This window comes from Anastrepha ludens, chromosome 4, assembly GCF_028408465.1.
Source record: "Anastrepha ludens isolate Willacy chromosome 4, idAnaLude1.1, whole genome shotgun sequence".
Classification (NCBI taxonomy): domain Eukaryota; kingdom Metazoa; phylum Arthropoda; class Insecta; order Diptera; family Tephritidae; genus Anastrepha; species Anastrepha ludens.
This window is the reverse complement of record NC_071500.1, coordinates 82,533,918-82,606,006: the sequence shown is the minus strand read 5'-3', so window position 1 is coordinate 82,606,006 and position 72,089 is coordinate 82,533,918. Positions and strand designations below refer to the sequence as shown.

Genomic DNA, 72,089 nt, shown 5'->3' with positions numbered 1-72,089 from the left:
AAAAACGCAAGAAAATTTAATAATTTTGAAAAGTTTAATTTAACTTACCTACTTACTTATGTGGCACGACAACTATGTGTGGGTTTTGGCCGCATCCAAAATAGCGCGCCAGCTGTTTCTGTCATGTGTTCGCAGCCAATTATATGTTAATAAGAGCGAGAGTGTAACGTCAATGTGAAAAGTAGGAAAATGAAACATGATAATAGAGCTATTAGACTGGAACAAAAAATATGTTTATTATAGAACAGCGAATAATTATTGTGGAGAGAATAAGTTTAGCTTTATTTAGAGTTAATTCGCTTTATTATTAAAAATTTATTCAGCTATAAAAATAATTTGGCATATTTAAGAAGTCTATTCTATTTTACTTTTTTCCGTAAAATTGCTATAACTCGCCCAATTTTGCCCCAATAAGCCTGAAATTTCGTTAGGCTTTCTAGACATGCAAAAATGATAAAAATCGGTCGTAACCCAACAAAACTGTCAAATGCCGAGTGAGCCGGAACACCTCCTAATTCGATGCTGCTTTGAGTTCACCATAACTTTTCGGAAAATTGCTATAACTCGCTCAATTTTGCCCCGATTAGCCTCAAATTTCGGCAGTTCGTTGCAAAAGTGTCAGGTCTTCTATATGCAAAAATGATAAAAATCGGTCGTAAACCAACAAAACTGCTATTTTTTATATGCCTAAAAAGTAGGAAATCAATTATTTACACTTGCCTTGAAAAACAAATAAAAATATTTGTTGGCAGTTAGTGAAAAATGGGTTTATTTCGTATTGATGCGATTTAATTTAAAATAACGACTCCCTTTTATGAAGCCAGCGACGGTGGAACATTGAATTTGATCATTTTATTCGAAACAGTTTTGTGTTTTGTCTTCATTAAAAAAGTTGTTGCATCCTTTATCAACTACTTCGTCCTATTTTCACCTTATTGAGTATTCTATAAGACTGAAGCCGAATATTTTAATTTGAGATGATATGAAAAAATTCAAATTCAAATTCTGGGTTCCTTCTCTATATTTTTAAATAGGAGAAGATCCGCATTTCTATAAAATCAGGTCTACCTGTTGCTGGCGCTAGTTTTCCTAGTACAATTTTCACTTACAAACCCAATCAACAAAGAAAAAAACTCCATTTTACCGCATTGAAATTACACGTTTTCTTTAATTTCCACCAGAACAATTTTATAACTCATAACTCCTTTGGCATATAAAATCTTTTCATACAACAGCAGACACGCACACACACACCTGGTTTGATGGCATTTCTTTTATGTCATTTGCATTTTCTGCAGTATGAATATTTTTACTACTTTGTGGCGTTAATCGCATAGCTATGAATGACAAATTCAATAAACCCGGAAACGGCGATGACACCAACAGCACAGCGAACCAATCAGTCCATCACACCCACCTTCGTATATCCGACACACGCACAACTATGTACGCCCGAACACCAGCACCAGAAGGGCACAGGGAGGCAGCTGAATTGAATTAAAAGCAGAAGCAAAGCCGCAAAAGGTATGACAAAAATCGATGGCAAACTAATAGGAATATGCACAAGATTTACGGGTACATTACCGACACATCCACACACACATACACACACGCGTAGCTTTTTAAGGATCCTCATGGTTGGCTTTCTACGCCTGATCGGCTATCAATTGGCACTGCTAGTGCGGGCACTCAAAGAGCTCAACATACAGGTGCATGTTGCACACATACCTATGTATGTAGGTAGATAATCCCTTGTTGTATGTATGCGTGTGTATGTGTATGTGCAAGTATTGAACAAAGTGTAAGGTTGTGCAGGCAACTGCGAATGGCAAAAAGAAAGTGGCAAGAGTAACTTAAAATGTATGCTTCATGTATATGTATATGTATGTGTGCATACTCACTCATACAAAGGAAGTTAAAATTACAATTTACGCACGAATGGACAAAGGGATAAAAGTAGTTTTTTTGTTGTTGTTTTTTTTTTTTTTTTTGTTGTACTATCGAACAAATTGAGATGCATTCATTTAAGTTTTCCATATTATTGCATATTGAAAAGAGAGTACCATAAATATTAAGAAAATAAAGAAAAAAATAATGAAAAGCTGATAACTTCATGAGATGCAATCGCACGAGATTATAAAGAATATACAAGTGGAGCTGTGTTGTGAAGTCAGTGTAGTGGTTATCCACCACAAATGACACCTGAAGGGGTAGTGTAACTGTTACTTTTACAGTGTACGTTAAGCAGGTTATTTTTGGAGAATTTTCAAGCGCTTGAAAACAACAAAAATGGGACAAAGTGAAATTCATGCGCTGCTCATAAAAAAGCCACACATGCAAGTATGTATGTACTCCTCAGAACAAACTGAACACAAAAACGAAATAATCGTAACAACGAACAAGGGGACACCGATATCTGAGAAGGGTTCGGTCAACTGAAAAGGGTTCTGTCGACCCTCATCGGCTCACCGGCAATTTCGTTTCCCTCTATATTCCTGTGCCCAGGAACCCAGATAAGGAAAATGTTTCTAAATATAGTAGAAAAAGCACAGCAAACAAAGACCCAGAAGGTCACGTCTTTCGAATAAGCGCACAAATTTCAGCTCTGAAACTATTTGATGCGGTACCTGCTAGTTGTAGCAGAAGAAAAAGAAGATCTCCGTTACATTAGAGCGATGAAGTGGAGAAAGACTTGGCTCAACTAGGAATTGAAATTAAAACTTTGAAAAAGGCGAGCAAAGAAGCACCAAGAGAATGCCAGCTCCTAAATCACTCAGGCTAAAAGGCCCATTGTATTCGAAGCTCTAGAAAGTAGAATGGTAGATAGTCAAGGAGGAAATTATAGAAATGACACAGAGGAATGGATGGCATAGAATAGAGACAGAGATAGTCCTGTGAGAATTTTCCAGATTCTTTAGCACATCCGAAAATTTCCGCCAGTATCACAAAACGAATTTTACTCATTCCCAAGACATCTGAACCCAAAATTCGCAGCCTTTCTCTAGCAAATGGAGGATACTCACAGAGCAAATGCTCAGCGCTATCCGGCTCCTCCGAGCAAAACAGGCAAATCGGGTATTCAATCATTCGCATGATGGTCATATGCTAACGCCATGGGTGGTGTCCTGCAATAATATCGACCATCAACTGAACGACTTTGCTACCATATTTTAGAAGAAAGCTCAAAAGTTTTCTGTTCGGGCTTGTCAAGAAACACTTTGCAGTTCTGCAGCGTTCTAGTTTGGGCCATCGCTCTTTATGTAAATTGCATACGTAATCGCTGTCGATCCAATTCATGATTCCTGTAGAACTGTTTCCGATTATGGGCTTTGGGCCCTTTGGGGCAACCGCTGATCAGCTGTTGGTCATTTCATCGACAATTTGACTTCATGGCTGCACTTAGTGCCTCCAACTGGCGCAGGTTTTTACGAGAAAGAAACGACTGTACGTTGGCTAAACTGACTGAAGCGGTTATAGCGCCAATCACGAAAATAAGTTAAACTCGATTACTGACTAACAGCATGAACACATTAACTAAAGGTTAAAATCTATGCAGAGAGGCGTTTATTTAATGAGATTGACTTCACATTTGAAGCTGTCTCACAATTGGGGAATTACTAAGCAAACGAAATTTAAATCTACGTCTGTTATTAACCACAGATACATAGATTCAGAAGGTAGTGACAGGCTCATCACCTACCCTTCCAGAAAGCAAAAATCGACTAACGAAACTAACGCAAGACTGAGTCTTGCTCCCGAGTGGAGTCAACAAGGAAAAAAAACATAGAATCAGAAATAAAATAAATTTCTTGATGATGAACGAAGATCTCAAGGATCCTCTAATATTCATAGAACTCCACGTTTTATCAACCAATGGACTATGAATATGTAAAATAACTTTTCCAGTTCATTCGAAAGAATTATTGGAAGAAACAAAATGCATTTCAAGTTCGATTAGAGATGAAGTTCTCTGAAGTGAAGCACACAAATGTCTCAAAATTTTCTAGCAATTTCCCTATAGGTCAACAATACCAGAATGAAATCCCTCCTAGTGAGCTGCAAGTTGTTTTCAATGAAACTGCCTCCACATAGAGTAGTAAAGATTAATCTTCTCACTGAATCGGCTTAATAATTGAGAGTTAATTGGTGGACTGCCGTAGCTGAATAGGTTTTTGCGGTACTGGAAATTTATTGATTTTGGGATATCGAAACCCGCTGAGGACACGAAACATCAAAATTAAAAGTTGTTCTAATAGCGATCGCCCTCCGGCAGCCAATTGCAAACCTAAGATTGCATTTCTGCCGTGAAAAATCTTGTCATAAAGAAACATCTGCTGTTCGGAAGCGGCATAAAACTGAACGTCCCTCCAATTGTGGGGAAGAGGAGCTCGGTCAGAAGCACATCAAAGGATATACGTGACAATCACGTCCATATATATTTATTTGTAGACCTCAGTGAGAAAACCTATATAATTTATATTACAACAATGGATGTCGCGCTAAATATCCTCAAATGCTGCTCAAACAAATACAATGACGTGTCAAGAAATGGATCCCATTAAATTTAATTAAGACACAGTTTTTAGCACTAAATTCTTCATTCTTTAACACCCTGTATTGACAAATAAAATCGAAAAAACCTATCTGGCTTTGATTTGTTAAAAGTCATTTTTGAATAATTTTTTTGATTTTCATTTTTTCGAAGATTGAAAATTCACATCAAAACTGAAACTGACTTGAACGATTTCAGTCAGTTGCTCAGTCAGTTATTCCCCTCCGTACCACTCGGCAACTAAGGCGTGTGCATATAAATGTAAAACAAAAAACACATTTCGGCCAATAGCATAGGAACTGCAACACAAAGAGCGAAAACGATTGAAGGCAAACAGAAAAACCACGGAATTTCACGAAAAAAAAAATTATATAAAAAACCAAAAATAAAAAAATAAAAATTAAAAACAAAAAATTAATTCAAATCGACTTAATCCACGTTATAAATAAGTCAACCAACCACCACGATTCGTCGCAACTCCTCTCTAAGTCATATATAAAATGTCCTTTGCTGCATCGCTATATCGTCAATTTGATTTACCCTTGGAAAACGTAGCCGATAATATACAAAAGCAAGAAGTACAAGAGCAGCCTTCAACATCACAACAGCGAACAGATCGAGAGCAACATTCACCAACACCAAAACCTGACGAATTTGCAACACAGCTGCTGCCACACATCCCCTTCCCACCTCCAGTGAAATCATTCCATACCAGCTGTAGCGGTCATACACTTTTCCCACAACCAATTCCACACTCCACCAAGTCAGCACGTCCCAGTGCAGCCAACCAGCATTCCAGCAAGCGCGAACCGCCACAAGCAAAACAGGCCGGCCCTAATACGCTCAGCTACAATCTCGTGCAACAGATTATCCAAACCGTAGGTGAACTTGAAAATACGCTACTTGACGATCAACAAAACGATTTCAATCTGCGTATGGCCTACGAGCGTCAATCGGAGAAGCTGAAGAGTCTGTGTCAATCGTTGGATAATGAAAAGGAGCGCAATGTGCGGCTGATGGAATTGATACGTGGCGTTGATCTCTCAACTACGACCGACGATGAGACACTGGACGAGAATGCGCTTTCACGTTGTGCTGCAACAGAACGTTGGTCGCGCTCATCGAAAGTCTATGAATCGATAAGTCCGTTGTTGATGCAGCAGAGGTAGATATGTGAAAATGATTAGGTGACACTGCTTTTTAGTTTACTAGAAGGCAGAAGACATATTTAGTAGACACAAAACTACATGAGAAAATCGTTTGTGACCGAGAAGCCTTTTCCTCTGAATGGGAAATGAAAGCGCAAAACGATGATTTGGGCTGAACTTATTGCCTATTCTGGTGTCACTGAGGCTAGGCGAACCGAATCTCTAGATTTACTGGATTTATTAAGCTTGTAAACAATGTCTAGATCTAATAATAGCTGGATCATCTCGGTAGCAATCAGTGGTTTATTCTAGAGCATTAACTCTAGTTACTCCTTCTTTACACTGCTCACCGACAAACCTCATCGAGCTATTGAATCATCTACATTAATATTTTCTTAAAGGACTTCTTCTGAAGCTATGCTTCTTCTTCTTGATTGCCGCGATAACCGCTTTGCGATTTTGGCCGAGTTTAACAAAACGCATCAGTCATTTCTTTCGTCGCGCTAACAGGTTGGATACGCCAAGTGAAACCAAATCCTCCACCTGATTTTTCAAACGCAGAGGAGGTCTTCCTCTTCCTTCCTCTGTTACTACCAGTAAGTAGTTAGTTAGTTACCACTGAATACTTTCAGAACCGAAGCGCTCGCATCTATTCGAACTACATGACCCAGCCAACGGGGCCGCGGGATCTTTATTCGCTCCACTATATTTATGTCGTCCTAAGACTCATACAGCTGATTCCCTCGGCTACAAACTCGCTGTCCTCAACGTGCAAAGGTCCAAAAATCTTCTGCAGAACTTTCCCTCGAACACTCCAAGATCTATATAAGCTGCTGGTGCGAGTAAGATTATTCAAAAAGCGAAAATTTCTCTTTAGAAGATGATGGAAGTTTAAAACTTAAATCCTTTCATCGCCAAATACCAACAGCTCTCATAATACCAACAGCTGAGAAGCGATAATCTGTAGGTAATTCGACAATATCTGTCGTTCTGTCTTTCACACCTCCTTCGATTCCACTTGTCCCAACCACTATTGTTTCGGGATCCAACGATTTCTCCCAATTTCTTTCTTCCGTCGAGAGATATCGGAAGAGTTTTTTTTTCTGTTTTATAGTCATACTCCCATGGAAGTCTTTCGAAGAGATGAACTAGAAGATGACCATGACATTTACTATTTTGTCGATATTTCTCCTCGTACCTTGAAAATTTATGGTGGGATCATAACCCAGGGATGATATCACTAGAGCTATTAAATTTGAGAAGAAGTTCTGAATTGAACTGGACGTTAAAGTAAACTGCAGTACACATGCACTTTAAAGTGAACTCTAACTACCCTGCAGTGGTATACAGATGGCTCAAATGCACCAGAAGGCATAGGCGCTGGAGTATATGACTCCAAAATAAAGCGGTCTGTGCCAATGGGTAGTTGCATTACTAATAGGACCCGAGTACTTCTTTAGTATGGGACAACACACCATCAAGGAGAAACTTAGAAGTGAAGAGCCAAGGTTAAGAGATGTTAACTGGGACTCAATTATTGGGATTACGTCAAGTGAAGTCTTCACTCCCAAAAAATTAACTGAGAATTGTCAAGGGCATTCTCACAGGCCGTTGCAGATTGCGCAGGATTGGGATAGGGGCCACAAACTGCTGTCGTTTGTGCGACCATTCTCCAAAGACTTCAGCACACCTTCTTCTCGAATGTAATGCTATAGCGCGAAGAAGGTTGAGACATCTCGGACGAAAGAAAGGCACATACGCTGAGCCTAACCCTCCGCTATCTTAAGTTTATTGAGGAAACTGAGTTTGTTTGAGCTGCTGTGATGAATAGAGGCCACAGAAGACCATAAGATCGGAGAGCAAATCTCATATTCATTCATTCGTTCATTCATAAGTACTTATTTTCGGCTACTTACTCTACTATTAGCATCGAAACTTCCTCTTATTATTTTACATACTCTTATTAGGTATGTGAAACTCATAAACTCCTTCACTTTTCAGATATGATGAGCTCTGTACTTCATATAAACAGTGCCGGCGACAACTTGTGAAAAAGGAAAAACTTCTCAAAGTAAGTCGCTGTGAAACCGAAACAGCAAAAGCTCGCTACGACAATCTGCTCGACGAATATTGCATTGCCCAGAAACGATTTGAGGAGCTGTGTTTCATGTATTTGCAATTGCAGGCGAGAAAGAATTTGGAGGTGAGACACCACTTCGAGTTGATCTAAAATTTGTTATATGAATTTGTGTTTAAAAGGACGTCAGTGCCTTCAATCACAAGCGCGACATGATATATCGGAATCTATACGCATTTTTCGTTAACTTATAAAAAATTTACTTTAGCTTTTTTCTCGCGTAATGATCCGTCTTTCTCTGTACCTCAAGAGTTCGTTTAACAGCCTGCTTGACTGGTATCAGGCTAACCTTAAGGATTTATCATGCTAAGGGTGAAGGTTAGGTTGGATTAGTTGTACTGCTCTTGAATAGGGTGCTCAGTATTAATATTTTAGTCCTATCCGAAGATACTCTAAAATATTTCAGATCATTTCACGAATCCAATCAACTCACGCAGCAGGCCTATGCCTAAAGTATCCCAGTCCTCGAAGAAGAGATTCTCCATAAATTTGAAGCACGAAAATCTTTAAGCAGTATTTCAAACATGACTGCAATATGACCAGTAGTCCGGTCTCACATCAGTTTTTCTATGAGAGCCTCTTTTGAGAGCTTCAGTAAATTCTACCGTTTGCTGACCAAAGTAATTCCTTACAAAACATTTCGAGTTGACTGTCTACAAGTAAAGTGAGTTATGAAGAAGCAATAGTGCGTAGCAGCGATCGCCCTCGGCAGACAATAGTAGACCTCTAAGTGTATTTCTACCATGAAAAAGCCCCTCATAAAAACCATATGTCTTTCGGAGTTGGCTTAAAACTGTAGATGCCTCCATTGGTGGAACAACATCAAGACGCATACCCCAAATACGAGTCTTTCGGAGTTGGCTTAAAACTGTAGGTGTCTCCATTGGTGGAACAACATCAAGACGCACACCCAAAATACGAGTAGGAGGAGTTCGGTCAAACACCTAATAGAAGTGTACGCACCAGTGTTTATTTTTTTATCGTTCAGTGTGCCTTCACATGATGGACATAAGTATATAAGGATATGTCGGGGTCGATTCCAGCTAGGTAGGAACTTAACCAACTACAATACCCAGAACGCAGCTGGGTCAAAGTTATGCGCGTCTCACGAAGCAGTTGAAGCTCTTCGTCTGCAATAGTTGATGGTTGGACTCCGATAACGGCATTCAGGCGTCGAGAGTTTAGGAAGTTGATAAGTTGAAACGATGAATGTCGTTTAATATGTGTAAGTATGCTGTCCGATCCAGTAGTTGTAATTGTGTTTTATCCTGGATCTCGTCAGTGTAGTTGAAGAGATGCCTTCTGACGTGCTTGGCAGGTGGCTCAGGCTCTAGCAAATGTCTGCAGAGATTCCATGTATCTTCGCTAGTAATCCAGAAGAAATTGCTTGCCGTCTTATCTATTGCATACATATCAACTTGAAAAATGATACTGAGTCTGGGAAAATCTCTGAGAGAAGCCGTCCTTTCCATTTTTTATACGTTGGTTATGAAAAATTGATACCTAGGTGCTCTCAGTTTTGAAAGACTAGAACGACTAGAGCTACTCCTAAAATTCGCAAAAAGTACGCGCATCTTGAATGATGTATATTTTCGCTAAATTAAGATTCTGATCTGTTATCGCCAAAATGGTCTCTGGACGGCCAGTCAATATAACCTAACCTAACATTATAAAAATGTATATGAATTTGCGGCACAAGATGCTGCATACTTGTATTTGGTTCCTTAGGCCTCTTAGAAAGTAGGGTATCTGTAGAACCGTATCGTTCTGGAACTTATTCGCAGGAATTGTTGAAAATCAATGCGGCTCACGAGCTCCTTCAAACTTGCACTTTGTTAAACCAAAATTTAAAAGGCTATAAAGCAACAATTTTTCTAAAAATTCTACATCAAAATTTTGAGATTTATATGAAAGTTTTTTCTATATATTTTTTTTTTAATTTGGAACTTATTCGCAGGAATTGTTGAAAATCAATGCGGTTTATGAGCTCCTTCAAGCTTGCACTTTGTTAAACCAAAATTTAATAGGCTATAAAGCAACAATTTTTCTAAAAATTCTACATAAAAGTTTTGAGATTTTTCTGAAAGTTTTTTCTTTAATTTTTTTTTTTTAATTTGGAGCTTGGATTTGTAAAAGGTGAAGTCCAAAACAAACAATACTGAGCTAAAATAGAAACGAGAGAAGCTTTGTTCTGAAAACTTCGAGTTTATTTATTCAAAATAGTCCCCTCTGGCCTTGATACACTGTTTTACGTGATCTAAAAGCTTTTGGAAAAAGTGTTTCAAGTCATTGACCGGAATGTCCTTCAGGATGTCGGTACAAGCCTTTTGAATGGGCTGTACGGGCGCAAAACAAAATCTTTTTATGGCCAAATGCAATTTTCCTAATAGGTAGAAATCACAGAGAGCCACATCAGTCGAATACGGTGAGTGATTGATGATTAACGGGCGATTTCTAGTCAAAAATTCAGTCACAAGAGTAGATCGATGAGATGGTGAATTATCATGCAATAAGCGCCACCTTCCTCCTCCGCGGTATTCAGGGCGAAGTCGACGAGAGCGCTACAACCAACGCTTCAAAACGCCAGGATAAAAAATTGCATTGACGGTTTGGCCCATTGGCACGTACTCCTTGTGGACAATTCCCTGGGAATCGTAAAAACAAATAAGCATCGACTTGATTTTTGACTTTTCCGAACGCGATTTTTTTGGATGGCGGCTCGTCTGCGGTTTTCCATTTGGCACTTTCACGCTTAGCTTCAGGTTTATGTTGGAAATACCACGTTTCATCACCCGTTAGAATTTTGTAAAGAAAGTTTTCGTCTTTTCCCGCCTCTTTAATGAGGTCTTTCGAATGTTGAATTCTGAGCAATTTTTGGTGCTCAGTTAACTTATTCGAAATGAAACCTTTCGCAAGTCCAAATGATCTGTTAAACTGGGATAAATCGATGTTTAGGAGATATTCAACTCCAATTCCATGAATTTCAACGATGATTTCAGTTAATTTTTCATAAATTTGTGAACAATTTTATGACGCCAGTCACCTTGTATATCGTTTTTGTAGTAGAATGAATTATATTTTCATAAAAAAATTTAATTCAAATAAGTCAATAAGTCTACTATGATATAGTTATGAAACACACTGTACGAGTATATTGTTCCATGAAATTTCATAGACATTCTATGTAGTTTTCGTCACAACATTCTGTTAATCGCCTCTCTCTCTCTCACTCTCTCGCCCATCCAGATGCAACGCCTACGCAACGCGCTAAACACTGCCAGCGATTGTATTGTGAATGCGCAGCAACTAATCGACTGTTTGGACGAGGAGACGATAACTTTGTATATGAATCAAAATATCAACGACTTATGTGACGGGAGTGACAATAGCAACAAAACTAACGAGACCGATTGTATTACAGCATTTAAGCAAAATTTGGAGTTATTTGTGAAATCTTTGCGTCTCTGCCAGTGGATACAACAAAACACGCGTAGAATTGCCTTACATAAGAAAAATGCGCAACAGTGAATTCCTTATGAAAGTTCATGGCTTATTGGCAATTAGATGCATCGTTACATTTTTTTTTTTTGTGCGCTTTTAATGTGTGTGTATAAATGCATAAATATTCATACAGGAAGTAACTGCGAATAAGATTTTGTGGAGCGAGAAAAAAACAAATTAGTTTACATGTATGTGTCCACATATACATAAACAATACAATGCAATATTTTTATTGTACGCTTGATTATGTGAACGAAGAGTTTTTGATGTAACAAATACCTGCAGATATATTTTTTATACAATAAATAAATACTTACAATACCCAAATTTTGCAGAAAGTAAGAAAACGAATTTTTACTTATTTTTTCTTGATAACTTCTTTTTATTTTTTATTTTTAGTTTTTTTTCTTTTTACTTTAAACTGGCATTTTAGTTTGCACTGGCCTTATGTCACATCAGTTACGTTTTCTCGTTTGCAGCTGCTCTCGTTTACAATTTCCTTGTAGTTTAGCTTAAAATACAATATATATTTTTTTCTTATTATTATTTTTGTTTGTTTTTTTATATTGCGTATTTTATAATAATTAATTTTGTATCATTTGATAAAATTTCTTTCTTAAATAAGTTGATCAATAGTTTATGGCCTATTTTACGTACATTAATGTCTTATAACAATTTTTTTTTTTTTGTTTTTGGTCTTGCTTTTCTTTCAATATGCATAGGTACTCACTGAGGCCATAATTTATGTACGTTTAATATTTATTGGAAGCTTCGTCTTCATCAATTTGCACTACTTTCTTTTTTATTTATGCATAGCAAGCAAAATTTGTGTAGAAATTTACATAATTTTGCAGTCATTTGTAGAAAAAGCGTGCGTTGGAGCTGAGCTGAGAATCGGATATACTCGTAATGCATACCAAAAAGGGTATTCACAGAACTTCATGGTGATAGTAAAGCTATAATAAAAAAAATGGAGCATATGTTTAGGATGTGCTTTAAACAAGGTAATACAATTTTATGATTTTTATTTATTTTTTGGTTCACTACAGTTTTAGCTGCCAACAAAATATATGCTAACCCTCGCTTTTATACAAGTATTCCTTCGTCAAGTTGTCACTACATTTTTCGAGCAATGGGTTTGATGTAACTTTCTTTCAAAAAAGCACATTTAGTGCTTAGAAAGGCGTATAAATGTCATATATTATTTTTCATCCAGTTTCTACTTTTTTGGTGGCTGCTGTAACCGAATAGGTTGGTGCGTGTTTACCATTCGGAACTCAGAGAAATGTCTCGAATCTCGGTGAAACACCAAAATTAAGAAAATGTTTTTTCTAATAGCGGTCACCCCTCGGCAGGCAATGGCAAGCCTCGCAATGTATTTCTGCCATAGATATTCGCACTCGCACACTAATAGCAGTTGGTTTCCACTTTCGTGTAGTAGTGGAGATGAAATCCGACATTGTTTTAGGAACTTAAAATTTTGAGAAAGTAGATAATAATTGTAAACTAAAGATATTAGCCAAACTAAAGCTAATGAACCAATAAAAAAAAAAAACGTTCTCCTACAAAGCTTTCACTAAAACTATTTATGTAAATTTCCATATGCTTTACGAATGAGCGACATTTAATTATATGCAAGAAAACAGCCAACACAAAAAACTGCTCAAAAATCAGCGCGTCTCTTGAGCCACTTTGTTATACTAAAAATTAATGGGCTATAATTCTACAGATGAGATTTTTTACAATATGAAAATTTTTTTTTAATTTTTTTCTTAGTTTTCATAAAATTTGGAATTTTTAGAAAAATTAAAAAAAAAGTTTAGTTTTCATAAAGTTTGAAACCTTAATTTATCTAGATTTTTTATTTATATGAAAATTAAAATCTTCATCAAAATTTTTAAACATTTTTTTTTAATTTTTATAAAATTTGAAATTTTTAGGAAATTTAAAAAAAAAAATTCAGTTTTCATAAAGTTTGAGACTTGAATTTATCTAGATTTTTTGAAATATGAAAATTAAAATCTTCATTAAAATTTAAAAATTTTTTTTTTTAATTTTTATAAAATTTGAAATTTTTAGGAAATTTAAAAAAAATTTTTTCAGTTTTCATATAGTTTGAATTCTGAATTTATCTGGATTTTTTACAATAGGAAAATATAAATTTTCATTTTTCAAAAATTTTTCTTTAGTTTTTTATGAATATTTAAAAAAAAGTTTTTTTAGTTTTCATAAACTTTGGAACTTGAATTTATGTAGATTTTTTACAATATGAAAATTAAAACTTGAACCAAAATTTTTAAAAATTTATTTTTAGTTTTTATAAACTTTGAAATTTTTATGAAAATTAAAAAAAAAAGTTTGAGTTTTCATAAAGTTTAAAATTTATCTGGTTTTTGTTGAAGAATAAACTAAAACAAATTTCATCATAAACAAAAATATTAAAAAACAGGAAACAAATAAATTGTCCGAACTTTTCAAATGAAAATTAGTATTTTCATCAAAATTAAAAAAAAAAATTTTTAGTTTTTTTAAGTTTTAAATTTTTATGAAATTAAAAAAAAAGTTTTTAGTTTTCATAAAGCTTGAAACTTGAATTTATATGGTTTTTGCAGCAGAATAAACTAAAAAAAATTCGTCTTAAAAAAAATTTCGTCATAAAAAAATTAAAAAAAAAAAAAATTGAATGTCTGAACTTGTCAAAAGGACCCTGCGCTAAAGTTATTTAATGCCCAAAATAATATCAGTCTACGTGTTGTTGTTGTTTTTGTTGTTGTTGCAGCAGCATAAACATTCCCCATACATAAACGGAGAATGCAGTGAAATGACAGTCCCTAACCGGAATAATAGGACTATGAATAAGTTCGTTACGGTTTTACAACAGATGGCGTAACTTGATTATTATTCCATCGATCCACATTTCCAAACATTCATTGGAGAGCTACTGTCGTAAGGCACAAACGTCAGTATAAGTTTTTTATTTGAAGCGTAAACAACAATATTTTTACCACACTTGAAAATGTCGAATTTCGTGCCAAATAATGTGTTTTTGCGGGGAATTCTTCTTCATTATTTTAATATGAAGAAAAAAGCAGCCGAAAGTCATCGTATCTTGGTGGAAGTTTATGGTGAGCATGCTCTATCTGAGCGAACGTGCCAGAAGTGGTTTGCACGCTTTAAAAGTGGTGATTTTGGATTGGAAGACGAAGAACGCGAGGGTGCGCCGCCAAAGTTCATGGATACCGAATTGGAGGAATTGCTCGATCAAGATCCGGCTCAAACGCAAGAAGAGGTTGCAAAAACTTTGGGAGTTGATCAATCAACCATTTCCAAACGTTTAAAAGCCATGGGAATGATCCGAAAGGTAGGCCATTGGGTGCCGTATGAATTGAAGCCAAGAGACGTTGAACGCCGTTTTATGGCATGCGAACAACTGCTTCAACGGCACAAAAGAAAGGGTTTTTTGCATCGAATTGTGACTGGCGATGAAAAGTGGGTCCATTACGACAATCCAAAACGTCGGGCAACGTATGGATACCCTGGCCATGCTTCAACATCGACGTCGGCGCAGAATATTCATGGCCTGAAGGTTATGCTGTGTATCTGGTGGGACCAGCTGGGTGTTGTGTATTATGAGCTACTGAAACCGAATGAAACGATTACGGGGGATGTCTACCGACGACAATTGATGCGTTTGAGCCGAGCACTGCGAGAAAAACGGCCGCAATACGCCGATAGACACGACAAAGTTATTTTGCAACATGACAATGCTCGGCCACATGTTGCACAAGTGGTCAAAACATACTTAGAAACGCTCAAATGGGATGCCCTACCCCACCCGCCGTATAGTCCAGACCTTGCGCCATCCGATTACTATCTCTTCCGATCGATGCAACATGGCCTGGCTGACCAGCACTTCCGTAATTACGATGAAGTCAAAAAATGGATCGATTCGTGGATTGCGGCAAAACCGACCGAATTTTTCACAAAGGGAATCCGTGAATTGCCAGAAAGATGGGAAAAAGTAGTAGTAAGCGATGGACAATATTTTGAATATTAAATTTGTAACCATTTTACGTCAATAAAGTTTCAAATTTCGAAAAAAAACCGCACGAACTTATTCATAGTCCTATTAAATTCGGAACGTTCCAGTTACGTAGAACCGACGGTCGTGGGAACGATCAGTCCTACTCGTAATCGCTCGTAAAATCGCATTATTTAAAATCTCTAAATTTTTAAGAAATTACGCATCGAGTCATGGCTGAGGGAGCACAGTAGGTTGCGTAAGGCGGCTGTCAATGAATTTGACAAGTAGACGTATGCGCAGAATTTAGTTAAGCAACTTTTTATCTCTCGATTCACTTTTCTCTAATCTTCAATGTTTAGCTTAACCTAACTTTCAATTTTTTTTATAAAAGCCGACACTCTTTTCATAGTTCCCTCCCACAACGCAACTATCTCTTGGGTTGGCAACTAAGTAATTGGGGAATTCACTCATAGATGGCTTCAGTTTAATTGTTAGGTTTGCAGACGTAGTAAAACACATTTTGTTATTTGATAGTTGGCAATACAGCTGTCAATCAGTAAAAAAAGCTTTTTGATCGGTTGCCTAGTTTTCGTCAATCAAAAGGAAAATTTTCCTCATATTTTGCTTTATTACTTCCGCAAAGGGAAAACCGCCTCGCAAGCTCATAAAAAGTGATGAGCTGTTTATGGCGACGAAGCCTTAAAAGAACGGCAGTGACCAAATTGGTTTGCCAAATTTCGTTCTGGTAATTTTTTATTCAAAGATGAAAAACGTTCTGGTCGTCCAGGTGAAGGTGATTCGTCGTCGATAGTCGATTCGGATCGTCACAGTACAACACGTGAGATTGCAGAGAAGCTTCATGTATCCCATTCATGCATTGAATGGCTATGTTCAAAAACTCGATACATGGGTTCCTCACGAACTGAAAGAAACGCATTAACAGCTGCGATTTGCTAAAGAAACATAATGAAAATGACCCATTTTTAAAACGACTGATAATTGGCGATGGCAAATGGGTTGTTTATAACAATATTACAAGCCAAAAAGATCGTGGAGCAGGCCAGGTGAACCAATTACAAAGGAACTGTCTACTTTGAACTCTTACCACCCAACCGAACGATCATTGAACAACTAACGAAATTAAACAATGCAGTTGAAGAAAAGCGGCCCGAATTGACAAATCAAAAAATGATTGTATTCCATCATGACAATGCAGGGCCACACACATCTTTGGCCAATCGGCAAAAATTATTGGAACTTTTTGGGTTGTTTTGCCACATCCACAATATAGTCCTGACCTTGCACCATCTGATTACTTTTTGTTTCGATCTTTACAAAACTCCTTGAATGGTAAAAATTTCAATAATAAGGATGAAGTCGAATCGTACCTGATTCAGTTTTTCGCTAATAAAACCAGAAATTTTATGCATGTGGGATTATGACGCTGCCTGAAAGATGGCAAAACGTCATTACATCGGATTTCTCCAATTTGCTGAAGGCGGATCTCGCCATTGTAAATTCTGGACCATCAGCGTGTTTATGATTATTGCTGTATTTTCCTCCACGGTAAAGCAAGTAAAGAAGCAGCTTCGAATAAGGTGACCTGTTTTAGGATTTAAGAAGCCATACATTTTATTGCAGTTTTTCATTTTTTCTTCACTTTAAATTTTTAAATGGCTATGATATGAATATTTAGAACAAACGAAGGCGAGTATAATCACCTATATAAAAGCAATTTGCTTTACAAAATCCAGAGCTTCAATTTGCTGTACAAAATCTGAAGTTTCAATTTGCTTTATAAAATCTGAGGCATGTGCATATGAAATTTTGTCGGGATAAAAAAAAGTTAATTTTGGTCACACGTTGTTTATGGAACAGTACAATTTTTCGCTATTCGTTTTACAGAAATATCTGCTTACTTTTACATAAAGTCTCCATTGCTCCTATTGAGGACTCCTGCTTTTGAGCACTCCAGCTAATGAGAATTCAGACAGGCGGACATTCGTATTACTAGACCCTGAAGTACACTCCCTCTTTGTTGTTAGAGCTTCTTTTTCGTATAAATTCATAGAATTTTGCTTAGAATGTAAATATATCATTTCAAGTAAATATAATTTTTTATGCGCAATTCGCATTCGTGAATTATGACAGTCGATTCTTCGTGACAGCGAAGGTATTTAGTTTACGCGAAATTTATTAAACAAATTAGTGTGCAAATGTGGGTGGGAAAAAACTGCAGTGTTTTCATAACACAGGTCCCATCTACATCTGTGTTTTATTATATAAATATCTACATCTTTCCTCTTTATTAGTTGAGTTTTGCACACAAACACATCTCATAACTCCAAGCATCACACTTTTTCTTATTTTCTTTGTCGATATTAGATCAGTTCATAGGTTTCTTGTAGTCATATCTTTGTGATATTACATTGTTAAATTTGCTAATTTTTTCAAATTTTTTTTTGGTTTTTGTTTTTGCTTATCAACTATTTTTATTGTAAATTTATATAATTAGCTTCACCATATAAGTATGTGTGTATAACAATCCATTAATTTAGTTTTCCATTCACTTTAAATTTTATTCACATTGAATTTGTCTTCCATTTACAAAGTTACTTTGCGCTCATAAAGTGCATGCAAATACTCTAATTTGCGCATAATATTTTTAATTCACGCCTTTATTCAGCTCATTCACATATTTAGTCATAAATTGGGTAGACTTCAGTCTGGCCTAAAGAAATTCTCATTACTTTTTTTTTTGGAATAATAAAGTTGCCCCTTTCATTTGTTTTTTGTGAGGTATGGGAAGCATATAAAAAAGTCAGTTTATAAAAACGAAATATTTTTTTTTATAATTTTTCGTGAACAATGCAATTAATTATGAGCGTTGGTATGTACATATGTATGATTAAAAAAATCTGTGGATTTTCTATTTTTAGTAAAGAAAATAAGTTACCAATTTCTTCACGTTCGTAGTAGCCGCTCACTTAATAGTCATTTCCATATGGACTAGTAGTAATTACGTAATTTTCTTATGTTTATGAAAAATTTATTATTATTTACCTGCTTTTGCAATGTAGAAGTTTCAAGCTTTCCAAACAATTTTTCACACATTTTTTTTAATATTTTACATAAAATTCATTATTTTAATTATTTATATGCGCTTATATGTAAGCTTACTTACGAAGTTCTATTAGTGTATATTTTTTTCTTTTTTTTCATAGTATCATACGCTGTTCATCAATGGCTAACAATATTATTGTCCGTTCAAACAAGCAAAGCTTGGTAGTTTAACACGAAAATCAAGATTTCTCAAGGCAAGTCCGTTTGAGTTAGTTAGTGCAGTTGACTTTATATCATATCAAAGTTTAAATACTTACAATCATTATAGCAGTAAAAATATTCATTTATACCTGAAACGAAGTATTCATCGTTTCGATGAAAACTAGTTTTTTTCTTAAGAGTTCAAAATTTAAATACTTACAAACATTATAGCAATAAAATTATTTATTTAAACCCGAAACAAAGTGTTCATCGTTTCGATGAAAATTAGTTTTTTTCTTAAGAGTTCAAAATTTGAATACCTCCAATCATTATAGCAATAAAATTATTTATTTAAACCCGAAACAAAGTGTTCATCGTTTAGATGTATACTTTAACTTTCTAACTTTTCGTTGATTCTTGCAGCAAATATGTGATGATTTTATAATTTGATTTAATTTCGACTAAAACGTGCACATCATCAATTGGATGAATTTGTCTACAATCAGCTTAAAATTAATTATACTCGCAAATGAAACATAGGAACATGATGTATTTTTACAAATGTGGATGTTACTTTCGATTTGGCTTAGCAGGCTTATTAAAAAACTGGAAAATAAAAACCAATTGTGTTTACACATTTACACAGAAGAGTCTTCATTATACGTATATATGTATGCACATAAATATGAATGTTCTTATGTATGGAGTTTCCCACAAACATTTCCCGTTTCTTTTTTTAACTTACACTTTTTATACGAACTTACTTGCATATCCTTACGAAATGTAACTAATAAAAAATTTTCAGATATTCTCTTTTCAATTGATGACAAAAAAGTGTTTCATGCTGGATTTGCATGAATCTTTCATCAAAATGTATTTTCATCCTTTCGAAGAATTGAGATATTATCTTTCCAATTGATGAGAAAAAAGTGTGTTATGCAGTATTTTCATGAATTTTTCATCAAAATGTAAATTCATCCTTTCGAAGAATCGAGATATTCTCTTTGCAATTGATGCGAAAAAAGTGTTTCATGCTGGAGTGTCATGAATTTTTCATCAAAATGTATATTCAAACTTTCGAACAATTGAAATATTCTATTTCTAATTGATGAGAAAAAAGCGTCTTATGAAGGACTTTCATGCATTTTTCATCAGAATGTAAATTCATCCTTTCGAAGTATCGAGATATTCTCTTTCCAATTGAGCAAAAAGTTTCTCTTGCAGGATTTTCAAGAATTTTTCATTAAAATGTATATTCATCCTTTCGAGGAATTCAGATATTCTCTTTGCCATTGATGCGAAAAAAGTGTTTCATGCTGGAGTGTCATGAATTTTTCATCAAAATGTATGTTCAAACTTTCGAACAATTGAAATATTCTATTTCTAATTGATGAGAAAAAAGCGTCTTATGAAGGACTTTCATGCTTTTTTCATCAGAATGTAAATTCATCCTTTCGAAGAATTGAGATATTCTCTTTCCAATTGATGAGCAAAAAGTTTCTTATGCAGGATTTTCAAGAATTTTTCATTAAAATGTATATTCATCCTTTCGAGGAATTGAGATATTCTCTTTGCAATTGATGCGAAAAAAGTGTTTCATACTGGATTTTCATGAACTTTTCATCAAAATGTATATTCATCCTTTCGAAGAATTCTTTCTTATTTTGTATTAAAAATTTTTTCATCAATCAATTTTTTTTTCTGAATGCGTTTGCATGCACTAATTTTCAATGAAATTTTTGAGCAACTTAACTTTCCCCTAAGCCATGTTTCGAACCATGAATTTATGTACTATTTTTACTGCTGTATTTTCACTAATACCTACATGGGTTCTCAAAATGTGCACGCAGTAGGATAACGATAACTGTTCCTGTGCGTGCTATAAAACGTGCAGCATTTTAATGCAGTGATGCTCAAAGTGTTATTGCGAAGTGTGACTAGTAAATTTTCTATTTACACTACAAACTATTTTTGGTTTGTGATGGCTTTTTGTTTGCTGTGTGGCAAGCTTTTGCATTTTTGAACCATCTTGACGGATTTTATTGTTACAGAGTTGATTTATTTGCGGTGTTAATGCCTTGGTTTTACAAATAATTTATTTTTAGTGTAAAATACAGCAATTGATGACAAGAAAAAAAATTTTTATATATTTTTGTAAATTAATTTTCGTTTATGCTCTTATTCAATAGAATTATAATTTAGCAATATATTTATTTATTTAGGTTAGAAAAAATCATTGGAAGTTAAGTTTTGCTAAACACGTTAAAGCTCTTTCGTTGCTTATAATATGATATTTAAAAATAATATAAGTTTTCATTATCTAACTTTAAAATTGAATTCGTTCATCTTAGCTATGAAGCTTCAGTACAAAAAGCTTCAACTTTCAAACTCAAAAACTCGAATTTTTCATGCGGCAAGTTCACACTCAGTTTGTCTCACATTTAACTCACATTTTTACTCAGATCAAATATAATTATTCGGACAGATCCGGCAATGCACGTCCGAGTGAATTTCATTGGAATTTTTTGGCAATTGCTCTTCACTTCCGTGTGAATTTCATTGAAATTTTCTCTGTATTTTGCTCTTCACTTCCAAGTGAATTTCAGAGCGATTGGCAGAAATTTTCAATGACATTCAGTCGGAAGTGAATTACAGAACCTGCCCGATTGCCACATTACATATATGTAAATGTACCTTTAGTATGTATGTATGTATATGCAAAGGCGGCCAAAATAATAGCAATTCTTTTTTTTCTTTTTAGCCCATTTTGATTTTTTATAATAAATGCATTTCCTTCCATATAACGAATGCTGTCACAGTTTTTTTATGGAAGAAAATGCGCATCAACGCCAACACAAAGAAACTGTCAAAACTTATAGGGATTTTTAGCAATTTTGTTATACTAAAATTGAAAGAACTACAAAACTGCGCGCTCCGATTATTTCTAAAAATTCTCAGTAAACAATTTTAAGATTTGACAAACATTTTTTGATTTTTTTTTTAATTTTGCACAAATTTTGAACTCTAAGTACTATGATTTTTGTTGTAGTGTGAACAAAATGTTTATAAATAAAATAATTATATACTAGGAAAAAGTCAAAGCTTGTCAATATGCCGCTCTGCTATTATTTTGGCCGCCACTGTACATAAAGCGTGTGTGATAAAATATTTACTGCGCTTATTGATAAAAGGTTTTAAGTTACATTTTTTGTGTTTTTTTGCATTGCTTTTGTGTATTTTAAGTTACTTCATGCATATATTTATTTATATTTATATTTGTATGTATATGTTTAGGTACGCAAAATGTTCGCTATTGCTTAGTTACAAGTGTTTTTGCTAGAGCTTTAAACAAATTACAAAAGTTAGAAAAAAAGAATTATATTTTAATTAGCAAAACAATTTTTTTAATTAGCAAAAAATTGTTTTTTTTTCTTTAACTTTAGTACTGTAACAACTAATTTACTACTTTAAGTGGCATATTTTTTGTAAAGTAAACATAAAAACTTAATTTAAAAACGAATTACTTTTCTACGTATGTCGCGTATGTTAATTACACTGCATTGCGGCGGCAACCAGCTGACTCACGTGTCAGCAAATTCCCAATTTGTTTTTGTTTTTTCTATAGTTTCGTTAATGATTATTTTGAGTTGATTTTTACAATTTTAAGTTGTACCACCTTTTGGTAGCAGATTATTGTTGTTGTTGCTTTTTTCGTTTCATATGTTCGTCCAGACACACACATTCACACACACGCACTTTTGTTTGTTTGTCACCCTTCACGTGCTCTTCACATCGCATAGACGATCGTACCACCAGGTCACCAAATCAAAGGGCTTGAAATCGCTCAACACTGGGCTGGGCGGTTCGATGCAGTAAATCGATGCAGTCGGTTGTGGGGAGGTGCACACCGATGAGGCAGCCGATGACGTTGAAGTGGATGATATTGAGGAACCGACTATACGAGGGCAATATGCGAGAATTTTGATAAGAAAATTTTTGATTTTTGAAAAATATAAATAAATGTATATCATTTATCGCACACTTACCGGAATTGTTGTTGGAATCCGCAGGTTGAGCATGTCCGTTGGTATCGAACGCCGTATCGTAGGGATTATGCGCCACTATGACATTCCAAGCTGTGGATGAAAAAAGAATTTTGAAATAAAGTTTTTTGTTTTTAGCAAAATTGTGGGTATAACAAAATGCAAATTTCAAGAGGCTGGAGATTCTTGCTAATTTTTTATAATTTTTTTTTTCAAATTTTTTAAAATTTACTTCTTCTGTCTTTTAAAAATTCTGAATAAAAATAATAATTCAATTGAATCATACAAAAAAGTTGGGAATTTTGAAGTTTTTTTCAATTTTCCTGCATTTCTGAAAGTTTGGAACCTATAACCTTTTGTTTTAGAATCAAGGCGCATTCATTAAAGGTGGTGGACTAGACCAACAATTCTGTTCTGTACATATGATTGCCAAAGCAAAGTATTGAGAAACTCGAAAACAATTAATGAATTCGCCATGTTTCATTCTGAGCTGACAGCCACATGGACACGGCGAAAAAAAACAACTCAGCTGATTTACCAACACCACTTGTAATAGATTCGCCTTGCTTAGAATGCACAATTCTTTTATAAAAACAAAGAAGTAAAACAAAAAAAATAGAAAACCAATAAAAAATCTAAAAAACACCAAATAAAAAGAAAAAGCTAAAACTTGGTAATTCGTTGCGCTCCTCTAATTAGGCGTATCTGTTTGTCCTGCTGCCCGTGTAAACTGTAGCTCAAAATGTTCCCACGTCTGTCGGTTCAACGTTATCAGAGCGACCCGAATTTATATCCAAGCAAGAACTATCACTCCTGCATCACTGCTCAAAGATTTATGGAACATTTTTTTGCTGTTACAACAACAACAACAACAACAACAACAACAACAGCTATAGCTCAAAACATAGAAAGGGGAAAATGGAATAAATGAGGCAATAATCGCGCTAAATTCTTGTTTTGTAAAGAACTTAAGGTTTAGGATTAACCAAAATTTTCAAAAAAAAAATAAACAAGCCCTAGAATATAATCAAAATTATAAACCGAATAGTGTAGTGTAATATTTCGAAAATATTCCCTTAAAATTTCAAAACAATTGAATGAATAGTTTTCAAGTATAAAGCAATTAGTGAAAAGCTCTCGATGACCTTCGATGACCAACTTTACGATTTCTGACTATTCTCAAATATATTTTTACGGTTTCTGAAATACAATTGACTTTTCTGAACAACAATTTACGGTATCTGTTGTACAATTGGCGATTCTGAAATATATTTTACGATTTCTGAAGTATAATTAAGCAGTCTGAAGTAAATTTTACGGTTTCTGAAGTACAATTTACAGTTTTTAAAGTACAATTGACTATTCTGAAGTACATTTTACAGTACCTGTTGTATAATTGGCGATTATGAAATATATTTTAAGGTTTCTGAAGTACATTTAATCATTGTGGAGTACAATTTACGGTTTCTGAAGCACAATTGACTTTTCTGAAATATATTTTACGAACTCTGATGTAGAATTGACTATTTTGAAATACTTTTTATGATTTTTGAAGTATAACTGACTTATCTGAAACACATTTTACGATTTTTGAAGTAGAATTGACTATTTTGAAATGCATTTTACTATCTCTCAAGTACAATTAAGTATTCTGAAATAAATTTTACAATTTCTGAAATATAATTAACTATTCTTAAAAAAATTTTATGGTTTCTGAACTACAATTGACGATTCCGAAATATATTTTACGATTTCTGAAGTATAATTGACTTTTCTGAAATACATTTTACGATTTCTGAAGTACACTTGACCAGTTTGAAGTAAATTTTACGGTCGCTGAAGCACAATTTACAGTTTCTAATGTGCAATTAGCGATTCTGAAATATATTTTAAGATTTCGGAAGCACAATTAATCATTATGGAGTAAAATTAACGGCTTTTGAAGTATAATTGACTTTTCTGAAATATATTTTATCAACTCTGAAGTGCAATTGGCTATCTAAAAATACTTTTTATGATTTTTGAAGTACAATTGACTATTTTGGAATACATTTTACGATTTTTGAAGTACATTTGACTATAATGAAGTAAAATTAAGGCTTCTGAAATGCAATTAACTTTTTTGAAAATAATTTTATAATGTCTGAAGGCAACTGGCTATTCTGAAGTACTTTATACAGTTTCCATTAATTTTTTTGAAATATATTTTACAGATTCTGAAGTACTCTTTAAAAATTTATTTATTAGCCTTTGGGATTTTCTTTGCTTCTTTTACTGTAGATGAACCACTACAAAGCTTTTACGCTGTAAAGTAGTACTTGTTAGGCATGGTTTAAAACTAAGAAAATTTTATTAAAAGAAAACCTCTTTTTTTGTTGTTTTCTTTTTTGGATAAAATTGTATGAAGTGTAGTTAAAGCATTTCATAATAACTCTGCACTATTGACTTTATAAAATTGATTATTTTACTAACAAAAAAAAGCTCAATAACGCAAATTTTATTATAGGTCTAACTCCTTAAAAACATCACTGAACGTCATTTAGATCTTTTGTATAGAGCAAATTAGATCTTCTCATTATCTGATGCGTTGCTGCAGTAAGCGGCGCTGCTTCTATTGATCTTGTTGTTGCTACTAGCCACATCTTCAAATGGAATAAATCACACGAAAGCAATTCAAAGCATGCACAGCATGAAATATAATATCGTCTATGAAACCTTACCCCCCCACGCAGTGAACCGACACTGGGTATTGCAAAAAATTGTATTTATATATATTTCCCATCCTTATTTCTTAAAATAATAATAAGAAAATATGCCCTTTCAATAATTAATGCATGGCCCAAATTTTTTGGAATTTTTTGTTTTTTTTTTTATCTCCATCTGCCCACTTGACAACACATGTCCTGCTGCTGCCACTTGAATTCAGTCAATTACATTTTTAAATCACTTAAACATCCCTCTTCACACTTACAGTCATTGATGTATTGTACGATCTCCTCGTGCTGCGGGGTTAATAGGACCTCTTCTGCTTGTCGTCCATTGGACGCCGATTTTTTGAAGACAGGACGTGGTGCACTGGAAAAAAATACAAAAAAGGAGAATACGTTTAATAAATAGCAAATATTTGTATGTTTTAAAAGAAGCTAAATTGAGATTACTTATTCTAATTTAATGAAAAAAATTTTCAAGCGAGTCGTATTTTTAAATTCGCTGCTGCGTTAGAAACACAATTGCCGCATCTGAGGGTCGGAAAACTCACATATCATTGACAAGAATTTATTGAATCTGTACAGTGACAATTTCATGCCGTTTATGGAAAAGTGGCGTAACAGAGTTGCCATTTATTTTAGAAAATTCTGCTTGAAACGTGCAAGACTTTTTCTTCCATATATTTAAAAAATCGTGCACTTTGTATGGAAGAAACAAACTTAATTAACAGTACTAAAAAAAAACACAAAAAACGAAAACAAAAACAATATTTGTATTTCCACTACGTCATACTAAGATTCAATGAGCTGTAAAACTGCTTACCCCGATAAAATTTTGAATTTTGTTTAAGAAAGTTTTGTTGAGATTTTGAAAAATTTTGTACAAAGTTTGAAATTTTGCATTATATGGTTTTTGTTATATGTTTATAAAAAAATTTGCAACGCCCTGTATGTGGAAAAAAATGGCACGGGTATGAAATAATAGTAGTTGTGGCAAGTAGACGAGTATTTGCCATCGCATTTTTATAAAAAAAATTATCCCTGAGAATCAGCTCGCATTAACTAATTTCCTTAAATACTACTCGTATTATAAACTGAGTTAAACTTTTTTCGGCTTAAATAGGCTTTTGAATCTAACTCCGAAAAATCCAAGTAAAGTGATACGTGATTTGTGGAATTTTTTTTCTAAATCACTTTAGCTATCGGCGCGCTTATCTTAAAGAAACCATGAGTCGACACATTTTAAGTTATTGAGTAGTTCTTTTTTGGCTAATCACATCACAGTTCGCAAGACTTTTTAATAAAGGCAAAGTTTGGAAATTGTAGCATTTCGCTTTCTCTAAATATATAAGTACATATTTTTATTTTTGATTTTTTTTTTTTCAAGACTTTTCAGTTTTGTTTCTACGAATAGATCAGAATTTTTCGTGCGCGCTTAGCAAAATTCAGTCGCCTTTCCATAGACTGATTGTCAATAATCCGCAGCTAAAATAAATAACCACACTTAGCTTGGGCAATATTGATGTACGTAAACAGGTGAACATACATGCCTACATACATAATTATATGTAAATATGTACAAACATTTGGGCAACACACCTGTGTTAAAAATAATAGGGACGTGATGAATTATCAAGTTAAAAAAATATTTTTTTTGTATTTAAATTATTTTTATTAAAAGTTTCAAGTTAAACACTTAGAAAGTTAAAAAGTTTTTTTTTGTTTTAAAATTATTTTTATTAAAATTTTCAAGTTAAAAAACTTTCAAGTTTCAAGTTAAAAAGTTAGTGAGTTAAAAAAATTTTTTTTTTTATTAAAATTATTTTTATTAAAATTTTCAAGTTAAGAACTTAGTAAGTCAAAAAAATTTTTTTTTGTATTAAAATTATTTTTATTAAAATTTTCAAGTTGAAAAAACTATCAAGTTTCAAGTTAAAAAATTAATAAGTTGAAAAAAAAAATTTTTGTATGAAAATTATTTTTCTTATTTCTTAAAATTTTCAAGTTTCAAGTTAAAAAATTAATAAGTCAAAAAAAATTTTTTGTATTACAATTTTTTGTATTAGAATTTTTAGGTACTAAAATTTTTTTGTACTATAATTTTTTTATGTTATTAAATAAATTCAGTGCATTCTACGAAAAAATTCATGTAACTCAAAAGTCAAAGATTTGTACGAAATTCACAAAAATTGAAGAAATTTCAAAAAAAGTACACCAAAACTTCCATCTTTTTATTCAGTTTTTAGCGCATTCAATACTATTAAGTAGTAGTAGTTGTTGCCTCGGCAGGCAATGGCAAACCTCCGAGTGTATTTCTGCCATGAAAAAGCTCCTCATAGAAATATTTGCCGTTCGGAGTCGGCTTGAAACTGTAGGTCCCTCCATTTGTGTGGAACAACATCAAGACGCACACCACAAATAGGAGGAGGAGCTCGACCAAACACCTAACAGAAGTGTACGCGCCAATTATAGTAGTATAGTATAGTAGTAGTTGTTGTAGCATAATGCCCTCTATTTGATACATTTAGTATAATTTACATAGTATTCCAAAAAATTATTTTCATTATTAAATAAATAAATAAAACAAAGAGTAACATGCGACTTTAACATTTATGATACATGCCGCAAAATTTAATAAATAAAAAAAATTTCAAATTAAATGCATTGAGGAGCAAGAAATTATAATAATATGAACTTAAACATTTACACAGCGCAAGAAAATTATGTCCATTTAAAACATTAATGACTTTGATGACTTTACCCAACACAGAGGCTGAAATGTCCGGGGCTTACCAAAGAAACTACATTTGGTTTTGTTCAAAATTGGCTTTATTCATCAAGGTAATTTCCATCAAGAACAACGCAAGCATTCCAGCGCTACTCTAACATTTTCATACCAGAAGTAGAACGATTTATTATTACTTAGTTAATGCAATTTCCTTAAGCCCTCGTGGTATAAAATGAATTCAACTTTTTTTGCCTCAAAATTGGTCTCAGTTTCAGCGATAACTTTTTTATTCAAGCGAAATTTCTTACCAGCGAGAATTATTTTTTAGTCTGCGAAAAGCCAGTAAGTAGTCCCTAGATACCAAATCTGGGGAATACGGTGGATGTAGGAGCAATTCGAAGTTCAATTCATGTAATTTTGCTATTGCTTTAATTGACTTCTGACACGGCATTCACTTGATGAAATAAAATTTGTTTCTTTGCCATATGCGGACGTTTGACGCTCCGGGCCTTCAAATGTTTCAATAGGGCTATATAATATTCACTTTTGAGGGTATTTCCCTCCTCTAAATAGTCAATGAATATTACAACACACGCATCCCAAAATACCGACGCCATAACCTTTCCAGCCGGTTGTTGTCCTTTCAGGCGCTTCGGACGAGGTTCGCCAGTTGCTCTCCACACAGATGGCAATCGTTTTGATTCCGGAGTGAAGTGATGGATCCATGTTTTATCTATTGTCACATATCAACTCAAAATTTCCGGTTTATTACGTTTAAAAATGTCCAACCACTGCTCAGGATCATCAAACGTTCTTGTTTTTGGTCAACAGTGAGTAAGCGCGGCGCTCATTTTGAAAAGAGCTTTCTCATAGTCCATTGCTCATGCAATATAAGCCCAAAACTTTCTTTCGATATCCTTACGACATCAGCTAACTCACGCAACTTCACTTTTCGATGATTCAAAACGGTTGTGTAGACTTTTTTGATGTTTTCTGGTGTTACCGCCTCATTTGTGCATCATCGGTGTCTCTACGACCACGTTTGAAATCAGCAAAACATCGTTTTATTGTTGTTTCGGATGGCGCGGAGTCCCCATAATACGTTTCAAGCCATTGCTTCGCTTGAACGGCATTTTTTCTCATCAAGAAAAGGTGTAAAATTAAAACACGAACTTCTTCGTCACTCTTAGCACAATAACTCACGCACTAATGAAATGATGAATCATGAAATTTTAACAACTGTATTTTTAAGATTAGTACCAACTGAAAAGAGGTGAGTGCAACAAAACTAGTGCCATCTATGTGTTAGGCTCGGGACTTTTCAGCCCATGTGTTACATAGCAGAAAATTCTCAACAATCTATGCAGAAAATTCTGAAAAATTAGCGCGCTTTCGCGCGACTCCAAACTTACACTTTATTAAACTAGAATTGAATAGGGTAAATATTATGAATAAAAAAATAAAAATTTTGATGGCATTTTGTTTTTATTTAAATATATTTTTTTGAATTTTGTACCAAATTTGGAGATTTGAGTTACATTTCTTTTTTAAAGTATTGTATTTTTTTTAAAAACATACAAAAAAAATTAGATAAATAAAAAAAATTAAAACTTGGCAAATTAAAACTCCTAATATTTTGAACAGAGGTGTACATATGTATGTATGTGTAAGTATTTCCATGCTTATTGCACTCCTCGTTGGTAAAATACCATAGAAACAACAACGCCTAAGCAATGGTGAAAAAATAAAGAGACGTTTTGAAAGTGAAAGTACACAGGGGGAAAAACAGCACATATCATATGTAAAGGGTGTTTTGTAAGAGCTAGAAAACTTAAAATGATATTACAAAAGAGGAATATTGTTGGGATGATTTTGTTTATTATTAATTATTTTAATTTATTTAATTATTTTATTTTATTTATTTATTTTTATCATTATTGATTATTTTATTTTTTTTATTACTATTATTAATTATTGTTTTTTATTATAAGCTATTAATTATTATTATTTAGTTATTTTATTTTTATTTTTTTTTTTGGTACTATTATTAATTATTTTTATTTATTTTACTTATTGTATTGCATTTTACACCTGCTCAAATATGCCTTATCATCAGCCCAGGCGCACAATCAAAAGTTAAAATCTCGTCAATATGACTTCACCGGACGGAGAGAAATTCATTAAAAAGTATTTATAATCATTTCAATTGCAAGCACAATAAATTCGTTGATAAAATATTTATTTTCTAGTGCAATATTTAAAGTGCAGTGTGCTTGTGCGCGCCATGTCTGAAGGTCGTGAGTTCGTGAAACAATAAAACTGATAGGAAATTTTTTTTTATAATAGTAACCATCCGTAGGCTGGCATTGGCAAGCCCCGGTTACTTTTTACAATGAAAAAACAAAACGCGCTCGAAGCCGGTATAAAAGTACATATAGCCTAATTTTTTCTGTAACCAATTTTTTCTATAACAAAATACCAAGACGGCGTGCACTACAAACTGCCATTGAAACTCTAAGTCTAAATTTTGTGTGCTATATTTTGTTACCAATAGCTTCATACATATGTATATATGTATATGTGCCAACATATGTGCATATCTATTCATTTAAATACGCGAACGGGTAATGCAAATGAGCGACAAGTTTTTATCCAACGAAAAAAGAAAACAAGCGCCAGCGCAAGTAGAAGTCGGCTGTCAGGCAAGAATTTCTGCTGTGATGACAATGCAGGTTTTCGAAGTAAACAAAGAGGTTTATGGGAATTTGTATGTGTAAATACAAAAATAAAAATAATAGAAAAAAAAATAGAAATTATATTAAAACAAAAGCAAGACGGCTAAGGAAATTATTGCCAAATAATTATGTCTATTTGCATTAATAATCCATGTTTTTCAATTGCGATCAATAATACAAATTAGGGGGACTCGGTGGTATAGAAATTTCATAAAATCAATTTTTTGTTTTTTCGATATTTCGAAAGTATTTACACAATTCCGAAACTCCCAATATTACAGCTTCTATAGCCCATTAACTAGGCACTATAGCTCATTTATCTCGAAACGACTTTTTTCGGCATCAATGACTATCGCTTGTACTATAATTATATTATTATTTCAAATATTTCGTATTTTTTTATTAAAAACTGAAAACAAACCCGATTTAGAATTTGACACTACTAAACTGCGCCATTTTGTAAATCTTTTTTTTTTCTAGTACGGGACATAGCTGCAGTTATACTGATCAATAATTTTTGTGGTTTTAGTGTTTCAGATAAATAGAAGAGCCAATTTGGACAACAACGCCCAGGTCCAATTTTTCGGTATGGTCAACTTCAGGGCCATTTCTCAAATTATTAAAATTAAAAAAAAAAATTAAAATTAAAAAAAAAATTTTTATTTTTTTCATTAAGGAAGAAAATTTTATTTTTTCATTTAAAAAAAACTTTTTAACTTCTTTTACATACCAAAATGAAAAAAAATTTAAAAATAAAAAATAAAAATTGTTCATTTTTTTCACTAAAAAAGCACAAAAATTCACTAAAAAATATAAAAAAATTTATAAAAAAAAAAATAAAAATTATTTTAAAAATAGCCTACAAAATTAAATATTAAAAAGAAACTTTTTTTTCATTTTTAAACAAATTTTAAATGAAAAAAAAATTTGTTTAATTAATTTAAATTTTTTTTTCATTTTTGTAATATATGTAAAAGAAGTTAAATAAAAACCTAAAAAATTTAAATATCGTTTTTCATCTTTTTTATTGTAACAAACAAAACCCTGAAAATACCCTAAGTTTTCGAGCTCTAGACCACGGGAACCCCTTAAGTGAAATTGAGAAATATTCCATGCATGCAATGCGTCATCAGGTAGCCTAGCAACTTTTTGTTTAAAAACTATTTTATTTATATATTTTTATTTTTTTTTATTTATTCATTTTTTTTTTGTGTGTGAAATATAATTTGTTTTGCGGGCTTATGAGAAGCTTTGAAATAAATAAATTAGTTTGAACTCATTGTGAACTGAAGATTTATTTGATTTTCATGTGCTGTTACTATGTAATTGAAAATGATTGACTTTTATAATTTCAAACAAAAATAAACGTGATGGAAAACAACTGTAGGTTATAGATTTGATGCCCATTGCTGATGATGAAACATCAAACATTTTTTTTTTAATTTCTTACAAACAGTTCAATATAAGGGGTGATCAGACAGGAGGTACTTTTTCTTGACCGATCACGCGTGACTATTGTTAAGGGAAAGGATTACGCCTCAAGAACTTTTACAAAAATAAAAATTGTATTACGCTAATTGACGCTCTGTGAAAAGTGTTCATCGCGCGCTCAGGCCAACTTATGGCCGAACGCACTATTCGGCAAACCATCGGCAAAATTTAGAATAATTTTACATTATTGGATGATAGCCGACCGATTAGACCACATAGAGCCCGGAGTGAAAAGAATAACGCGGCTGTAAATGAGAGTTTTTCCAAAGACTCGGAAGAATCAATTCGGTGCCGATTTCAAGAACTTGGCCTATCTTATGGCACTACTTGGGTGATTTTACACAAAGATCTTGGTTTGAAAGCGTATAAAACACAGCCAGTCCAAGATTTGAAGCCGGCCGATCTTCCAAAAGCGTCAAAATTTCAGACGTTGGACTCTTGAAAAACTCACCGAAGATCCGCATTTTGGAACCAGAATTTTGTTCAGCGACGAAGCGCAATTTAGCTTAATGGCTACTTTAATAAGAAAAATTGCCGCATTTGGGGTGAAGAGCAACCTGAAGCCATTCAATAACAGCCATTACATCCATTGAAAACGACCATTTGGTGCGGCCTATGGGCTGGAGGAATTATCGTCGCATATTTCTTCACAGCCGTGCCTGGCGCCAATGTGAATGTGAACAGTAAATGGCGAACGCTATCTCCCCATGATAAAGGACTTTTTGATGCCGAAAATTGAAGCGCGAAATATCTACAAAAAGTCAACCCATTCAGCCCGTGAAATAATGGATTTACTGCGTAGTCGTTTCGGGGAGCAGCAATTTTTCGCTCGACTCGGACCAGTGGATTGGCCAAGAAGATCAGGTGATGTCACACCTCTGCACTTTTATTTGTGGGGGGGGGGGTATGTAAAGTTTTAATGCTTTGTGAATAAACCAGCTTCGATTCAGGCATTGGAAGCCAACATTACTAAAGTTATGCACGCGGTGCGGACTGAAGTCCTCCTGCGAGTCGGCAATCATTCAGATTGGTGTTTACGGATGGCCGAATTACGGGCAACATTTCAAAGGTTCTAAACAAAAGTAATAAAGATTGCCCAATCAATTTTTAATTTTCGTTGCTTTATTTCAATTTAAAATCCAATACTTCTAAATTGATCACCCTTTATTATTGGGTCTTGCATTTTTATTTTTTTGGCTGTTTGGTTGAGCTTAGTAGGAGTTGCTATGTGAGATGTGCGTATCGATCTTTTCCACAAAAAGCTATTACCCAGAACATATCTCTCACCGGATAAGAACCAAACCTGTTGCTGTCCCTTCCCATAATTCTCGCCCGCTTTTAACCAACGTTATATGCTGTGAATCAAGAGGATCGAGTACTTCTCTTACCCTCGTTTTTAACATCATTAAAGAAGCAATTCAATGTCCGATCTTGTTGGAAAGTATGCAGTTTGTTATTCCTTTGAGGGCCTTACGTACACAAGTCTCTCCCTTCCACCCACATAAGTGTAACACGAATTATGCAAGAAGCAAAGGGGTATTGCCTCATGCGCTGCGTGAATTTAACGAGATCTCGAATTCTGTCTTGCTAGATTTCTCATTGCCAAGAGATGCCAAGAGATTCTCTCTTTGTTATATTCTGTTTTATGATTAATTAGTATTTGTCTTTATCTCTGTAACTTGCATATAACACAAATTAATTTAAAAAAATTTTATCTAAGAGAACTTTGAATTTTGTTGACGTTTTGAATTAAGCAAATAAATAAAGAATAGAGAGACTCTGAACCACGACTTTGGTTTCTCATTTAAGGGTTGCCCTAATGATTTTTACTAATTTGTTATGATTTTTCTATGCATACAATTTATGCCAATTATAATAATAGACTTCATTATCAGCATTACGTGGCGCCTTGGCTAGTATACTTACTCTACCAGTAAACAGTCATAAGCATAAAAAATGTATGTAAGTTTTTATATCTGTACAGTTGATTTTAATTATTGAAATCTTCCAAGCATATCTGAAAGTGAACACATATGTATGGGTATGTCTGTCATAAACGTCAAGTCACTGAGTGATAGACTATACAACGAATAAGCCCAGAAAGCGATAGTCTGTCTACATACACACACACACATATATGTATATATATGTACAAGGTAATGAGCTGCTGCCTATAGACGAAAAACATGATAGCCCCGAAATTGACCTCTGTCAAGAAGCTGAAAGGCGTTGAAAACGACAAACCAAAATATAAAACTGTAATGAGAATTAATACAAATACAATTACAAAATTACCTAAGTATTAGCAAGCATATCACATACATATGTATATATGTAAGTATAGAAGTGTCTAACGGAACCTAGGCTCATGAAGTCTTCGACTGGTTTGGTAACAGTAGGAAGTATCGATGCGCCTAATAAGTACAACACAATGAGTTATTGCCAAGTTTTGACAATTTATTTGTTCCATAATTAATATTAAAAAACCTTTTATGAAAAAAGATTTTTTTCTCCTATACACGCTAAAAAAAAATCATTTCATTTTATGAAAAAAATGCTTAAAACCCTCAAAAAAAATAATTAAAATTAAGTAAGGAAAAAATTCTATGAAACCCCCAGCAAAATATAAAGTACAGCACAGTGAGTTATTGCCAAGTTTTGACAATTTATTTGTTCCATAACACCGGCACACAAAAAAAAAAAAGTGGGGAGTACTTTTGACTAGACCCATATATCCCTATGTATTTTGACGCGCTGAATCCGAATTCGGTGTCCGTTTTGCCCGTACACCCCCAAAATTTTAAGTAAATAGCGAAAAACCGTGAAACCCCATGAAAAATCGCTGAAAATCGCATTTGTAGACATTGGTAAATGTTCGAAAGTTTTCTTGTGAGTGTAAAGTTAAAAGAGACTTACGAAAACTTAAAGATAGTAGTGGATAAGATAAAGTATTCAGAACACCAATGGCAAGTTTGTGGTGATCTGAAAATTGCTACTCTGCTTCTAGGCCAACAATCTGGTTATACCAAAAATCCCTGCTTTTTGTGTTTATGGATAGTAGAGACAGGATAAATCACTATGTAAAGAAAGAATGGGAAAAGAGAACTAACTTTATTCCGGGATCGAAGAACATTCTACACAAACCATTGATAGAACCTTCAAAATATCTGCTACCACCACTGCATATTAAACTAGGACTTATGAAACAGTATGTTAGAGCTTTGGATAAAGAGAAAGACCGTTTTCGATACTTGCAAGAAAAGTTTCCCGCAATAAGTGATGCTAAGTTGAAAGAGGGTATTTTTGATGGTCCACAAATTCGCCGACTTTTTGAAGATGCCAATTTTATTACAAGCATGGACAACACTGAAGAAGCAGCTTGGCGAAGTTTGAAAAATGTTTCTCAAAACTTTTTAGGAAATTCGAAAAGTAAGGATTACGAGAATATAGTTGACGGGTTACTAGAAAATTACAAAAACTTGGGTTGTTTAATGAACTTAAAATTGCACTTCTTACACTCTCACCTCGACTACTTTCCTGAAAATCTAGGAGATTACAGTGAAGAACAAGGTGAACGAGTCCATCAAGACATAAGTGAAATGGAGAATCGGTATCAGGGAAGATGGGATGTCAACATGATGGCGGATTTTTGCTGGATGTTACAGAGAGACGAAAAACAGAAGAACAAGAAGAGAAATAGAAATCCATTACATAGATCGTTTGAAGAAAACAGAGTACGTTACAAAAGAAGAAGAACAGTGTAAGAGCAGCATTTCTCACATATTTTTCCATCTCTATCATAAGCACTCAATGAAAAATAAAAGAAAAAAATGTATCATTTTCTTTATGCAATCACAGTCGCATATGTAATATCAGATATAATGCACTCATAAGAAAAGTTTTTAAAATCGACAAACGTCTATAAATGCGATTTTCAGCGATTTTTCATGGGGTTTCACGGTTTTTCGCTATTTACTTAAAATTTTGGGGGTGTACGGGCAAAACGGACACCGAATTCGGATTCAGCGCGTCAAAATACATAGGGATATATGGGTCTAGTCAAAAGTACTGCCCACTTTTTTTTTTTTGTGTGCCGGTGTAATTAATTTTAAAAACCCTTTTATGAAAAAAGAGTTTTTTCTCCTATAAACGCTAAAAAAAAATCATTTCATTTTATGAAGAAAATGCTTAAAACCCTCAGAAAAAATAATTAAAATTAAGTAAGGAAAAAATTCTATGAAACCCCCAGCAAAATATAAAGTACAGCACAATGAGTTATTGCCAAGTTTTGACAATTTATTTGTTCCATAATTAATTTTAAAAAACCTTTTATGAAAAAAGAGTTTTTTCTCCTATAAACGCTAAAAAAAATCATTTCATTTAATGAAGAAAATGCTTAAAACCCTCAGAAAAAATATTTAAAATTAAGTAAGGAAAAAATTCTATGAAACATTAGGGTGTATCACTTTCCATGCAAAAAATTGCTACTGATTTTTCATTAAAATTTTAAAATTTATTATATTTCAAGACTTTCGCCAAGATATCTCGAAAAATATTAAGATTCACCAGAGGTGTACCGATTTGAAAGTACCTAAAAAATCAGGTTTCTTTTAAATAAACTTAATTAAAAAAAAAAATTTTGCAAAAAAAAAAATTACCTCAGGTGATAGAAGAGTTCAAGCTTAAAATGACTGCATAGTAATGTTTTAAAATTTTATTATTTATATAAAATTTGTATTATTTATTTTTTGTGTGTATAGTAGCTATCATTTGAAAAGTGCCCAAGCTCGACTGTCTGAACATGCAAGTTTGAAAGAAAAAGTTTTTTCGAATAACAGTCGTCCCTTGGCACGCAATGGCAATCCTCCGAGTGTATTTCAGCCATGAAAAATCTCTTCATAAGAAACGATTTGCCGTTCGGAGTCGGCTTAAAAATGTAGGTCCCTCTTCTTTATTGAAGCAAATGAGGAAAAGTAGTTTTTGGAATGAAAATAAATCGTTGATAATCAATTTTCCGAGTCTAAACTGTAGAGGCAAGTTGAATACGTTTAAAAAGCAATATAATTTTATTTAAATTTAATATTTATGAATTATAATTTATATAATTATACCTATATTTATGAATTAAATAATTTAAAATTTATTTCCAGCAGAGTTATGTACTCTTTTGAGCTCTTTCGAGTGGTAGGTAAATTGAGCTTCAACAGTCCAGTGACACAGAGAGGCTGTACATGGCCAGAAATCTCTTAACAGACAATGCTAAATGAGCCGTCGCTGTTGTTACACTTAACATTTTACCAGTGAAACAAAAACACAACTCTAATGCTAATGCAGCCTGTAACTGCTATGACTATTTTACATGGCTTGTTTACAGAAGTGGAAAGCATTGCATTTTAAGGTGCATTAAAACGTTAACAGCAGTAGAGCAAAAACGACAAGAGAAATGTAAATACTAATATTTTATTTTTTCTGTTGGTCCCTAAAATGTCGAAATCTATAAAGAAATATTCACAATTTAAGAGACCAAATATAGATATAAAAGAGTCGAAATTAGGGCTGCTGTTGCTACTTGTTACCTGCCTAATGTGCCTTGGTGCATTCGTACAGAAAGGCATCACGGTAACCCACGGGCGGACGATGTTTGTCGCATGCTTCAGTCGGGTCATTTAATAGCGACATCGAGTTGTGACAACGATCAGCGAAGTTTTGAGAAATTTCACATGAAACTTAAAAAAACAAACTTCTTCACTAAATTTCGGACGGCAAAATATTTGATAAAAAATATCTGGAATATGGAAATGCAAATCGTGCTGCACTAGACGGATCTTGCGCCGTGTGATTCCTACTGGTTTCTAAAGATGAAACCTGCTTTAAAATTAACAAATTTGAAGTTATAGAAGGTCAGGCAGCAAGAGTTTTGACAGTAGGAGGAGGGTCGTTTGAAAAGTTTGTGGAAAAATAAAAACTACTTAATTGTTTGCGTAAACTTTTTTTTATTTTTCAACATAGTTTCCTTTAGGCTTATACACTTCGTCCAACGCAATGTACAATAGTTTGTTGACAGCTTCCAAATAACAGGCTTTGCCCAAGTCCGAAAAATAGATATTCGTTTCTGTATTCACCTCCTCGTTCAAATTGTGGCCCAAATAGTAGTCCGAGGGAGCCAAGTTTGAAGAATAGTGAGGATGTAAAACGAGTTGGCGTAACCTTATTTCTATTAATTTTGCAACCACAGCTGAAAGAGGCGTGAGCTGGTGCTTTGTTGTGATCGACTTCCTCGATTCAAACGAAGCCAAACACAAAGAAATATATTCCGATTTGGCTGAAGCTTGGTGTGGGCTCTTCCAAGATCTGCTACTAACTAAACTTAGCTTCGGCACGCGCTAGTGGTGCCATATCTCTGATTTTGCACGGTCTCTTCAAACAACCCTCGTAGAGGACTTTTTCCAATAATTGTAAGTCAAAGTAAATATTTCACAGCTTCAATCTTGTAGGAGGATAGCCTCCTAAATTTCAAATTTTCCATGATGCTTTCGTCGATATTAATGCACAATAAATACTAATAAGAGAAGTTAAGCTTATGCGAAGTGCCTTTAGCTGCTCATGAAATAAATCAATTATTATTTATAGCATTTTTTTAATAGAATTATTCTCATTTACCTAGCAGTAATATAAAATCAAATACTCGCTTCTCCAAATGAATCTTGCATAATGAATCCGCTAGAAATAAGTGGAGATATACCCAGTAGGAATGATGGCAAACCATTAGTTCATAAGTGTAAAGTGAAATTCGAAATAAGAACTAGTCTCAAGTTATTGCTGCTGCTACTAGCACATGCTCTCACATGTAAAGTGCTCATTTATTGGTGGTAAGACACTAAGAAACCATGTTTTTGTTTTTTCCTGGTACTTGCACTAAAGTTTCTTATCACTATTTCAGATTTCCTCGCAGTGATCTTTTATGTAGTTCGCTTTTATGGCTTCGTATATCGCCCTTATCACCCATAAAAACGTATTGTTTGCGGAGTTCACGAGAGGGGCCCCCCATCACGCAAGAGCATTCCACAACAACACTTCAATCAAACTCATTAAGGATACACACACATGCACACAGATCTACAAATGTATATGTGTATGTACTCGTAAATTTAATCAGCACAAACACACCACTACCACCAACAAACTAGTGAGCATTTTTTTAACAAACAAGTACATATTGACTTCTGCATTCATTTCCCCGCGCGTTGTCTTCACATAAAAGCATGATGAGAGCTGTAGGCATGTTTGTGGTACGTAGTTGTTCTACTTGTATGCATACATATGTATGTATGTATGTATGTATAAGTGCGTAGGTCTCTTGTATTTTTGCAGTATAAATTAAGAGATTTGGGTTGCCGTTTTCGAAGGCTGGTTATAGTGCAAGTGTATTTTCTTTTTTGTACACATCGATCTAATCAATTTGATAAATTGGTATATAAACTTTGACGCACTATGTTAAATGTTTGAGTACAAAGTACACGCATGTAGCTAATCTACATGAAAAAGGGTGTTCCCAAGAAAAATAAGAGAGTTTGGAGTTGATTATTTTAAGTGTTTTCAGAGTTGAGTTACTACTTCCTGTAATCTTTCTTCAAGTCAAGTCTAGTAGTTCTAGACAATCTTGCTACTAGTTTGCTTTGCAGTTAAAGTAGTTCATCTTCTAACTTTTTTAATGCTAATAACTGGTATTTTTAACAAGGTGAAGCACTACGAAGTGACAAATCTCAGCTTAGGCAACAGTATCATACCAGTTAACCCTCCGTTGGGAACCGGGTCTGGCCAAACCGACTGTTTCATTTCTAACGTATTTCTATTATAGCTAACGACTTGAGCTTCCAGGTAGCTTCCTAAAATTTGATTTTTTGATTTTCTATCAATTTATGGATGTAAGATTTTAAAAAGGATCCTCGAATAGGACGAAAATAGGCCCAGGTAAACAGAAGGTTTTAAAAAAGATGTGAAGCAAAAGGTTAAAGTACTAATCTGGTCCAATTTGCGCCAAAAATCACCAGTTTTGAACTAGTTGAATAGGTTTGACTTGGCAGCCGCATCGCTCATAGAGACAGCGATGCCACTTAGACCACGAAATGGGTCCGTTGGGAATAGGTAAACAAAATATAATAAAGGAAAGTTTCAAAAATTACACAAAGTTATTACACAAAATTTTTTCTTACTTTAAAGAAATGTTTTCTTGTCTATCTACAGTCTGCATCATTGCTGGCAAAATGCCTTTACAATCCTGATAAATGCACAGAAGAGGTTGTACAGCTCGCAATGTATTAAGCCGACAAAGGAACTTTAACAACAAGCAGAACCTTCTACCCCGTTTCCACGACACTCGGTTCTACGTTATCGAAACGACCCGGACTTATATCCGGCTAAGGACTGTCACTCCAGCAGCATTCCCCGTATGTAAGTATGGGGAATGTTTATGCTGCTACAACAACAACAACGAAAACCTCGATAGCTGAAGGGTAATCGAAATTGTAAGCAGTCATCCAAAAGCCGGTAGAAGCATAGGTAGACCCCACGGATTAACGAGTTGATCTGTCGAGAAACACGGAGACGGATGCTTCCAAAAATATGTGCATCGCCTAGACTTGGCTGGTAGTCCTCATTGCCCAGAATGCTTGGGCGAAGAGGAGCCAGTCGAACATGTGGCCTTTTATTGCATCAGGTCCGCTAAGGAACGCAAAACTGTTGCCCACAAATGCTTGAGTCCATTAATCTAGTGCCACAAATGCTTAAGTCGGATGACAAGTGGGGGCGAAGGAATTATGCTAGATGAACGCAGCATTAAGAACAACTGCCGTATTGATTGAAGCAGCAAACGAGTGTAAGTGGTGAGGTGCTTTTAAAGGCGTTAAATTACCACACTGACTAAGGTTTTCGATTGCTGTTTTTTCCCCGCCCCCTTGCTCACTCCACTCGGGAGCATAGGTCCTCGACAAGACTTGTCTTCTATCGATTTCGTTAATCTATTTGATTTCTGACAGGGTAGGTGATTAGCCTGCCGCAACCAGTCCTAAGTGGTAGAAACGCCCACCTGTCGCTGCTTAGGAACAACGCCTTCTTACTGCTTCGAGTGCCATTTGTGTATCACATTTTTCTGGCATAAGGATCGCACAGATTGTTGAGGACTTCGCTAAATTTGAGGTGTGTCTGCGCTATTATCGCGGTTCCCGCTTTTTCACCTCGTAAAACAAAGAAAAACAAAATATCGCACTGAACACTGGGCCCATAGTGCCCATTTAAAACCATAAAAGCATTAAAAACAACAAACAAATTATAATGAATTTTTTTTTTTGTAAAGACCTCTCACTAGTAATTTTACAACTGTCCCATTCGAGTCACTCTCGAACCAGTATGACTTCTTCTATCAAATACCAGTTCATTAACTAGAATATTTGCTGAGTGCTAACCTAAATGCCGAATCAACACCTGACGCACTCCTACACCACCCACATTTGCGGGGTAAATAAAAATATTAGAAATATTGCTTCACTTCAATAAATATTTATATATTTACATTATTTGAAATAAAAAAGACAATTAAAATAAAATAAATTCATCTAAAAGAACAATTGTCGCATATGCCAATGAGGCCGCGTGCAGCAGTTAAATGACTTGCTAATATCGTTAATGCCCGTATGTATGTATGTATGTACATATACGAGGTTTGTTCAACAAAAAAAATTGCTTCAAATTTCCCGTATGCACTCGCCAAGTACTACAAGTATTATGTCACGCTTATGGTGACTGTCATAAATTAGTGCACGATTAGCATTAGTGGATAAATTATAAGCCAAAAATCATTTCTTCATGACTAATCGCAATACATGTCGCACTCTATAGATTAAAAGAAAAAACCGAATTAAGAATAGATAAAACGCACAGGAAATGATGCAGATCCTTTTTATTTATAACGTATTTTTTTGTTGAAGTTTGGCGTACAAGCTGGAAAAGGCGAAATATTTATTCTATAAGTACATACATACATATCCACATACATAGTAAATGTGTTCCTTTTTATTTTTATTAGTCAATTATATTACGCCTCATTTGTGCTCCCCCTCGATTTTTTGTGTGTGACCTAATATTCTGGCCCAAATGCAACACTTCTGTTTTATACCGCCTCCGCAAGTCAATTGAATTTGTATAAATGGTTTTTTCATAGCAAAAATATACAACAACAACAACAACACGGAGGTCTTACATACATATATTACTGGTTGAATGGCCATCACAATTACGCTCGGCTATAACGGCTTTTTACTTTGTAAGTCACAGGCATATATACAAGAGGCAGCTGATAAAGTAGATACTTCTTGCTTGAAGTATTTAATCTAAGTAATTTAATCACTCTCAATTGAAATATATCTTTAACAACGCGAATGCCACTGAAAAGATATTCTTTAGATTTCTCTCAAAAATGATTTTTATAGCTACCCTCAACTCATTGTGTGCGATAAACTTTGTCTCCACAACTCCTATTTCGAATGTAAGAAAAGAGAAAAGTAACTGAGAGCCAGTGAGTACAGACTGCAAAATGCTGATGGCCTATTTCTATGAATCTCGTAACATCTCAGCCAATAGTCAAGCGCTGTAAGCGGTTTCATTGTCAGTTCACATGTTCCTTCTATGCGGCTAACGTATGCCATAGCTCTCACCCAAAAATGATAGTAACATTGTTCTTTCCATCGTGGATATACTTCGTACACTGAGAGCAACAATATGTGACTGTTATAATAACCGCTAATAAGGCACTTGACTTTCAGCACGATTAGCTGTACAGCGCACTCTCCCCAACTTCTCTCAGATAACACAAACTTAACTTAAAGCTATTAAACTATTGCTTTACTTTTGTATGCACTTGGAAACTCTCTCGTCCCTCAATATGGGCTTGTACAATAACAAACTGAGTTCACGCTAGAGAGGTAAACCTGAAACTAGGTAACGGGAGCTTTAAATTACAATTAATGCTTGCTAATTAAAGTCATAAAAAATGCAGACAAATAAAAGTAATTCAAAATAAATACAAAAGAAATGTACTTTGCACAAACCTGTTGCCACAGCTAAAAAAATTTATAATAAAAAAGTACTTTGAACGGCTCAAGAGCACGCATAATAGCGGAAAGAAGTGCGAAAGGGTCAATCATGATGACGAAGCAAATTTTTTAATATGTGGAATTTTCGAAATACAGGCATATGAAAAGGTTGATAAGCAAAGCAAGAAAGCGCTTGGAAAAATTAAGTAACTGTTAATATTAAACAGTTAAATGTATAAATACGAAATACGAAAAACAATTAAGAAAATTTTAATAAAATCCATAAAAGCGAAGTCGGTCACAATATTAAAAAACCTAATTTCCAATTCAAATTAATGCCAAGTGATAATTTGTAATTCACAAACATTTTCGATATATGTATAGGTATATATATATACAATATATATGTATGTATAATCAATAAATAAACCTCGTATAAACTTCGTGCAGAGTCGTTGAACAACATTAAGACGCTCACCACAAATAGGGGGAGGAGCACGGCCGGATACCAAGCACAGGGTGTAAGTACCAATTATAAATAAGTACGAGTACATACAGCTATGGGTGGAGAAATAGCGCATTTCCCCACAATAACAAATAAAGATGATTATTTTTACTGGATGACCTAGTAAATAAGCTATTTTTGCACAAATCTATTCTTTTACTTCAGTATTATCAAAAAACGCAATTCAATATCTAAAATTTTTAGTAGCTTTTAAGTATATTAGAAAAATCGAAATTTATCACATTTTGAAGAGGACACTGAAATAGCGCACTTTTATCGATCTGCAAGAAAGAGAAAAGTTAGTTCTTTCAAATTGGTTAAACTTGTTGATTTATTTCTTATCTGATTAGTAACTTGTTGATTATCCATTATTTTTTAAAACTGCTTCACACCTACAAGGCAGACTTTCAATTAGCTTTTGGCATCTCTCCAAAGGAATGGAGTTCCGCGCTTCCTACTTACCACAGTTCATTGATATTTCGAAATTATTATTTTTTTGCCCAACCTTTACCTTAAGGGGTTAGGGGTAGTCAGAATTGTGAAAAAAATTGGATTTTTTTTAACAAATAATTGTCGTTTTTTTTTTCTCGAAAATCTGAAAAATATTTCCTGTATATTGTTAATTTTGAAAAAAAAGCTTCGATGAGGCACAAGATTATCTATTAATAAAACTAATTTCTCTCGTCCGATTGATTTAAGAAGAATCTCCACGGATTTGTGATGATCACCGCAAGTGACTTTTGGAGAAAAGGGCTCCACACAAACAGCGATAACTCTTACTATTATTAATGTTTTTTGTTTTTTTTTTTTGAAGTCGAAACGTGATGTATTATTGCTATGTTTTTATTTTTGTAAAGTAAAGCAATTGACTAGAAAAAAAATTATTGAAATAACCATTTTTTCGGATTTGCAATGTGGTTATGGTCGCAGCTTTGTACTGGTCAATCCAGAACTGCATTTTTTTTTTGCAAATCTAATTTTTATCACTTTTGTATTCCAAGAAAATGTACCCCTAACTTTCAAATTAGCCCCACCGTATTTAACAGTTTTTAATGTGTACTGGGAAGTGAAACTTTTGTTTTTTCTTCATGTTTAACAAAAGTCTCCATATCAAAATCAATTATACATATTAATTTTCGTTTCATCCTCAAAACGGATTATTTTCTAGAATTTAACATATTTGCTTTTATGCGCATTTGTGACAGACAAACGTGCCTTGGTTTTTTTTTTTTTTTTTTTTTGACAATAGCGGTTTTTTTCTGCTGTCACGCCCATACTATTAAAACGTCTTTGCACAAGTCAGCTTGATATATTCGGGTCATATTCCTCACTTAGGTATGTCCAGCGTTATCGCTCGAGAGGGCCTCAAAATGTCACGCTTACTTTTCTTAATGCTGGCCTTGCACTGCTGAATTGCCCAGGCGTGTTTCGAACTTTCTAATAGACTGTTCACTACACAGGGCTAGTTTACTTTCTCTCTTGCCTCGGATCAAAGTCTTAAGAATTCAAATTTTTTAGCAAATATTTCACCTCAAAGCTTAGGAAAAATATTAATTGAAATACCATAAATTTGGCACATTAATTGCCGGGGCGCCTGCTTTGTTACTAGCACTCAACGTGTTCAGCCTAGCTGGAGCTTGCAAATATTTCACCTCAAAGCTTAGGAAAAATAGTAATATTGAAATACCATAAATTTAACACATTAATGTCCAGAATTCCGGCATCAGACCTTTCACTTTTCCGAAGTTGTTACATTTTTCGCCTGAATGTCGACCTTGACCGATGTGCCTTCTTTTTTACTCGCTCTATAGTTGGATTAATTTCTACCTTTTTGTATTTTGTCAGCAAATTCTCCCACGATTTATTTTTTTCCACTCTGTTTTTGAATATTTCTTCTTATTTGCCATAATGAGTGCGCATTTTTGAAACACTATAAATTATTAAAATTGGTTGTTGTTGTTGTTTTTGTAGCAACATAAACAATCTCCACACATATACTGGGAATGCTGTTGAAGTGACAGTCCTTGTTCGGATATAAATCCGGGTCGTTTCGGATACGTAGAACCGACTGTCGTTTGAACGCAAAATTTTTATTAACATTTGCATTTGTTCGCTTACTCTTACGTCGCCGAAGGCCAGTAAAAAAATGAGAAAATCCCAAAACTATCAACAAATCCCAGGTAAATGAAAATGTTCAATTACTTTGTATTTGTGCCCCCACTTCGCCATACACGATGGATTTCCTTTCAACTACAACAAATCGCTGGGAATTGTACGCTGTTTGTGGCCAGCTTAACACAGTAATATGCATTTCGAGTGAATCGTGGCGAATAGAAACATTAAAAAGTTAACGGTACTTATTGCCCGATTTTAGTTAGAAGTGATTCACGTCATAACGATGGCATAAAAATATTATACGAATATCAGTTAATCTTCTAAGAAATAACAATTCGTATTGAGGATACTATAAATGCGCTACTTCTCTGTCAACAGCTGTATATAAAATACAGTAGGTTCTGTTTTTATGCGGTAGATACGTTCCGCAAGAAACAGCATAAAAAAAACAGCATAAAAAAAGCTACTAGTTCTATAGTAAAACTATAGATACGTTTCAAATGCTAAAACCGCATAAATCTGAAATAATCGCATAAAAAAGGGCACTAGTCCCATATTATTACTATAGATACGTTCCATAGACCGCATGAATCTGAAATAATTAAATAAAATCGCATAAACAAAATATTGTATCTTTGAAAATTATATCTTTATTTAAGAAACGTCAGAATCGAAAAATAAATTTAAGTCAGAAATAGAATCAGACAATACCCACATGTTGCGCGTTCGTTTAGGATTTGGCGTAAAATCACTTTCGTCACTTTAGGACATGTACACGTCTGATCTAGATAGTTATGCAGGCGGTTCCATACTTGTAGGGTTAGCATTTCTGATGTAATCTATGGTGAGTTTTTGCTTAGCTGGTTTAGAATTTTGTTTATATGTACAATTCCCGATAGGTCCACATGCATTTTGTAATTTAAAAAAAAAACCGCACTATTTCAAAACCGCATAAAAAAAATCCGCATAAAAACAGAACCTACTGTATATTATAAAAAATAAAGATTTAGCTTTCAGCAACAAGTAAAATAATTTATATAAATATTATATAACACTAAATATTATACATACTTACTTCTTCTTTTCCGGACTATTTAGATCAGAGGTTCTACGGCCGCTCTCCTTGATTTCGAACAATTTCTCATAATTTTGTGGAACACCTGCGAGAAATAAGAAAATCGTAAAAATAAGAAAATCGTAAAAATACGAAAATCACAGTAAATCAACTAATTAGCAAATTTGAATAAACCATTTTGAGCTAAACTACAATAGTTCGTTGAGCAAAGGGTGTGTGTGCGCGCATATGTGTGTATGCACTGTACTTATAGATTCCCGGCTCGTTTTCCTAGCGCCAGTTGTTGTGTGCATTGAGGAAATCGAATTTACAAAACAGAAAACAAATTAATTAGTGGATTTTTTTGCGTCTTTTTTCCCCCCACTTTCGCTCCTATTATTGTTGTTTATGCTGCTAAACTATGAAGCCGGCAAACAATAAAAATTCATAAAAAACCAAAAACAAAACAATAATACATTGCGAACAAGCCCACCAGTGGCGCTCACAATTAGTGGCGCTCTTTTGTTTTAAGATGTCCGCTCTTTTGCTCCATTATATTCTTGCATGTACTGCGAAATATGTATATGTTTGGGTGACCAGCTTTTTGGTTATCTAATAAAAATATGCGTTTTTAAAAATGAAGATAGCAAAGAGGGAATTATTTGGAGCTTAAGCGATTATGTTTGTATAAAAATGTATAAAAATTATTTTTTTTTTTTAATTTCTAATGTTTTCCTATTACCATTGAGAATTTATTTTATTTTTCATTTTTTAAAGACTTAAATAACAATAGAATTGTTAAATAATCAAAAAGATAACGCAACGCTAGCCACGGATGCTTTATTTTCATAAATCAGATGATAAGTCACCAAATATAAATGGAATTCAGTTGCGACAAAAAAAGCTGGGTTAGGTAGTGCTGGCTGATCTGTAAAAATATTTCACTTAGACCTTTAACGTCCATTGTTGTGTTACGAGTGCTATGTATTTGTAGTTGAATTCTTATTTTATGTAACTCTTAATGCGCGTCTTCGCGATTTTTAACAAGCTGTTCAGCCTTTTATCAGCAATATCCTTCAAGGATGAAAAATACAAATAGCAGGGCAATGGTGACGTTGTTACACGCATCGCTCTGGGCTAGTCCCATTTTGGCTGCGTGATGTGGAGTGAGACAGTGATCCATCAGTACTCCAACTAATATTTTGCAGTCTTTTCTAGAGAGTGATTAAATAAAGTTTGTAGTTTTCATATGTCAAGTGCTTAGCACAATTTTTCAGTCTAAAAAGCTAAAGTAGGAAAAAATTAGCATAAGCCAGGCACCTTAAACGTGTTATGTAAAGACGCCCTAAACTTGCGTTATTTGATTAGAACTTTCGCAATAGTGGATACCTTATACCATATCTTTTTGCGGTGAAAACGTCTATTAATCCAAATACAACGAGAGGCGAACGAAATTATAGACTACTCTACGTAAACCACAAAAGACTCGCATTCAAAGGAAAAAGGAAAGAAGTCGAGGTCCGAACTTATGCCAAAGACACGACAGCATCGAAAAGCGATTACATAGGCGGCCCATCGTTATGATTCACTCATCACTGACTCCAAACTCAGTCAGAAAATTCATGATGATCATAATGCTAATGCGGACAACGATAAGCCAGTGCTGAATAACTTCAAGCTGATGCAATTGAATTTGATGCATGTGACAAAAGTAAACTTTGGACTCAAACAAAAATAAGATTTGATTTAAATTTTAAATGCCGAATGTCTGGCAAATACATTGCTTCCGTATTCGCAAGAAAAGTTGCGCAATCGTTGAAGGTCAGGAATTGTTTTCGAAAAACAAAGTGCAAAGTAATAAAATCTCAAAAAATTCCTATACAATTTCAAGTCGATATTGTTAGATTTGTTTTTTATTACTCATTATTTTTACATTCATCTTATATAGTCAGTGGGATCATCTACAATGTGCCCCAAAAAATGTTTAATATACATCCTTTTGCACTTTATTCTTGCAAAGTCAGTTAAGAAGCGTGTTTAGTAGAGAGACCTACTACACTTACTAGACTCACCATTCCTTGCTTTATGGATAATTTTTTAAAAGACGAAACTGTTCAAGAGGTTCGCAAAGAACGTTATGGGAAGTCACGAATATCCACAAGCGTCGTACGGAAATCTTATTGGAAACTAGAAGCAAAGCTTCAAAGAAACATTTAAAAATGGATCAAAATTGGCCTTAATTTGCGTAGACTAGATAGATGGCGTACCTGGCTTCTTCAATTTTTACTTTTAATGTGCATAGGACACTGTATATGCAACAAATAGGCTGAAAAGTCCCGAACCTAACACCTTTTTTCAGTTAATATTAACCTTAAAAAGACAGATGTTCAAATTTCACGATTATCTATTCATTAGTTTGTGAGTTATTGTGATATGAGTGACGCTACTTTCGCAATTTTCAAAACAATGGAGCAAAAATAATTTCATTTTCTAATTTAACATCTTTTTGATGGAGAAAAAATATCGTTCAAACGAAGGAATAGCTTAAACAGAGTTATGGGGACTCCGCTCAAATGCGGTCGTAGACACCAATGTTGCACAACGGAGTGGACGTCCAAATGAGCCGGTAACACCAGAAAACATAAAAAATAAAATCACAAAACCGTTTTGAATGATTGAAAAGTGAAGCTGCGTAAGTTAGCTGACATCGTAAAGCTCTGTTCAAAGTACAATCAAATCAATGGCAAAACTACAATAAATTGAACTTCGAATTGCTCCACCGTATGCGCCATATTAGGCTCCCAGCGATTACTGGATGTTTGCAAACCTAAAAAATGTGGTATTGAAAAGTTAGAGCGGAGCTGGAATGATTGAGTTGTTCTTGATGGAAATTAACTTGATGAATAAAGTTATTTAAAAAAAAAAACGTATTGTATTTTCTTTGGACTTTTCGACCGATATGTTAGGCTCATTAAAACTTGCTTTACAGAATAGTGATCCAATAAAAAATTAGTAGCCCGACCTTGTCACAACTTTGAAAAACTCCCAAATAATGCCATCAATAATTTAACCGATATGAGCCTCGTTGATGATAAACGGTTCACTAGACAGGGCTGGTTTACTGGCGCGACAGCCCTTGGTCGAGGAAAATCCGAGTCCTTCCGGTAGCGTAGAACTGGCAGCCATGGGAATGAGCCTCGTGTTTGGGGTTGTACTAATTTCAAAAATGTCCAGTAGTTGCAATTTATTTAAGCGAAACAACGAGGCTGATATCAATTTGTGGTCTCCAAAACAAATCCTTGGCGGAATGTATTTGACAAGTATGCGAGTTAATCAATAAAAATCCTATCATATGGATATTTCGGGAAGTACTATAGACGCATTTGTAAAGCCAAATATGTAGGTAGATAGGTAGGGTGTCCCGTCGCATGACACACTTAGACCTTTCGCATGTCCATTGTGATACCACTGGAACTTATCCTTACCCTATGGGCTCCTTTTCGAACCATCCGGTAGCTTTAATAAACGAACAAAGCTTCGTTAGTTTTAGATGCGCTATGTCCGCTACATCAGTTAAAAATGCCGTATAAAGAGTGCGAAACCTCCTTATAGCTAAGCTTTCATACTCACATAAAAGGTATTTGAGTGTTTCCTCTTCTTCTGTATTAAGACAGCTTCTACAGAAATCGAAGTACGGGAGTACTAACATTCTAGCGTGGCTGCCTATTAAACAATGACTTGTTAATACCCCAATCATTTTTCTTATAGCTTCTTTGTTAAATAATAACAAGCTTTTTGATCGACCGCTGTTCCATTTCGGCCATGTCTGTCTCCTTGCTCGCATGTTATATCTAATAAATATATCTATCCCAAATATACTAAAATATTGAACGAACCTAATTGATAAATTTTTTTATTTATTTATTTTTTTTTATCAATATTTCTTCTAAAATTATCACTACTGGTCACACTTATCATCTGTAGCAGACATTGCAAATATGCTCTTGGGGGCCTGCTTTGTTAATAGCACTCAATATATTCAGTTTAGCTGGAGCTGGTTGTTGTTGCTGTTGTAGCTGCACTCCACACCAACACCTCATGCCAATGCCACTGAAGAGTATGAATGCCGCTGCTGCCAACGCTCCGTCAGAGTATTTTCGAGAAAACGAGTATTTTCTTCGCTACCCACACCACGAAATGAGCAGCAACAGCGCAAGCAACAACAAATCACACTCATTACACACTACACTCACCAAACATGTGCCAAGGCAATGGCGGGTGGTGAGATGTGCGACGGTGGGGTTAACGCATTTGTATGCCTCGAGATTTTGTGTGACATAACAATTTCAATTCTGTTTCGCTGACATTTGCAAATGGAAAACGATTATCCTTATTGATTTCAGGGACATGCAACCGCTAACGGTTATTGAACTGTTAACCGGAAATATGTTTTTATATCTATTTTTTCGAAAATAAGTAGCATTGTAGGCACATACTAACCTCTGCGAGTTTTGGCCACAATCTTGCTGGGGCCTTTGGACACGGTCAACATTTTACGAATGCGCGGATAAAATTGCACGGAATAAAATCGGTAGACGGTGGAAAATTTTCACTGACACCTTAGTATCGTCCAGCTGTAGGGATGCAGTGCAACGTAATAGCACGTGTTTGTTGGAAAAAATTTCCAATTCAAATGCAGCAAAGCTTTGAGAATCGCGTTCAGAAAATTGCACTCGTAACCGTCGCGCAATGTAATTCTTTCAATTATTTATATGTACTATATATACAATACGTATGTAAATTTATTTGCCCTTGTCTCGTCTCAGTGACCGCACTTGTCCTTAACTCTAACACTGCCGCTGTCCTCAGTGCCTGCGCAGCAATTGCACTGCCTTTTGTTATTTAATTAAAATGTTTATTTCTCGAATTTATTTGACTTGTACGTGTATTTGTTTTTGTATATTTATGTATTGTTCCGTTATTCTATTGCTTTCTCATAACTTTTCACCATTCAAATTGAAATAATACAAATTTACTTTAATTTCATCATAAATTAAAAAAAAAGATTAGAAAATATGCAGTTGTTTAATGCAAACACTTTTGTACACTTAAAATTTTCCTAATCCACTTTACATAATATACATATTTTAGTAACTTTAGTTCACTTTCGTCGAAACTGGGGAAAGTTGTTATGTAGGGCCTAGTTGATCAGAAAAAAAGAACAACGTGCAGTTCACCAAAGGGGGCTGTTTGGAGTTATTTTATTATATTGTATAATTCACCACTACCACCACTTGGACTCTATATTCTAATGCGTATATATGCACAATTGAAGGTATATCACCTCAACCAATACCGTTGTTAATTTCTCAGCTAATGAAAATCAACTGACAGTAGTGCCGGCCAAACACCCCACATTATACCGCACCGGAATGGTAGAATGGTAGTATCTCACAGATACTAAGTAGAGAATATTGTATGCAGCCACACAGCATGCCGTTCATATGTTGAGCTCTCCTCGCACATATACAACCAAACACAGTCAGATTTGAGTAAAATACCTCTGCATTTTCTCCACCCTTGCCCCCTTCGATTCACATGCTTAACCTAACGAAACAGCTGTTCTTGTGTTGTATAATCAGGCATGCTTGACGAAGAATCGGCACTGATAACAAATTCACATGTGTTTATTATTCTTTCAATGTGGTTGGTGTATACGCTGTAGTGCATAGTTCAGACACAAACCTTTTTGTGCTAAGCCGGCCACGATGTTGAATACAATTGTGGCTTGTGGTCATGGTGAAAAGATATTTAAAGGTGTGGCCAATATCGGGCCGTTACCCGGCTCTCTGCGGAATTGACAGAATGAGCGGATGGGCTGACGTAGCAGGAGTTATGAGTAGGTTTGTTTACGAAAAAACTGAGAATGTGTTACTGATATAAGAAAAATATTAACACAATATCACTTCGTTGCCATCTGAACTACGACTGTTTGAACGAGTGTGTGAAATAGTCGTGCAGATTTCAGCTTAAACTACTTTGTACTGTCAATCTTTGCGAGTTAAGCAATTAGAGAATGCCGCAATTCTTTAAATGATAATTGCATTTACTGGGTTTAATTCTTTTGGAACAGAAATCCAAGCATTCGTTGGATTTTTCAGCAATAATATTAAAACAATTCTTTTTTTGCCATGGAGCAATTACAGTTATATACAGTTAAAAGGCCAAAAAAAATCGAATTTTCCTAAATTTTTTCTGAGAAAACTTTTAAATTTATTGTTCTAAAAATGTTTACACATATTATGTTATCTTTTACTGTATTTTAAGACTTAGTATTAGTAAAAATATTTACTTCGAAAGGAGCTACAGCTAATCTCCGCGAGCTCCTCTCAAAAAAGATGTTTTGCGGTGGACATTATATCTCTGAACTAGATCCTCTGAAAGTAAAAAAACCAAACAGATTTCGTTAAAGTTATCTAGTAATTAATCGAAGGAATAAGCAAAATAAATTTGTTTGACAAATTGGCGGTTTCTCAAAAATTAATTGATTGTTGACCAAAATTGCGGTCTTAAATTGTTTATAAAAAAAATATTATCGCTAAGAAAAAATCTACTATGAACTACTAAAATATATATTTTAGAACCTCGTGTTAAAATTTGAGACTAATAATTGCATAATTTGGGATTTCCCCTAATTAATTCGATTCAGTATTCCACGATAAAATCCTTCCCCAATGACAAACCCAAAGAGGCTTTGGATGAGAACTTCTTATTCTGATGACGATCCCTACGAGTTAAGAACTATAATTTGAGGGCTTGCACCTTGAATGTCCGGCCGCTTAATGGAAAAGGTGCCTCTAGACGGCTGGTTGGTGTCCGCGTAAGAACAACAGCTGACATCACAGTCATCCAAGAGATGCGATGGACGCGGCAAAGCAAGAAAAGCATTGGGCCATGCGACGCGACGGCTACCACAGATGCCATGTAAAGGAGCGCAAACTCGGCGTTGGATTTATAGTGGGAGAGAGACTGTCGCGTTACCAAGAAAAATCGCTTAAACGGTTATCACGACGATCAACTAGAGGAAGAAGAATTCAACTTAGAGAAGTATGTGCCAAAATTCTTATTGTAATTATGGAGAAATTTTGAGTTAGAGAAATTTGAGTTATGGAACTAAAATTGAGCAAAATTGAGCTTTTGAAACTTCATTGCCTGTCGATTTAATTCGAATTGTAGAAAATTCGATCTATAGAAGTTCAAGTTATGGGAGTTCAACTAAAAGTAATACATTTTTTCAAATGAAAACTGTTGGAAACATATCATTTACATTATACCCAACGATTTATTGCGAAAAGTTTGCCTTTTTCTTTTACGAAATAAGACTAAGAACAAAAATTAATTAAGTAGACTTGGATTAAAATTTTTTACTCTCCACAAATGTTGCGGCATTGGCATTAGTAATAAGAAAAGAATTCTTTGACATTGTTAACGTTACGTGGAAGTCACATTCGGTGGCTGGATCAGATTCTTAACGTATCTCAGTATTATGCAAAATTTATATAGGTTTTATCACGTAAATATACACTGTGCATAACAACTGTGAATGTAACAAAATGGAGCAATTGTGAACGAATTATAATTTTCACCAGATAAGAAGAAGCATCGAAATTTGTAAACAATTCCGCAAAATATATAATACGAGTATATCAACCGGTAAAAAATTTTCTAAAAACCCAAAACTTGTATCTTCATGGAGTCAGAGTTGCCCTCCACCAGCGCCAGCGCTTTAGCTGCTTGCAATTCAGGTGCCAGCACACAGGCGCAAGATTACACACAACTCACACCGGAGTTCCTGCAGCGTAAACTTTATTTTCTGGTGGATCAGCTAAAACAGATGCACGCACAACTGCCAGAGTAAGTTAATTTAGTAGATTCAATTATTTTGCTAATCTTTATATGCAGAAACTACCAAATACGCATCTCCTATGAGCTGCTCACCGAGTTGGCCAACTCGCTACTAAATGACACCATTTTTGAGATTGTCAAAGGACTCATGGAAATACAGAACGTAACAGAGAAACATTTACTAACACTACGCAAGCAAGTTGAAACAGATTTTGAGTTGGAAATGCAAGAATGGCGCAGTAAAATAACTGATCCGGAAGAATTAAGTCACATTGAACAACTCATGCAAGTAAAGCACGCGAAGAAGATGCGTGAAACTGATATGAAGTTAATAGCGCTGTTGGATCAAAAGGTAAATACAAAAGGTGTTAGTTCAAATGAAAGTAAAAGAAAAAAAACAAAATGTTCGATACTCTTGATTTTCTTGCAGGTAAAAGACCAGCAAAGCACACTGCACAAAGCAGGTGTGGCGGGATTTTATACCACCGACAATTCCAAGGAAATCAAAATACAAATGTTCCTTTTGGATTTTATTATACGGCTAAGTAGAATTAAATTTGAACCGCATAAATAACAAGAGGAGTAAAACGTGGCTTTCACGTTACACAAGCAACAGCCTTATTTTTGTTTATGAAAAATGTATTCATAGTACACATTTTTTTTATTAATATTCTCCTTTTAATATTTCATTGATAGCAACCAGTTTGCGAAAATTTCGGTGTTGGCTTTCCATTGCTGCCACGATAAATTTGTTTATAATGTCTAAGTGCGTGAATCGAATTTAAAAATTACAGCACACAAATGTAGTCACTATATCAGCGTTTTGTTTTATAGTACTTTTTATAAATTACCATTAAGAATTAAAAGTAATATTTAACGTTAAAAATGCTTAATTCTTGCATAAGCTTGAAAAAATGCCCTATTACAGACGCTTATTTTACTTAAATACAAACACAGGAAAGTAACAATATTCACTCATAAACACTCCTTATTAATTTAAGGTTTGATTTAAACTTATTTTTACTCAATAATACTACCGATTTTATTAAAATTCTATTATTACAAATGTTCTTCGAAACGTGCGTAATACCGTGCAAAATAAATATGCGGGACCAAGACGAATCTAAGGTGGTGTTGGTAACTCAGCTAATTTGTTTTTTGTTTTTTTCTTTCGCCTTGTCCATGTGGCTGTCAGCTCTGAATGAAACAAGGCGAATTCATTATTTGAATTCTAGTTTCCCAATACTTTGCTTTGACAATTAAACGTACAGAACATTGTTGTTGGTATAGTGCCACCGCCTTTAATGAATACGCCTTTTGCGGGACGAACTGTCAAATGAACGATAGTGAGAAAAGAATAAAGCGAAACCGGATAACCCCAGTCAACCAACACAGGTTCGATAGAACTTTTGTAGTTTTTAAAAGAGTTAAATTAAGCTTTGGCCTTCGATAAATCAATATTTTGCAAAAATAGTGAAAATTTGGACTAAGAAATCGCGCGATGAATCGATAAATCGTTATTTTCAAAAATAGTGAAAATTTGGAATACAAAATTGCGATAAAATAATATTTTCAAAAAAAGGGAAAATATGAAATCAGAAATCGTGCGGTGAATCAATAAATCATTATTTTCAAAACGTGTGAAAATTTGGACTAAGAAATCGTGATAAAATAATTTCTCATAAAAAGTGAAAATGTGGACTAAAACATGGCGATAAATTTAATCGCGCGATAAATCATTTTCAAAAAGAGTGAAAATTTGGACTCAAAAATGGCAATTAATTAATATTTTCAAAAAAAAAAAAAATTTTGGAATAAAAAATCGCGTGTTTTGTTTGGAAATGTACATATATACATGTTACAAAAACAATATTTTTGTAAAAAGGCGCATTTTTAATTTTAAATATACATTTTTACAAATACTGAAAATTTGGAATAAAAATCGCGCGATTTTGCCTGCGACGCTTCTTTTTGTTTTTGCTTTCATGTCAAAAAAAAAAATGTATTTCGTTTTTATTTCATAAAATACAATTTTTATAAAAATAATAAATTTTTCGTCAGAGTCACGTACAAATTTTACGATAATAAAACATTTTTATAAATATGGGTTATAAAACCTAAGTTAAATGCTTGCTGGGTTAGCAATTGCTTTATACATTCCTCTTCTACGATATTTCAGTACAAGATGCCACTACGCTCCTAAAAACCCTAATTTTTAAGCTTTTCCTGGGGGTTCTATAGGGACCCTAGGAGGTTGGAACTTTCATCGTTATAATGGTGTAACCTTGCTCTTTCTATTAGGCGTGGTAGGAAGTGTCACGCTCCTCCCCCTCCGCCCCCCAATCAAATATATCGTGGTAGTAATGGAAAGTTTAGCCAAATTTTGTGAAAATAAGGGAATAGCTAAAATTAATTTGATAAAATGCGGCAACATACTTTTAAAATATGAATATGTTTTATTTTGAAAGATTAAGCTCCCTTTAAATAAAAAGTTGTATAAAATAAAGCCAAGAAACTGCGAGCATTGATAGTATAAACTCGACTGTAAGATAAGATAATTTACGATAAATTCACCCTTTTTTATCGTTTGGTAACATTTGCAGAGTAATTTTCCAATGAAATCGTGAAGCGAAAATACTCTACTTATTTTCTATGACATATCTGGAATTAAAGCAAAAAAGCCAGCACAAATTATCTTAATGTAATTGTAATTTATTATGAAAGAAGAAAATGTTGGCAAACAATAGAAACTATGTAAAAATACAAAATAATCTACTAAAAAAGTATTTATTTTTAGTTTTATTTCAATTTTTTTTTAAATATTTTTTTTAATTTTTTTTTAATTTTTTTTCAAATTTTGCTCGAGCGAGTGCATTTCGTCTTATATTGTGAGGAAAAGATAGTAATTGTAATGGTTGTTCCGGTTAAGCTAAGGCCTTTATGCACTGCGACCAGATTGATCTATTGTGCGCCCCGAATTACTGAATTATAATTATTTAGTACAACGAGGAATCGAACCAGCTCCTTAGGAGGTAGCAATTGTAGGTCTTCCTCCTCTAGTAGGTACGAGCCCAGGATTCTGTGTCTCCTGTGGCCTAATGTCTCACAGTTGGTGACTAAGTGTTCCATAGACTACTCTTCATCACAGCAGAACCTGTATGATCTTGTACTAGGTAACCCTATTGTGTTAAAGTGTTTATTACAGACAAAGTGACTTGTGAGTGCGCCACAGAGTAATCTGAGGCCCTTTTAATCTAGGGTTAGAGCAGATTTTGCTTTGTTGGCATTGAAGTTCAACAACTTTTTGGAGTGATTAAGGCTGCTTGTGCTGCTTCAGTGTTCCCTGATTTTAGTTTGAAACCATTTTTTGGTTTCCTGTTTTATATTATTTTTGTTAAAGCCGAAAAATGGGGTTGGTGCAATAAATATCCCTTCTGTCGCTTTTTTGGCAAAAAAGGCTGACTTCTCATTTCCTTCGTGTCCTTCATGTCCTGGTATCCAAATCAGTGAGACCTGATTATGATGGCCAGTTTGTTGAGTGCATTGTTACACTCTTTTAGGACTTTTGACTTGAATGTGAAGCTATTAAGGCTTTGAGAACCGATCGGCTGTCCGAAAGTATTTTAATTTTTACTTACTCAAACCCTCTTTTGGATATGATTTCCACTGCTTCCATTATGGCGAAGAGCTCCGCATGTAAAATTGTGATGTTTGTACTTAGCGTTAGGGATTGGTGTGCTCTAGGCCCCACTATTCCTGCTCCTACTCCTTGGAGCCTTTTGGAAGCAATGTTTGATTAGTGTTCCACTCTTCCCTAGACGGGAAGATAACTTTGTATCTCTTTATAAAATTGATTACGGATTCCGTGTGGTCATTCGCCAGGGTTATGCATACTGCATGTTGAACCCTGTTCAAGATATTGAGGTGTCCAGTGAGATCTCCTGGTCTAAGTTTTTCCTTCATATAAAAAAGTAAGAACACGAAGAAGAAAAAGGAAGGTTTCTCTTGTATTGCTAAATGTAGCGGTGGAAAATTTAAAAGCGCTTCCATGCCAGCAGTTGGGGTAGTTCTCAGGGCTTCTGTTATGCTTAGGCACGCCAGCCAGGAAAAGATGCTGAAGGGTTAATTTGTCGAAATATCATTAGGAAAGGGGCTGGATGCGAAAGTTAGAATGAGATTTCATGCTTGCGAATTTATTAGATGGACAAAAAAGATTACTACTTTCAGTAGATTGCATACAAGTGTCAGTCAGTAGGAAGTTTTTATCATCTTGAAGGTTTTTAAAATATAACCCAGGTGGAATATTTATACTAATACTACACCATAAATATAGATATTAAAATGATGTGTAATTTTTGTTGTTGTTAGTTAAGTTTTTGTGTATTTCCATTTTAGGAATAACGTCATAAGTTATGCTTGATTGAGAACTGTCAAATTTTATTTAGGTGATAAAAGATGTATAAATTTTGTATAATAGTGTGAGACCGCGATGTAGAGAATGTAGAAGGTGCCGCCTTCTGAAAGCCCATATTTTTTGTTTTTTTTTTTTGTTTTTTGCGAATTTTGCAATCGACTGAAAAGAAAATTAAGTAACCTTTGTGTGTTCTTCCTCTTCTAATTTTGTTTATGTTGACGTCAAGGCATTTGGGAAGGAGCAATCTAGGATTATATTATTTTTGATGATAGTTAGAAATCATATCCGTTCTTCGGCAAAGATTAGAGGCAGAGCTGGCAGAATCAATTTTAAGTTGGAAGTATTTTAAAAGGGAGTTTCTATAGAAAACTTAAAAAATTTTGATTGTATCCAGTTCAAGGCGTTTGCTTACTCTCATGGTGTTTGGAGGCAAAAACGGTTTATGTTAGTTAAGTTGAATGCCCTAAGGTAAGATGCTGGCTTATTAAAAAACGAGAGAATTTTATGTTTGTAAGCTTTAATTTTTCTTTCTTGCTGGAGATTTTTGTGGAAATTTCAGTTTATGAGCAATTTTGTTATCAAAATAATTTACAACACAGAGCCCGCATGCGTTTATTGGGATAATATGTATTTTTATGGAAAAATTTATGAAAAATATCTCTACCCGCAAACTGGAGATTAAGGGACGTGCTAGAGCAATCTTTCCAAGTAAGCAGGGTTGGAACGAGGACGAAAATCTGTGTCGAAGCTAACACCTCTGGCATCACTGACAGTTCCAAGAGCAAATCAGGAGTCGGAGCATCTGTTTTCTCTATATCATTTCCTTAAAGCTGCCGAACATTGCTCGTGTTTTTTAGGCAGAATTCTTTACAATCCTGCAGGCAGGCAGAATGCTTAGGGAACGTGGGAGCGAGGGAGATATTAACATTTTTCCCGATCAAAGCGCTGACGACGCCATGGTGCAGATCCCAGCTGGCCAACTCCTGTAAGGAAGATATTAAAACTCTTGGGTGGGTGTGCAGGTAACATTTCTCTGATCTGAGCTCCTGGGCATAGGAACATAAAGGAAAATGAAATCGCTGATGCCTTGTCAGGAAGTGGTCGATTGAACTGGTTGTTGTTGTTGTCGTAGCAGCAGAAACATTATCTGTACAAGTACGGGAAATGCTGCTGGAGCGGCAGTCCTTGGCTGAATATAAATCCGGGTCGTTTCGGTAACGTAGAACCGACTGTCGTGGAAACGCGACTGACTGGTCTCAGAGGTATATTACCCGGTTATCAATATCCCCCTGACTGTTGTTAAAGGGGAATTACACAACTTATTTATTAAAAAAGATGGAGCTCCATTTCTTCATGTGCTATTTCGAAAACCCTGTCGCTCCCATACAATATACGGAGGAGGACTCAGAAAGTCCTGGTGACTCCATGTCATTCGATTTCCGAACTCGTAGCTGTGCTTACTGGTCATTAGACGATCGGTATACATGCGGAAAAGCTAGGTTTACCATTTAACCCCCATTGCAGAAGCTGTGGGGACCTTTCAAAGCAGGAGACTGTTGAGCACTTTCTGTGTAAATTTTCGGGTGCTAGGCTTGGCAGCCAACCCACCTAAATTCCATCGACCTTCTCCATTAAATCAACAGCTCTGGCTGGCGGTATATATCTGCCTGTTGGAGGTCTTGCAATGGTATCAAAACAGAGCTTTAGTGCTACTTGGGTATTGCCAGACTGGCACTTCAACCATTTCACCACCTACCTATAGTGCTGACGATTTCTCAAAACTGCCACTTTGAGCACACAATTTTACATACAACTTTTTCAAACTTCAAAACACTTTCCAAACTGCATTACTACCTGTAAATTACAAAACTGTCTAAAACGTTACATTTTCTTCAAAAAGGTGCTAGCGAAACTACTTGGATTTTTCGTTTTATTATATTTCATATACATAATATTTTATTTTATCTCGGAAATTAATTATATTAAAAACTATATTACATTGCTTTTCCAGGATTTGTCAAAACTTTAAAATTTTTACGCTTTTGGGTCTGGTATGGATGCATTCACCTCTTGTAACATTTTCTCCTCTTTCGCAAGTCAGTCGGAAATAATTGTGCCTTACGTGGTGTTGTTACATTCAAAGGGATACAACCTTCCGCCGTTGATTAAGATTTGGCTAATTATTCTAGCTATGAATGATACTGTGATTAAGCGGGACCCTTCTCTCTGACTACGCCAATCATAATCAGTTCTTAACAAAACGAAAATGGATGTCGAACGTCGACTGAAGGAGGCGAACATATCCTACCGTCTAACATCATCAAAACCACTGCTCCCAGAAAAACACTTTGAGAAACAACAAAACAAGGAAATTGGACCGGTCTTCTCAGTCCCCAGACGCCAACTCCATTGAAAATGTGTTGGGGAACTATGAAAACGCATCTTGTCGGAAGGCCAGTCAATGATTTAAAGCAACTCGGGCGTCAAGTTCGTAAAATCTAGTTCTGTTTGTCGACGAGCTACGCAGAAAAGTTGGTTCAAAGCATTAAGAAGATGCCAGGCTATGCTCGACAACTCGTAGTTTTGTACATACTTTTATGCAAAAAAAAATTGTAAATATATATCTTTTATACTTCAAGAACAATCGCGGTTCCCTTTTTCCGACACAGACTGCACTTTCATACAAACCAGGCGAAATTTAATAGAGCAGTTCCCACAATACCGGAAGGACCCAAATTTATTTCCGGCCAAACACTATCACTGCGGCAGTGTTCTTCAAAAATGTGTTGGGGATGTTTTATGCTGTCATAACAACAGGACTGAACAACAGAGCTGATAGAGCCATTTAAAATAATATATTTAATCAAAAATTAATTTTGAAAAATTTTGTTTCTAATTTTTTAATTAATTCATTTTAGTTTTAAATTATCGAATTACTTAAATTTTACTAAAAATTAAAAAATTAATAATTAATTAAAAAATTATTAATCAACTAATTAGTTACCTATTTCATTTTTAATCTTCACTAAATTCACTACCCAATAAAGTTGAGCTCTCAAGTGCGTACATTTATTTTTTATTTTCTCACACACACACACATATACCTAAATCGCCAAGAACTACTCATAAGCAGCCAGCTGCTCTATCATTTGGCGACTTTGCATAACAACCCATCTGCGCTTCCGTGGTGCTCATAGTAATTCTCACTTAAATCAACGCCTCGGATCTCATTCTCAAGAATTTAAACGATACTCATTTATGCTTTGTGTTGTTATATTATGTTATTTCAATTGATAAATAAAATAAACTTGTAAAATGTGAGCACCAGATACAGTGGCACAACAACAAATCACTGAGAGTCCACACTTTGCCGGCGGGTATAAATAATGCGACGGCAGACAAGCCATTCAACAGTTGTTGAACTAAAATTCAGTGGAACGCTGTGCCTTTAGCAAGATTAAGTAGACAAAAATTACTAACTTTAAATAATTTACTGAATTTGCGCGCAAACACATATTAATTTGCAAAATTCCTATTCAAATTGTAATAATAAATTAAACAGTTTTTTATTAAATAAATTTAAAATGGCTTTGGAAATCACAACTATTGACTACACTCTGCCTGACTTGAAGGATGTTGTAAGTATTTTAGCGAAAGATATTAAAAAGTTTTCAGTTATTAAGAAAAAACGATGCATTTATTGTTTGTGGTAATTTTGCTGCGTGACAAAAATTGGTTAGCTTTTGAGTAAAATTTCGTTTGTTCGATCAAACCTGTTATTTAAGTGTGTGTTTTTTGGCCAGAAAGTGGTTGTTGTTGTTTTTTTGTTTTTTTAATGGGTAAAGCGTAAATATTATTGTTTTATTTTTAGAACGAAGTGGATTTGGTTGGTTTCTAAAATGTTTGTGCAAATGAAAAAAGTGGTTATATTTAAATATTATTTTGTGCGGTACCTGTTTTAAAGAATAATAAAAAGCGGCTTTTAAGAGATGTTTAAATTAAGAAAAAATAAAAATAAAAAAGAAAGAAAAATTCGTTTATTGAAATGACGGCGAGAAGAGCTGAATTGAATAATAAATGGTTTTGCTAATTAATTTTTCAGTTAAGAAAGATTTTAATTACTCAAAACTATCAAACATTTTTAGAAATAAATGAGGCTTATAAATTTCTTTCTTTTTTTTTTTTTGGTGCGTTTGTAAATTGAGACCTTAATTTCAGCCAATATTTTGTGCTAGTTTTGCTTTAGAAAAATAGAACGTAGAAGAGTTCGGATATTATTGCCGTAGTAATAATTTGAAAATAAAATAGCAAATATGTGTCAATAATATTTTAACAAAAAAAAAATAATTTTTATATAGATTCAAAAAAATTGTTTAAGGAATCTAAATTTATTTAATATAATTTTTTATTTTTTAAGAAATATAAATTTATTTTGTATTAAAAAAATTTTGCTGGAATTTTTTGTTTCTTTAATTTAATTTAAATTCATTACTACTTTTTTTTTCTAAAAAGAACGGCTCCTTAAATATATGTATGTATGTAAATGTATGTAAATATTTTAATATTTTACACTTTTATATAAAAAAAAAATATGTTGGCTTTTTATTTTTCTTAAATTTTCTTAAATTCATTACTATTTGTAGAGTAAATACGTTGGCTAAGTTTGATTTCTAGCTGACAATCGTACGAAAATAATAATAAAATGAAAGATGTTTTTTAAGAGGCAAATATTTACATGAATTCAGATATGTATATTTAGAGAGTTGTTATCTTTAGAAAAAAAAAAACATTTCTCTCATTATTTTAAACCAAATATGCTATCAAAAAAAATATATCAAAATCAGGCTCGCATCTTCGGCCTAAATGTGCCACCAAAGTATTTATATACCATAAAAAAATTTTTATAAAGCTAAATGCATTTTAAAAAGCAGATTTTCACTTTTTAGTTGCTTCATTTAAAAAAAAATTTGTTTTCAATTAAAGCTAAGTACATTTTTAAATTTTGAGTTAATTTATTTAAAAACATTTTTTCTTTCAATTAGCAAATTTTTAATGCCCTTGGTAAAAATTTTTTAAACAAGATATTCATATACATATGTATGTATGTACGCTCCAACCAGATTTAAAGGAAGTTATATATAGTTACATACTTCTATATCTATACTTTTTATTAGTTTTAAAGTAATTTGGAAGAAAAATAAAATATGCAATATGAATTCAATGATATTTAAAAAACTAATTTTTTGCTAGTATAAAACGAATTAAAAATATTAAAAAAAAACTCATTTTGTAAACTAGAAATATTTTTGGAAAGAATGTCAGGTTCGATTTATTAATTTAAACAGTGTTTTTCATATTTAATTTGGAAGCAAAATTAAATAATAGGAATTTCAAAAAATTTTACAATTACTTGATCGTATTAAACGAATTAAAAAAAAAAATTAAAAAACAAAAAATCATTTTGTAAACTACAAAATATTTTTGGAAACGAACCGAACTTGATGGTTTATTCATTTAAAAAGTGTTTCTTTAGGTATACAATCTAATTTGGAAGAAAAATAAAATAATATGAATTTTGAAAAATTTTATAATCTAATTTATTGCTCGCATAAAACGAATTACAATTAAAAAAAAATTGAAAAACAAAAAATCATTGTAACCTAGAAACATATTTGTTGTAATTTTGTTGCAAATAATATCCGGTTCGGTTTATTCATTTAAAGAGTTTTTCCTCATAACTAAAGCACGTGGTAGTTTTTTTAAGTTATATTTCAAAAAATTATGCACTTTTTGAAATTTTTTTAAAGCAGAAAGTAACAGCAAATATTCATTCTGCTCCTAATAATAATAAAAAAAAATAAATAATAAATAAAACACTTTAGGTGCCTCCATTTTTAGACCTGCGACAAAACACACTCAACATATTGAAAAAGCAGCTCAGCTCAAGCTGAAAACCTGCACTTTTTTCACAATTCATTATTTGATAAACCTTTTTCGACAAATTCTTTACTGCCAATGTTTTTTGAGAAAATTTTCTATATGAATCGTGCACATTTTTTACACTAATTGTTACCTTGGATCAGACCGTGGGCAAAACAGTTTCCTAATGCTTAAATGTATGTATGTATTTGTACATATATAATACATATGTGTATCCATAGGTATTGGTAAATTTATTTTAATATTCCATTTAAACTTAAATTTTAGAATTTGTTGGCAAATAACGAACACATTTTGAATATATAATTACATTACAGAGTTACACACGAAATTCCAAATTAGTCCTTATAAGAGCTAAAATCCAAGTAAAAAAGTAAATAAATTTATTATATATAAAAAAAGAATAAATTATAAAAACTAGTTATTAGCAAAAAATTTTAAATTACTGTTTGCACGCTTTAAACAACAACAACAAAAGCATTGCTTTGCTGAACTTTAATTGCGCACAAAAAGAAAATTGTCATTCATTTATTATAGCGCCAAAATCTAGATACAAAGGCACTTATTGGGTTTGCAAATATGTCAAGTTATGTCAAATAATAGACAAACTACTCAGGCACTTAATATGCACCTACGCAACTATTTACTCCTTCCACGTAAACAAATTAAGCTAAATGAGCATTAATCTAACTGTCCACAAATTGTCCACAACTTCAAATCGCCGCTACATCGCGACACTCACTATTTTTGCAAGTCACACATATCCACAGGCATTCGTGTGAGTAGCCGCAAATATGAGTTATATTCAGCCCACCCAGCCACCTTACCAAGCCGCCCACTTGAATTTTCACAATTGCCCACCATTCACCGTTATAAGCTGCAGCGTTGCACCATTCAAGGCTCAGGCGACCTACAACCTTTGCTGAGTTCAGTGCAATTTTTCAAAATATTCCTAATGCAACGTCAACGCTGCGGCAACAAGGTAAGAGCACAAGTGCGCAAGGTCGGTATTAAGCCAGCAAAAAAAACAAACACAAAAAATAGCAAAACAAAATATTCAGTTGCCTGACAAGTTCAAGTGCACTGTCAGCGCTATTAGAAATTAGAAAGAATAAAGCACAAATTTTTCAAATAATGTAAAATTTTAGATAAAAACTGTTTGTAATATAAAAATCAATTGAAACAAAAACCAAATTCAAAATTGTGCACTCACTCTCATCAGTATGACTTTAATTCGCTGTTTTAGTCGTTTAATCATCAGAAGATTCTGCTGTGATTGTCCACCAATAAAGATTGTAAGAGTGCGCGCTAATGAAATAAACCAATATTAATAAACAATTTTTTAAGTGAACTGACTGAAAATAAAAAAAAGATTTTTTAAAGTATATTTGTGCAAAATAATGCAAAATAGCAATTTCAATATGTCTTTCATAATCGTCAACGGGTTGTGTAATCAAAATAATGAATTTCACAATAAGCATTAAATCAGCTGTTTTGGATACGAGTATGAGTGAACGTCAGGGGGTTCAGTACACCCGCCCCATTCTGTCACTTTTTCGTACTCATTAATCCAAGAATGCTGCATTTAGTACGTCCAATGAAATTGCCTTGCATGTGATTTATCCACCCATTCACCATTTCTCAAGGTCAGATTTGTTTGGTGCATTCGGCTGTTTACTAATACTTTCACGTGCGCCTGCTCTCTCGCTGCAATATGTGCATATGTATGTTCGAGCACATGTGCATTTGTTTGTGTACACTCTTTGGTATTCACGCGCTAGATTAACCTTTAAATGACTGAGCTCACTTTTACCGTCCTTGACTGTTTGGAGTCGTGATTTGGGGATTCTTATGTCTGGTTTTCTTTATGGCCAAGCAAGTCATTGCTGTGTTATGAAAACAGCTACCATTTCAATTTTTTGTTATGGAAAAATGCCAAATTTTTGTTAACAAAAAGCCACATAGTCCAAACCAGAAATTAATGTTAATTTTGTTAAGTAATACACTTGCCCTACTCCAGTGTGCGGCATGTGAGGTACCTTCGTGACACATTTACTGAGTTATTCATCTTTTTAGGTCGCAGTGCACAAATAGCCATTTTATAATATTTAAAAACAATATTTCCATAGTTATTCAATTGTTTAATCTTTTCTTCAGCACTTAAGGGTTAAAGTGCATTTCAGTAAAGAGAGCAGAGTGTAGTTCATACTTGCTGGCTCATTGAACTTTAATTCCAAATGCAACTATGAGCGTAATTAAGCTTACGGAGTTGCCAACTTAGTGCACCTAAAACAACCGCAACAGAAAGCAAGTATTTGAGAAAATAAATTCGAAAAGGATTTTCGAAGCAGTAAAAAAACAAATTTAAATTTAGCAAACTCTTAAAATATAATGGCAAATTTTTATATTAAAATTGTACAACTTTAAATGTTAATATTAATGAGCTTATATTTGATTAAAATTAATTGATGACATCGGCCATTAAACATTTTTCGGCTGGGATTTGCTATGATGTAACATGGAAATTTTCGGCAAAATATAATGTCTTATTTAATGAAACTTGGTGGAGATGATAGGGAGTGGTTCAGCAACAACCATAATAACTCCCAATTATTCCAGAAATAATAGTTTGGTAATTATTTGCCTTCAAAGTGCCCTCGGGAACTTCACTATAGTTTGGCGCATTACAATATATATTTCTCTAAACTTAAATTCACAAAATATACACTCACACGCGTGTTTTTACTTATTTTTATACTTGTATTCGAAATATTTCAATGAAAATTAAATGCAAATGCATTTACCCGTGTCATCACTTTTCAATTTTAAACGCGAATAAGAATTAATTGGAATTGACAACAGTTAGTGTTGTCGGCTGCCTGCAAATAAAAATAAAAATATGAACGAAAATTAAGTATTTCAGTTTAGTGTTGATGATGGGGAGGAGGTTATTGTGCCTCCTTACTACACACACGCATATGGCGTTTTAATTTTGGGTTCAATGGTTTGAACGTGGAAAGGAATTTATGCTAAAATACTGTAGATGGAGTAGCCGGAGTTGGACTGGTGAGGGTTATTTTTTTGAAGCGCGGCCAAAGACTGCTACAACAACAACAACAACCGCCCACGCTAAAAACGTTCTAACCAAAAATTCTACAAATTTACAAAAACCCTTCTAGTCGACGCTCCTGTAAAATTCAATTTTATATGTTTATATTTTGAGAAATGTTTCTCAATTCTAAACTAAAGCAAAAAAATATTGTAGATTTACAAACTGAACGTGTCTGCATCCAAACTTCGTTCTTATTTAAGGTGTCTGGCAACACCAACTTTTCAATAAATTACACAACTTCAACAATAAATTATTTAAACATTATAAGCCTCCCGGGGTACGTTTTTCAGTGTTAAGATGGAGATACACAAAAGCATGTTTCATTATACTAAATTTTTCCCAAACCATTAGTTCATCTTGAAAAAAAAAACATTCTTTTGAATAATGTTAATTAATATGTAGATTTTTTATATATTAATAGAGATTTTTTTTCTCGATGGTTGGCAGCCCTAAACACAGAACACTGAACAGAAAAAAACGTATTTATGAAAGAAAATAGATGTGTACATTGAGGTTCCAAAACTTTTGCTAGTGTGAAAAGGTTATTAATTTCTTTTTAATTCACAAACTTAAACTTGTACACGGATGATGAAAGATTCGCTGGAATTCATTTACTTCCACAACCATGCGACTTTCTCTGATTTCACTTCGATCTGCCCACATAACCGGTCTGCGTATAACCAATGCCACGCACAGAGAGGTCGGCAGCGCAGCGGCACTCTCATTCATTCAGGCAGCCGGCGGCAACGTTCTTTTGCACACGTTCGACCGATAACTTAGCGTGCAGCAGTCAAAGAGCCAAATTAAATATTCCAGTGTTGAGATTTGTATATTTAGTTTTATAGCCGCCGCAAGCAGAAGAACACACATTTACTTAAAATTGTTGTCGAAATTAGTGGCAAAGATCAATAAAACAAAAAGTAGCTGTTGCCTACAGTAAAGTGTGAAAGATCCAGCAATAGAAGAAAGTACAAACACCAAGTGTTTCGTTGAAAATGGCGTGGCATACCCGCAAATCACTTACCTGTCTTAGCATCGGCTGGCTCATGCTTTTGTTGGACATGCCGCTTGTGCTGAGCGGCAAAAGCAGCTGTCCATATGACGTCTTCAAGCCACAGAAGGCGACCTGTACAAACGACATAGCTCCAAGCATAATAATTGTAGGAACCTGCATACATATGTACATACACACTTACATATATTTAGATGTAAAACCCAAGTAACAAATACTTAGATATTTATGCACAAAGTGCGTAAACGCCTACAAATTTGCTTGGGAAAAAAGTGAACCGATTTTTGTCATTTAGCAGCAATGCTGGAGAAGTCAATTACCGCCTGCGAGCAAATGTACTTAAAATTGTAAATTTAAATATTTTAATATTGTTTTTTTGTCTTGTTTTTTTTTTTTTAGAGCACCGTGCGCGCAGAGCAAAAGGAGCTAAATGTAACACCCGTTCATAGCGTGAATATCCCCTTCAAAACGGCCACATTTGGCATGGGCTGCTTCTGGGGTGCTGAATCGCTGTTTGGCGGCACTAAGGGCATCTTGCGCACCACTGTCGGCTATGAGGGCGGCTCCAAGGATTCACCAACGTACCGTAGCCTGTAAGCGTGTGTTCCAAAACTAGAAAGTACTAACTTTGTGTTTTTTCGTTTTTTTCTTTCTTTCGTTCTTGTTCTTGTTCTCGTTTACTAAATGCACACGCACATACATGTGTGTGTATGCATGTATGTATGTCCATTACCTCTCGCATTACATTTTTATCAAATTGTGATTAATAACACTTCTCTGGAAACTTCCACACTAACTAAACCACTCGAAAATGTTTTTGAAACTTTTGATTCTCTCACTAAATCACACTTTTTAAAAATCACGCACTGCACTCGTCCATTCATGCTATAAATCATATTATCCGGTGCTATAAATCACATTTCCTTTATCTATTGTTTGAGCATATTCTCATTTATCTGCGCTCTTTTATTCATCACATTTATCGCTTTGCGTTTTCCTTTTCTCCTTTCACTCTTTTTACTAACGCTTTTTACTATCCGCCTTCCCCTCTTACGCCTCAAATATATATTTATGCCAACTTTAAACCTAAATAGTGGTGACCACACTGAAGTTTTGGAGATTGACTATGACCCCAATGCCATTTCGTTCAAACAACTGTTGCATCTCTTCTGGAACAATCACGAATATGGTCTCACCAACCCCATCAAGCGTCAGTATATGTCGTTGATCTTGTACCATGATGATGAGCAAAAGAAAATCGCCGAAGAATCTATCGTTGAGGAACAAAAGAAGCGCGTACCTGAGAAAATTATCACCGAGATTCTGCCGAAAGGCAAATTCTACCCGGCTGAAGAGTGAGTGCCTACACTCCCACTGACTTCTGTTTATTTATTCTCAACGTTCTTTTCTACATCCCTTAGCTATCACCAGAAATACCGCCTCCAAGGTCACAGGGATCTTGTAGAAACTCTGAATTTTGATGCCAAGCTACTGCGCACTTCATACATTGGCACTAAATTGAATGGTTATCTGGCTGGCGTGGGCGGCATCAAGCAGTTCAAAGAGGAGGTCGACACTTTCGGTCTGACGCCATCACAAAAAGAATACTGCTTGTATCATGTGGAGCAGAATGAGGGCATGGGATTGTACTGCTGACCGAATGATGGATCGTCATGTAGCTATCGGCGCCGTCGTGGGCCGTTGATTGATGTGAAAAAGCAGAAATATACTTCTGCATGAATTTAATGATATTTATTTGTTCAAAATTGGTTAAACAATGATTATCTCAGCGAAGCAGTTCGCTTCGTTTTACTTTAATAGTAGTTAACGGTGGATGCAGATATTAAGTGCATGCACACGTAAGGCTTATGTATTATTATTTTTATTATGAATGTAGTATGAAATTAGAACTTTTTATGATATAATTTTAAAGTTTTAAGTGAGTGTGATAGAAATATTCCAAAAAATGTGTGATTCTACAAAAAAAAACTCCAAAAAAAGCTATGGGAAATACCAATAAAATAGATTTTAGTAAATGACTTCATTTTTGTATATTTAATTAATTTAAAGTATTGTAATTTATGGGCCTTTGTGCGCTGGCGTTGGTGAGTATCGAATGTGCTGTTGTTGTTGTAGCAGCATAAACATTTCCCATAGATCTACGGGGAATGCTGCTGGAGTGACAGTCCTTGGCCGCATATAAATCCAAATCGTTCCGGCAACGTACAATCGACTGCCGTGGGAACTTATCGAAGCCGACGGAACGATTAGCTGTATGAGCTGTTGGCCGGATATAGATGCGAGTCATTATGGTAACGTTGAACCGATTGTCGTTAGATTAGCTGTACGAATTGTACGCAGACATGTGCTTAGTGCAGCTAATTAAGGTTCAGCCGCTCCGCTCTGGCACTGAAAGTATTCGCAATGTTGTCCGAAGATGATACAGCGCAAGGGGAAGAACTCCACTGCGTTGAAAGAGCCATTGGAACCACTTGTCATTTTTAATTGGCGATCATGTGAGAGAAACAACTGGTGCGCTTTGTGGAACTCAAGAAAAATCGCCCAGGCTGTTACTTCGGTGAGAGGGGATGAATATTTAATTTATCTCTTTAGC

General features: G+C 34.2%; 4 protein-coding genes across 9 annotated transcripts; 3 read left to right on the top strand and 1 right to left on the bottom strand.

Annotated features, from left to right (window-relative positions):
* Nucleotides 1–5,052: 5,052 nt before the first annotated feature.
* Nucleotides 5,053–11,615, top strand: LOC128861895 (uncharacterized). Its single transcript, XM_054100273.1, has 3 exons — nt 5,053–5,717; nt 7,702–7,903; nt 11,084–11,615. Exons 1-3 carry the CDS (start codon nt 5,053–5,055, stop codon nt 11,363–11,365), a joined length of 1,149 nt encoding a protein of 382 aa, XP_053956248.1. The 3' UTR covers nt 11,366–11,615.
* Nucleotides 11,616–20,708: 9,093 nt separating this feature from the next.
* On the bottom strand, nt 20,709–52,502 carry LOC128860009 (uncharacterized). The gene is made up of 5 exons (XM_054097219.1): nt 51,593–52,502; nt 47,114–47,198; nt 25,641–25,744; nt 22,673–22,762; nt 20,709–22,581 (listed from the first exon to the last, which is right to left on the bottom strand). Exons 1-5 carry the CDS (start codon nt 51,642–51,644, stop codon nt 22,403–22,405), a joined length of 510 nt encoding a protein of 169 aa, XP_053953194.1. The 5' UTR covers nt 51,645–52,502; the 3' UTR covers nt 20,709–22,402.
* Nucleotides 52,503–54,725: 2,223 nt separating this feature from the next.
* On the top strand, nt 54,726–57,783 carry LOC128860008 (gonadal protein gdl). Its single transcript, XM_054097218.1, has 3 exons — nt 54,726–55,006; nt 55,055–55,349; nt 55,428–57,783. The coding sequence occupies exons 1-3, from the start codon at nt 54,843–54,845 to the stop codon at nt 55,569–55,571; spliced, it is 603 nt and encodes a 200-aa protein (XP_053953193.1). The 5' UTR covers nt 54,726–54,842; the 3' UTR covers nt 55,572–57,783.
* Nucleotides 57,784–62,819: 5,036 nt separating this feature from the next.
* Nucleotides 62,820–71,514, top strand: LOC128860007 (peptide methionine sulfoxide reductase). Of its 6 annotated transcripts, none has more exons than XM_054097217.1 (4): nt 62,820–63,049; nt 69,875–70,056; nt 70,570–70,830; nt 70,897–71,514. In XM_054097217.1, the coding sequence occupies exons 1-4, from the start codon at nt 62,996–62,998 to the stop codon at nt 71,129–71,131; spliced, it is 732 nt and encodes a 243-aa protein (XP_053953192.1). In that variant the 5' UTR covers nt 62,820–62,995; the 3' UTR covers nt 71,132–71,514. The 6 variants fall into 6 exon arrangements, with proteins under 6 accessions (XP_053953192.1, XP_053953190.1, XP_053953191.1 ...); XM_054097215.1 differs by having other exon boundaries at nt 62,821–63,049; nt 69,875–70,068; XM_054097216.1 differs by lacking the exon at nt 62,820–63,049 and adding an exon at nt 66,281–66,354 and having other exon boundaries at nt 69,875–70,068.
* Nucleotides 71,515–72,089: the final 575 nt, after the last annotated feature.

What these genes read in the sequence shown, in the direction of transcription:
- LOC128861895 (XM_054100273.1), top strand. Translation starts at nt 5,053, where the DNA reads ATGTCCTTTGCTGCATCGCTATATCGTCAATTTGATTTACCCTTGGAA. An exon ending in CCGTTGTTGATGCAGCAGAG is followed by an intron (nt 5,718 to 7,701) that starts GTAGATATGTGA and finishes TTCACTTTTCAG; the next exon opens with ATATGATGAGCTCTGTACTT. An exon ending in AGGCGAGAAAGAATTTGGAG is followed by an intron (nt 7,904 to 11,083) that starts GTGAGACACCAC and finishes TCGCCCATCCAG; the next exon opens with ATGCAACGCCTACGCAACGC.
- LOC128860009 (XM_054097219.1), bottom strand. Translation starts at nt 51,644, where the DNA reads ATGTTGACCGTGTCCAAAGGCCCCAGCAAGATTGTGGCCAAAACTCGC. An exon ending in AATAGTCCGGAAAAGAAGAA is followed by an intron (nt 25,745 to 47,113) that starts GTAAGTATGTAT and finishes ATTTTTTTCCAG; the next exon opens with TGCACCACGTCCTGTCTTCA. An exon ending in GGATTCCAACAACAATTCCG is followed by an intron (nt 22,582 to 22,672) that starts GTAAGTGTGCGA and finishes GCCCTCGTATAG; the next exon opens with TCGGTTCCTCAATATCATCC.
- LOC128860008 (XM_054097218.1), top strand. Translation starts at nt 54,843, where the DNA reads ATGGAGTCAGAGTTGCCCTCCACCAGCGCCAGCGCTTTAGCTGCTTGC. An exon ending in ATGCACGCACAACTGCCAGA is followed by an intron (nt 55,007 to 55,054) that starts GTAAGTTAATTT and finishes CTTTATATGCAG; the next exon opens with AAACTACCAAATACGCATCT. An exon ending in TAGCGCTGTTGGATCAAAAG is followed by an intron (nt 55,350 to 55,427) that starts GTAAATACAAAA and finishes ATTTTCTTGCAG; the next exon opens with GTAAAAGACCAGCAAAGCAC.
- LOC128860007 (XM_054097212.1), top strand. Translation starts at nt 69,459, where the DNA reads ATGGCGTGGCATACCCGCAAATCACTTACCTGTCTTAGCATCGGCTGG. An exon ending in TCACCAACGTACCGTAGCCT is followed by an intron (nt 70,069 to 70,569) that starts GTAAGCGTGTGT and finishes AAACCTAAATAG; the next exon opens with TGGTGACCACACTGAAGTTT. An exon ending in AAATTCTACCCGGCTGAAGA is followed by an intron (nt 70,831 to 70,896) that starts GTGAGTGCCTAC and finishes TACATCCCTTAG; the next exon opens with CTATCACCAGAAATACCGCC.